At 38.3% G+C, this 72,089-nt stretch overlaps 1 protein-coding gene across 1 annotated transcript; it reads left to right on the forward strand.

Moving 5' to 3' along the window:
• Positions 1-9,544: 9,544 nt before the first annotated feature.
• On the forward strand, positions 9,545-38,485 carry LOC114031310 (beta-microseminoprotein J1-like). The gene is made up of 4 exons (XM_027846367.1): positions 9,545-9,818; positions 36,043-36,148; positions 37,016-37,121; positions 38,083-38,485. The coding sequence occupies exons 2-4, from the start codon at positions 36,049-36,051 to the stop codon at positions 38,213-38,215; spliced, it is 339 nt and encodes a 112-aa protein (XP_027702168.1). The 5' UTR covers positions 9,545-9,818; positions 36,043-36,048; the 3' UTR covers positions 38,216-38,485.
• Positions 38,486-72,089: the final 33,604 nt, after the last annotated feature.

A 72,089-nucleotide genomic window follows, 5' to 3' on the forward strand; every position in this document is an offset into this window, starting at 1 on the left:
TTGTATCATTAAAGAGAATTTGGTAAGACTCCTTCTTCATCTATTTACCCAAATAGTCTATATAGTCCTGGAATAAATTATTCTTTAAATGTTTGATAGAATTTGCCTGTAAATTCATTTGGCTCTGGAGATTTTTTCTTATGGAATTCAACAATGGCTTGTTCAATTTCTTTTTCTGAGATGGGGTTATTTAAGTATTTTACTTCTTCTGTTAATTGGGCGATTTATAGTTTTGTAAATATTTAATCCATTTCACTAAGAATGTCAAATTTATTGGCACACAGTTGGGCAAAATAGTTCCTAATTATTGCCTTAATTTCCTCTTCCTTGGTGGTGGATTCACCCTTTTCATTTTTGATACTGGTAATTTGGTTTTCTTCTTTCTTTCTTTTTTTTATTAAATTAAACAAAGGTTTATCTATTTTATTGGGTTTTTTTCATAAAACCAGCTCTTAGTTTTATTTATTAGTTCAATAGTTTTCTTAATTTCAATTTTCTTAATTTCTCCTTTGGTTTTCAATATTTCTAATTTGGTGTTTAATTGAAGATTTTTAATTTGTTCCTTTTCCAGTTTTTTTAGTTTAATGCCCAATTCATCGATCTCCTCTTTTTCTATTTTATTCATGTAAGCATTTAAAGATATAAAACTTCCCCTAAGAACTGCTTTCACTGCATCCCATAAGTTTTGGTATGTTGTCTCATTATTGTCATTCTCTTGATGAAATTATTGATTGTTTCCATGAGTTGTTGTTTGACCCAATCATTTTTTAGGATTAGATTATTTAGTTTTCAATTATTTTTTAGTCTATCTTTCCATGGCCCTTTATTACATAGAATTTTTATTGCATCATGATCTGAAAAGGATACATTTAATATTTCTGCCTTTCTGCATTGTATTGTGAGGTTTTTAAGCTCTAGTACATGGTCAATTTTTGTGTATGTGCCAAGTACCACTGAGAAAAAAAAGTATATTCCTTTCTTTTTAAAAAAAATTATTTATTTTTAGTTTTCAACATTCACTTCCACAAGATTTTGAGTTCCAAATTTTCTCCCCATCTCATCCCTCCCCCAACCCAAGATGGCATGCATTCTGTATACCCCTTCCTCTAATTTGCCCTCCCTTCTATCTCACCCCCTCTTCTCTTATCCCCTTCCCCTTCTATTTTCCTGTGTGGCAGGATAGATTTCTATACCCCATTTCCTGTACTTCTTAATTCCCAGTTATATGTGAAAACAATTTTTTTAATGTGGTTTTAAAACTTTGGGTTCCAAATTTTATCTCTTCCTCCATCTCCACCCATACTCATTGAAAAGGCAAGCAACTCGATACAGGTTATGCATGTATAGTCAAGTAAAGCACTTCCATAGTAGTAGTCAGGTTGTGAAAAACTAAGTATATTTCCATTCATGCTATCCCACCCCCCAATTTATTCTCTTCTCTTTTTTGACCCTGTCCTTCCTCAGAAGCATTTGCTTCTGATTAGCCCCTCCCCCAATCTGCCCTCCCCTCTATCATCCCCCCACTCTCTTGTCTCCTTCCCCCACCCCCTATTGTCTTGTAGGGTAAGATAGATTTCCATACCCAATTGAGTGTGTATGTTATTCCCTCCTTAAGCCAAATCTGATGAGAATAAGATTCACTCATTCCCTCTCACCTTCCACAGTTTTCCCTCTACTGTAGAAGCCTTTTCTTGTCTGTTTCAAGTGGGATAATTTACCACATTCTACCTCTCCCTTTCTCCTTCTCCCAGTCTAATCCTTTCTCACCCCTTAATTTTATTCTCCAGATATCATCCATTCATCTTCAATTCACAGTATGCCCTCTATGTATCAATCTATCTATACATATAATTTTTTCCCCTCCAACTACCCTAATACTGACAAAGGTCTCATGAGTTACAAACATCATCTTTCCATGCAGGAATGTAAACAGTTCAACCTTAATAAGTCCCTTATGATTTCTCTTTCCTGTTTACCTCTTCATGTTTCATTTGAGTCTTGTATTTGAAAGTCAGATTTTCTATTCAGCTCTGGTCTTTTCATCAAGAATGTTTGAAAGTCCCCTATTTCACTGAATGGCCATTTTTTCCCTTGAAGGATTATACTCAGTTTTGCTGGGTAGGTGATTTTTGGTTGTAATTCCACCTCCTTTGCCCTCTGGAATATTATATTCCATGCCCTGCAGTCCCTTAATGTAGAAGCTGCTAAATCTTGTGTTATCCTGATTGCGTTTCCACAATACTTGAATTGTTTCTTTCTGGCTGCTTGTAATATTTTCTCCTTGATCTGGGAACTCTGGAATTTGGCTACAGTATTCTTAGGAGTTTTCCTTTGGGGATCTCTTTCTGAAGGTGATCAGGGGATTCTTCCCATTTCTATTTTGCCCTCTGGTTCTAAAATATCAGGGCAGTTTTCCCTGATAATTTTTTGAAAGATGATGTCTAGGCTCTTTTTTTGATCATGGCTTTCAGACAGTACAATAATTTTTAAATTCTCTCTTCCAGATCTGTTTTCCAGGTCAGTTGTTTTTCCAATGAGATATTTCACATTCTCTTCTATTTTTTCATTTTTTGGGTTTTGTTCTACAATGTCTTGATTTCTCATACAGTCACTAGCTTCCAATTGCTCTATTCTAATTTTTAAGGAAGTATTTTCTTCAGTAATCTTTTGAGCTTCCTTTTCCATTTGGCCAATTTTGCTTTTTAGGGCATTCTTCTCCTCATTGGCTCTTTGGACCTCTTTTGCCATTTGAGTTAGGCTATTTTTTAGGGTGTATTTTCTTCAGCATTTTTTTTTTGGTTCTCCTTTAGGAAGCTGTTGACTTGTTTTTCATGATTTTCTTGCATCACTCTCAGTTTTTCCTCTACTTCTCTTACTTGCTTCTCAAAATCCTTTTTGGAGCTCTTCCATGGTCAGGGACCAATTCATATTTTTCTTGGAAGCTTTGGATGTAGGAGCTTTGATTTTGTTGCCTTCTTCTGGTTGTATGTTTTGATCTTCTTTGTCACCAAAGTAAGATTCTACAGTACAACTCTTTCTGCACTGCTTGCTCATGATCCCAGCCAATTTCTTGAGTTATGGATTCTTTGTTTAGGTAGGGGTCTGCTTCCAGTGTGGAGAATGCACTCTCCCAAGTTTTGGGGGTTTTGTGCAGCTGTTTTCAGAGATACTTCTAGCGACCTGCTAATTTTCAGTTTACATCCTCTGATCAGCCACTCAATTCCCCCTCAGTCTGTGGGTTAGAAGCTCTGGAAGCAGCCATTGCCCTGGAGTCTGAGCTCGAGGACTGGGGTTGGGACCACATTTCTCTCTCTCCCTGCAGACACAGACTTTTCTCACTGACCTTCTAAGTTGTCTTTGGTGTTCATGGTTTAAGAAGTCTGGAAACTGCCACAGATGCCTGCAATTCAGTCCTCTGAGGCCTGCTGCAGATTTGCTGAGGCCTGCCTTGCCTGAGCGCCCATGCTAAACTGTGCTCCTCTCCCTGCTCAGCATGATATAACTTCCCAATCAATCATCCAGGCTGTCTTGGGCTGTAAATTTGTTTCGCTCTGTCTTTTTGTGGGTTCCACTGCTTTAGAATTTGTTTAGAGCCATTTTTATAGGTATTTGGAGGGGTTTGTGGGAGAGCTCAAGCAAGTCACTGGTTTTACTCTGCTATTTTGGCTCCACCCCCTAAGTATATTCTTTTCTAACCCCATTCAATTTTCTCCAGAGGTCTATCATACTTAACTTTTGTAATATTCTATTCACCTCCTTAACTTATTTCTTGTTTATTTTGTGGTTAGATTTATCTAGTTCAGATAGGGGGAGGTTGAGGTCCCCCACTATTATAGTTTTGCTCTCTACTTCTTCCTGTAACTTCCTGGACTTCTCCTCTAAGAATATGGATGCTATACCATTTAGTGCATGTATGTTTAGCAATGATATTACTTCATTGTCTATGGTGCTTTTTAGCAGGATGTAGTTTCCTTCCTTATCTCTTTTGATAAGATCTATTTTTGCTTTTGCTTTGTCTGAGATCTGGATTGCTACCACTGCTTTTTTTTTTTTACTTCAACTGAAGCATAATATATTTTGCTCCAGCCTTTTACCTTTACCTTGTGTGTGTCACTCTTTTTCAAAAGTGTTTCTTGTAAACAATATATTATGGTTTTTGATCCATTCTACTATTGCTTTCCATTTTATGAGAAAGTTTATCCCATTCACATTCACAGTTATGATTACTATCTGTGTCTTTCTCTCCATCCTTTCTCCCCACTGTTTATGCTTTTCTTTCTCCTTTCTTCTTTTCCCTCCTCACTAGTGTTTTGCTTTTGACCACTACTTCCCTCAGTCCTGCCTCCCTTCTATTAGCCCCTTCCCTTTTCTTCCCCTTTACCCTTACTATTTCTTCCCTCCCTTCTATTCCCCTTCCTTTTCTTTCCCCTTTTCCCTCCTACTGCCTTTAGGGCAAGTTAGATTTCTATACCTAACTGATTATGTTATTCCCTTCTTGAGTCAAATCTGATGAGAGTAAGGTTCATACAATGTTCATCTCTCTCCCTTCTTTCCCTCTTCTGTAACAGGTTTTTGTGCCTTTTCCTGTAATGTAATTTACCCTTGTCTGCCTTCTCTTTTCCTTTTCTCTCAGGACATTTTTTAGATCAGATTAATCCACTTACTTGGATCCATTTAACCCACTTGATTAGATATTTTTTTATCATTACAACAAAGTCAACTTATATCCACTTTCTTTATGTATACCCCTTTAACATGGTGTAATAACAATACAGTTCTCAAGAGCTACAAGTGTCATCTTCCCTTGCAGGGATGTAAACAGTTTGCCATTATTAACAACATGTTATATCTTTCTGTCCCATTTACCATTTTATGTCTCTCTTGAGTCTTGTATTTGAAGATCAAATTTTCTGTTGAGCTCTGGTATTTTTATCAGGAAAGTATGGAAGTCCCCTATTTCATTGAATATCCATCTCCTCCCCTGAAAGATCATGCTCATTTTCACTGGGTAGTTGATCCTTGGTTGTAATCCAAGCTCATTTGTCTTACAGAATACCATATTCCACACCCTGTGGTCTTTTAATGTAGAAGCTGCAAGGTCCTGTGTAATTCTGACTGTGGTTCCATGATATTTTAATTATTTCTTTCTGGTTGCTTGCAATATTTTCCCTTTGACCTGGTAATTTTGGAATTTGGCTACTATATTCCTTGGCGTTTTCAATTTGGGATCTCCTTCAGGAGGTGATCAGTGGATTCTTTCTATGGCTATTTACCCTTTGGTTCTAGGACCTCAGGGCAGTTTTCCTTTATGATTTCCTGAAAGATACTGTCCAGGTCCTTTTTTCATCATGATTTTCAGGTAGACCAATAATTTTTAAATCGTCTCTCTTGGATTGATTTTCCAGGTCAGTTGTTTTACCAATGAGGTATTTTATGTTTTCATCTATTTTTTCATTCTTTTGTTTTTGGTTGACTGATTCTTGCTCTATCATAGAGTCATTAGCTTCCATTTGGCCAATCCTAATTTTTAACAAATTGTTTCCTTCTATTAGATTTTGTACCTTCTTCCCCATTTGGTCAATTGTATTTTTTAGGGACTTGTTTTCTTCAGTGTACTTTTTTTTTCCAGTTGGCCAATTGTATTTTTTAAGGACTCGTTTTCTACAGTTAATTTCTGTCCTTCTTTTTCCAAGCTATTGATTCTCTCTTGCATACCTCTCATTTCTTTTCCCATCTTCCCTCCTACCTCTCTCATTTGACTTTTAAAATCCTTCTTGAGCTCTTTTAAGAAGGCTTTTTGGGCTTCAGACCAGTTTATATTCCCTTTTGAGGTTCCAGATATGGGTTTGTTGACAATGTTGTCCTCTTCAGAATTTCTGCCTTGGTCTTCACTGCTATAATATGAATCTATCATGCATTTCTTTTTGCTCATGTTGTTTCCTTATTTCCTAGCTTTTAAAGAGATTGAACAATCCTGCTGGGGAGGAGAGGGCACTGACCCAAGCTTCTTGTGTTGGGAGCCTAGGGCCTGGTCACTGGCTTTTTGGGCTGGGATCTCTGATTTTGGCAGTTGGAGGCTGTAGGGTTACTTGGTGTTGGGCTGGAATTAGCAACACTGGAACTCTAGGGGTAAGATTGGGTAGTCTGGCCCCTGGAGTTTGCCTGCTTTCTCTTTCCTTTCATTTTCTTAGCTCCTTTCAAATGGATGTCATAGAATGTTTATCCACCTGCGGCCCCTTGGAGTGCTTCACAAAGTTTTACTGAGGTACTGAGAGACTGCTATAGAGTGCTAAGGAACCTGGTGGTTTTCTCAGCTGATTTCCACAGGTCCCCCTTCCCTCACTGAGGCACTCAGAGGTCCAGGTGTTGGTGTTTGCCAGCTTCACCACCAGGGTTTCAGGATCTCCTCCTGGTATGCTGAGGTGGGGCTTTGTGCTAGTTTGCTGGGATGCCTCTCATGTGTACTGCTCCTCTTCTCTCAGGGCAAGAGGAGCCTTTCTTATTAATCCTTCAAGGTATCTGAGGTACTGGACTGCTGTACCCCATCTTTATTCTGGTTCAGCTATTCCAGGGTTTTTCCTGGGGTGATATTTTCTAGGCTTTCAGAGGTTGGTAAGGGAGAGTGAGAGTGACTTACTTCTTACTCTGCCATCTTGGTTCCTGGAAGCAGAAGTCCCATATACCACAACTTCAGTTGTTCCCAAATTGATGGGTATTTTACATTCACTGAAATTTTTTGGGGGGGTTTTGAATTCTCTCCTCCCATCCTGCTCCTTCACTACCCATTAAGAAGTCAAGAAATGTGATTTCCATTATACATACAAAATCATACAAAAAATATTCTCCATATATCTCCAGTGCTTAGCACAGTGCCTGGCACAAAGTAGGTATTTCATAAATATTTATTGACAATTCACTATTTATTGAAGTAATAGTGTTAAACTCAGATAGAAATAGAAGCCATTAAATTGTATGTAAGGATTTCCATTGATCCTATTGACTTACAAAATCACATAATAAAATTATCTGTTTTATTTTACTTTAGTTTATTTTAAAAATATTTCCCAATAACATTTTTATCTTATTCTGATCTCATTTGGGAGTATTGCTTGCACAATATGGGACTGTGTGTTTCACATCTTTGATTTCAGATCTCATTTTACCTATTTATTATAGCTTGCCTTCTTAAGAACCACCTGTTAATATTATTTGATCAATAATCTATCAGGGAATGGCTTATGTTTGTATGTATCTACACAGTTTCATATACATTTTGCATATGAGACCTTTATCATAGAGAGTTTCTATACAGTTTTTGCCCCTTTTATCTCATAATAAACTTAGAAATGAATGTAGTGTTCCATGGAACATAAATACATTTTAAGAAAGATTTAATGAAAATGCACTGTGGGAGGCTCCATTTTAATTAGCTAACTGGATTTTTTTCTCAGCTCAGTCACATGTAACACATACACACCATCAGAAGCTGACAATCATGAGAGAGAAAGATGTTAACTTTAACACATAGCTTACCCACACAATGGATTCTCATCTTAGCAGATGTATTTATTGAATGTTGATCATGACACTTTAAGGTTTTCTCCTCACAACAACTCTGTGAAGAGGATGGTGCAGGTATTTTTATTCCCATTTTTTAGATGAGGAAACTGAGTTTCAAAGAGTTGAGGTGACTTGCCCAATCAAAGTCACACAATAAGTGGCAAAGCCCTGAATGGTATACAGATCTTCTGACCCCAAGTTCAGGGAACTTTCACCTGCAACATTCTTTCTGATGATATCAGTAATCTCATGATATCTCTGTGTTGTCATTGTTTTTCCAGAAGTGTTTCTTGTGCTTCTTCCTTTCCTGTATCCTTTTTATATCATGGTGTCAGTCACAATGCTATATTATAGCCATGGAAGAAACATCAGAGGCAGTGAGAAAAACTAGGAGGAAGAATCCAAACTTTGAAACCTGGAGTGAATGGCATAGAGGCATGTCATCTGCCTTAGCCTGCTTCAGACCATTTTTATGGAAACTAAAGGATGGAAGAAAACTAGCACTTATTGGGTGCCTACCGTATTAACCTGTTTTCACATATTAATTTATCTGATCCTCACAACAAGCCTCTTTAGTAGGTGCTATTATTATCCCCATTTTACAGATGAGGAAACTGAAGCAAACAGGAGTAAAGTGACTTGACCAGGGTTACACAGCTAGTAAGTGTCTGAAGCCAAATATGAATTTAGGTTTCTGTTTCTGTCCTTTCAGATCTTCATCTTAAAGCTCTCATTAGGTTTCTACCACCACCAATTTCTGGGTTTGTCATTTGTTCTCGAAGAGGACCATGACTTCAGGGAGATGATGCCATGACTTGTATTGAATTGGATTTGAGTGAGGGAGGACTGTGCAAAGTCACCAACCTCACTTTCTCCACCAGAGTCATCTAGGTCCAGATCAGGAAGACTGGAGATGGCCAGGATGCACTGGAAGACCTTGACCTTTTTAAGCTAAGGTCTTTCTGAGTTCTCACTTTGAGTAAGGCAATGCCCATTCAGGGAATAGGCCTGTTGATGAAGTGAGTGGAAGGATGCCCCCTTTTCCTCCTTGAAGTACTCCTTCCTTGAGATCTTCTTACTTCTACTCCTTGAGCATATCTTCTTAATATGCTATGCTGTTTTGAACCTCTCCTGACTTTTCTGTTCCCTTTGAATAAGGTATACCCTTTATGGAGTTGTTTTCCCAGTTTTGTTCTCATTTCACTAAGTTTTAATCAAGTCAAAAAGAATTTATTAAGCATCTACTATATGCCAAGTACTGTGCCAAGTACTAGGAATATAAAGAAAGGCAAAAAAGGTAAAACATTCCCTGTTCTCAAGGAGCTCACAATCTAATGAGGAAGATTGTTGGCATGTCTTTCAAATAATTATGTACAAACAAGATATGTACAAGATAAATTGGAGATAATCAAGGGAGGAAAGCATTTTGGAGGATCAAATAAGTCAAATGTGAATTACTGAATTAGGATCTCTTTGTCACCTTGCTTATTACTCATGTTTTGTGCATTTGTGTCCACGTGGGGCCATGTATTTTATAACTGGTTCTTTTCTTGTTTTTATCTCTTGTAAATATCTAGGTGCCCCTGATTTTCCTCTTCTTATATTATGGTTACTCTTTCTGGTATCTAGCTTGGTGGATATGTACTTTGAGAACTGTGGGAATTATCTGAACCAAACTGACTCCATCTTATAAAATTGACTGCATTTTGAGACTTAAGTTTCAATTTTCCATAAATTCCACCTGCTTGCTAATCAGGAATTGATTGACATACTGCTTCACTTTCTGGAACATCCACCCACTCATTCTCCCCCTTCTCACTTCCTCAAACTCCCCTAGTCCCCTTCCCAGCTCATAAAGTCCCTAATTTTTCTTCCAGTTAGAAATCAGATTGCCCAATCTTGTATCCTGGTTGACATCCTGTTAATTGTTCACTTTTAAAGCACAAAAATTTATCTTACCCTGTATTTGGGGTCTAGTGCCAAGCTGAGGAGGCCTGATCCCAAATTGTTATACAATTGGCATCCATTGCTTAATACATTTATATGCTTGGAAGCTTGAACCTTTGTTTCCTTGGTTATTTCAGATTTCACCCATCACAATTTTTGGCAGAGTCAACCAGGGTGAGTAAGGACTCCAAAGGGAAGCCTTTATAAAGAACTGCTTTGAGCTCTCTGGACATTTCTTTGAAGGATTTCTTCAAGGAAGACTGCCCCAGGAGTTTGGACTCCTCTAACTCTCTTTTTGTTTCTGAGTAAAGGTAAGCCCTCATGTTGTTGGGGCCAGGAAGCCCTTCTAAATGAAGTCCTTTAAGACAGTAGGTTAAGGTAAACTTCCTCAATGTATGAGATGTTGCCTTAGTGAAATAAGCTAGGGCAAACCTCTACATTGTTGGGGAAATTCCATTGGGGAAATTATAAGATCTGGGAGTAGCATCTGAATGGGAACATCACTGAAAAATTTTCCTCTATTCTGGGACCAAGGAGAGAGCACACTTAAAACTGATTTTAAAGAAATTCATATTGTTCTAAAAATTCCATTTAAATGGACCCCAAATTGGCCCTGAAGAAGAGACTTTTAATTACAACAAATTAAAGACCTTGAGATTAGACTTTTTGTAGAAGATAAGGACGCTAGAAAGTATGTATTTCTCTTATTGTTTTGTCTGCATTTTTGTTTCTTTGTAAAATGCTCAAAAAAAAAATCTTTGTCTTGGGTTGTGTTTAATGTTGTTTGTAGATTCTGCTACCTTGAAGAAATTCTAAGGAGAACAGGCAACTAGCCATAAAGACTGCTGTAAAAAGTGCCAGCCAAAGAGTTTAGAAAGATTGGTAGAATGAATAATGAAGCTTCATAGTTTTATACCTGAAGCAGTTTTCCTAGCTTTCTGCGACTTGGTGCTAACCACTCTGTCCAACTAAGCAGGGTTACTTCTCACTTTAGGCTTTTAGCAGGAAACTAAGTGAAAAAGAAAAAAACAATCCTGCAAGATAGTTTCTCTCTGCCAGTTCAGCTCTATTTATGTTGGAGTTACAGAAATTAAAGTTAGATAATCAAAGGAAGAAAAGCTCTTTCCTGGTTTTAAGAAATTTGTTGTGTTATACATTAATTAGAGATGGAACTTATAACCATAAGCAATATCTGTACTGTAAATTTCCAAATTATGGAAGCTGCTAAATACACCTTAGTACATTTTGAAGATTTGCAATTTGAGCTTAAGTACCTCTCTCCCTTTTATAGAGGGAAGGGTTTGGAGTTGGGAAAGATATCTGAAATGGGATGATTCCATTGGGATAAGTAGATTTGAGGCAAGTACTGAATAAGGAACTCAACCTTTTTTCTTTGCCTATCTCATAAGGCAATTAACAGAAGTGTAACAAATGCTGAAAGGTCTTAGTGAGTTTTGGGTTGCTACTCCATAAAATTTCTTTTAAGGAAAGATAAGAATAATACTTTGAAAGTGAAAGTTATAGAGACATCACCCTTCCCCTGGAGATTGAGAACTTTTTTTTTTTTGTGGAACAAAGGAAAGTAGTTTCACTGATTAGAGAAAATGAAAAAAATGATTCTGCTATAAGCAGTTTTTTTTGTTTTTTTTGTGTTTTTTTTAGGCAATTGGGGTTAAGTGACTTGCCCAGGGTCACAAAACCAGTAAGTGACAAGTGTTTGGTCTGAGGCTAGACTTGAACTCAGGTCCTCCTGATTTCAGGGCTGTTGCTCTATCCACTGTGCCACCTAGCTGCCCCAAGCAGTTTAAATTTAATCTGGTACTTACCCCTTTCTTGATTATGAAAAGAAGAAAACTTGTTCAGATCAGGCAGGGACTTAAAAATAAATGAAATTTAATGAACACTTGGAAAGGGATATTTATATTGAAAAGTTGTCTATGAGGAAAGACCACCAAACCCCATCCCCAGCCATATAAAACCATCTACCCAAACCCCAATGTTGTCTGGGCATACCCCTTATTATGAATAATAGGGATAGTCATTCACAATGAGGGGAAGTGGCAGGGAGAGGCAACCAGAAACTAGGGATGACTTTGGAGAGGTCTGAAGTAAACTTTTCAAAAACTTTTATAACACAATTAATTGTTTAAGGAAATTAGAAGCAAGATCACAAAAGAATATTAGAAAGAAACCATGAAATTTTGAGCTCTTAGAAACCCAGAAATGTAATAGTATTACAATTAATTGGGATTGTTTAAATATTTCATACTAAATTACAAAAGAAAAATACAAATGAAGATTAGTTATTTGAATAATTTAGGATATGATTAAAAATGTGATGCTCTGCCCCTGAAAGACCATTCTAAGAATGTTTCTCAATCTTTTGAAACCTCTCAAGCTACAATACTAGAGGATGGGAATGCAAGGCTGCTACTTGGAGCCTCTCCCCATCTTTCTCTGGAATTCACAGTGAAATGCATCAGGAAAAGTGGAGAGGATGAGGGTATGTTGTGAACACAAAATGAATAGATTTTGCTTTTGGAGTGATTTAAAAGAAATTTTTAAAAACTTCATGAAAAGGTGAAAGTGCTGCCATGAACCTTTGAAAATGAGCTACTTGTTAACTCTGGGCTCTAAGTTTTAAAGCACAGGTACCTCATAACCAAAAATGGAAATTTTGATTTGATGGTAGGAAATTAAGAATTGATTTGGTTGAAATTTGTTTGGTACCTAAATTACAATATAGTGAAATATGTACTATTAATTGTGGCATCAAATGCAAAAAAAAAGTTGGAAAAAGGAATGGATCAGGGAAACCTGAGTTACACCCTGGTCTCAGAAATTTATTAACATTTGACCTTAAACAAGTAATATTACCTCTGTTTGCTTCTGTTTCTAATTTGTAAAGGAGATAGGATTAGCATCGACCTCCCAGGATTATTGTGAGGATTAAATGACATAATGATTGTAAAGTGCTTAATGTAGAACCTGGCGTATGGTAAACGCTATAGAAATTTTGACTATTGTTATTATTATTTCTTTAATTGAATGTAATTGCTTGGTACTGAATAACTCTATAGTGGGTTTTAGAAGGGATTGATTAAAAATGGGAAAGGAGATAAATAGAATGATTATCTATGTACAACAATTGGAAATCCATTTGACTGAATTGATGTCATCTAAGAATGTTTCATGTTTGAAGTATATAATTATTGTGTTTCTAAATTTTTTCTCATATTATGAAATCTGAAAGACTGTTTGATATGATGTTAGACAAATCAATTCTTTATTAATCTGATTCTGATAGATTGCAAATTGAACTGTTAAAAGAATGTGATTTAAAAATAGATATTTGAAAACTGTTAAATACTTAATGGGATATATTTTATTTAAAATAGATAATAATAATAATGACAAAATAATAATAAATAATATTGTTGAGGCAAAGTTGCATAGATCTTTCAAGACACTCTTATCTGTGAGGTCACTTGAGACTTTTTATTCACTCTGGTTCATTGCAACTTATCAGCCCTACTGAATGCACATTATAAAATTCTAAAGAACTAAAATTGGAAAATGCACAACTCAGAAAATAGGATACCCTTTCCCACTATTTGTCAAAAGTGGGCAATTTTCAAGTCTGTTATAATAAAAATTGAGTGTTCATCTGAAATTATTTGGCTATCACATGTATAATTATGAATTTTATCTGAATAGTCTGTAATGGTTACATTTTGATCCAACTTGACAAAGGTGGACTTTGGATTAAAGAATTTTAAGATAGGGTCTTTAAATCTGAAGTCTATTGTTGCCAAATGAGTTTTGAGTCAGCTGTCATGTATTCACCATATGCAGAATTTAAAGAACTTGAGAATGTTATTTGCAATTTATAAGTGAAGGATGACTGAAATGTAACTGCTAGGGAAACAAAAGAAAACTAACAATATTTATGCCCTAAACTGTGATTAGTGATGTATTTCTCTTCGAGGTAAAAACTTTTAGGATTATAATTTGATATTGTTGTGAGTTTTATTATTTTGATGGTTGTCTGAATTGTCATGAAGCCAATAGTACACCATATAAGGAGAAGATGGCAGGTGCCACAGTCTGATAAGTGCTACAGGTAAATGTCTATCCCTGGGAAAAGTTTAGGAGATGACCTTGGCATGGCCTAATATAGGATCCTCTTGACTCATTTTGCCTATAGTATTATTTCCTTCTGAACAGAAAAATTTCCCACCTAGTTAATTCTGAACCTGGCTTTGATACCCTTGGAGTAATGTGGAGTTCTGTTATGTGATTGGCTGTTAAATATTGCTTGTCTCTGGAATGAAACAAAGCTAAGGGAGTTTCTCACCTGTTATGATATATGTTAGGTGAGAAGATTAAGATTAATCCTGTATCCTGTTCTTGTTGCTGCTATTTACAATCAATTGATTTTGTCCTGTAAGTGCTTAAGTCATGATTCTTTGTCTCTGAACTTTGTTCAGAGTTCAGCTGGATTGTGATGGTTAAATTTAAAAATCCAGATCTCCTGCCTCAAGGAATTTAACTTATCTTAAGGAAAGTGTGAGAAAGCAAGGGATTTAGTTTTTTTTTTAACTCTACCAAGCTCTTCTTCAAGGATGTCTGGTTTACTGTCCAAATATCTGGGCTGCTATCTTGCACATGGACTCAAACAATGAGCCCTTCTTAGTCTCAGGAGAGATGAAGAGGGGTCTTTGCTAGCCCCCTTCACCAAATTTCCAACCAATCATGTTGTTCCTTATGCCTCAACTTTGCAAGCAGTCATGGCCTCCTTATTCCTATGATGTCATCTACCCTGTTCTGTTTTTTCTTCTGTACTCTCAAAAACATGTTTAAAAAAAAAGGAAGTATTCATCTGCTCAAGGTCTTTGGCATTAATGGTGGCAATCCATTGATCCATTAATTGACAGGTAGCATTTCCTTATTAATAAATGTTACCAAGTTCAGAGACCTGCCTCAATTTACCCTTTTGTTAAAATTCAATGGCAACACAGGTCAGTCTATACCTTTAAGGAAATAGTCATGCTGATGTTATAACTATGTTCCTTTTTATTCCTTACATAGCAAATTTCAATAAACATCCATGAACTGCAGAAATTTTGTTGTTGAAATTAGATTAATACTGAAACATTTGAGTTCAAATTATAATATAGGTATAATGTCCTCCTAAGGGGAGAATTAGAATTAGATAAAGTAATAAGACAAAGATGCAATATAAAAGTTTTCTAATTAAATGGAATAGTAAAATTTGAGAAAACAGTAGGACTATCCTAAGAATTAAGATATATACATATGTATATGATTGGTTTCCATAAGTTTCTAATGGGAAATTCAGGCTTTGAGTATGTTTGAGTAACAAGTTCTTAAAATTGGATTAAGGATTTTACATATAAAATTTTATTGATAATGGTAAAGAGTGAAATTATTTCCCCATTTTTCAAGTATCTGTCTGATAATTTTAAAATACAGAGGGGCTTATTTTACAAGTCAGACCTTCATGAATTTTTTAAAAAAATTCCATAGCAGGTACAGAATTGAGGTAAAGAAAGAAATAGCAAGCAATCTGTAAAAACTGAAATTCTCTAAAGTTTCAGGTGAATTATGGGTTCTTATTTTGATGTTCTTCTTATAGCCCTGTTATTAATAGGATCAGAGGCATAAGGCTTGAGCTGGTTTTTTCATATGAGCTATTTATTTGAAAATCAAATTTAAGAGATCGTACTAAATTATATTGTTTTGTTACTGGCAGATTTTAACAAAATTGTCTAAGGATTTCTGTGAGTAGGAACCAGAGCCCCATTCAGAGCTGTTCTGAGAACGAGGCCTATTCTAGAATGTCTAAGAGAAGATATTTCTCTTAGAAAGGGACCAGACAAGTACATGGGACATCTGGGACTTAAGATAAAATGATTAAATGGACATTGGGAGTGGGTTACTAGGATACAAGGAGACTTGAACTTATTTAATATTGGTTATCAGCATTGTATTGCTTTGACTCTTTGTTTCAGGGTGTTTATGTTTCCTGAGTTTTCTTACTTACCTTGGTGACATGTAAATCTTCTCTCTCCAAATTAGTCCATTGTGGGGCAGCTAGGTGGTGCATTGGATAGAGCATTGGTCCTGGATTCAGAAAGACCTGAGTTCAAATCCGGCCTCAGACATATAATAGTTACTAGCTGTGTGACCCTGGGCAAGTCACTTAACCCCATTGCATAGCCAAAAACAAATTAGTTCATTGTAAGACCTCTAAATAATCTTGTCTATAGCCTGACTTAGTTCACCTATGAAGTTTATTAAACAAGATTTGTTTCCTTAGAAGATATCATCATTCTTGTTCTCAGGCTCTGTATTATCTTTTGTACTATGCTATGCAAAGGTATGCTTCCCACTGGTCTTTTCTTAGTACATAATGTGGATAGTGAGCATGAACACATTAAAAACCTTATAAATTTTGCTTCTAAATAAATGATCCATGGGAGAAGTGGGCTGGTCTCCTCCCCCATGAATCAAAAGGGGAATTAAGAGAGTTATGGGAATCATGTGAACCAAACTGACACTATCTTGTAAAATTGACTCATTTTGAGACTTAAGTTTCATTTTCCTATAGATTCCACCTGCTTACTAATTGTAAGAATGGAGTGACATACTGTTTTACAGCCTGAAAAGTCTAATTGCTCACTCTCTGTACTCCTAATTCTCCAAACTCCTAAAATGCCCCTCCCGAGTGGGAAGTCTCTAATCTTTCTTCCAATTAGAAATCAGACTACATAATTGACCTGATTGACAATCTGCTAATTGTTTGCTTTCAATGCATAAAAATCTGTTTCCCTTATATTTGGGGTCCATTGCCAAGTTAAGGAGGCTGGTTCCTCGTATACAATTGGCATGCATTGTTCATGAAATTGATGTGTTTGGAAGCTCGAGCCTTTTTTCCCACAGTTATATCAGATTTCCTGTGTCACTGCAATCAGTTTTCTCCATCCTCCTACTTTTTCAGTTTTGAAATTTTTTAAAACAAGACTTTCAAAGCTCCTGGCCTTTTTATTCTTACCAGCCCTGAGGAAGTACACTACATCCATGTGATAGCTCTTCTGATACTTGAAGATAATAATCATGTCTCCCCTAAATCTTCTCTTCTCCAGGCTTCACTTTTCCAGTTTCTTCAACCAATTCTCATATGATGTGAACTCAAGGTCCTTCCCCAGCGTAGTCATTATCTGGATACTCTTTAGCTTCTAATTTTTTTTTAAAACTAGATTGAGATTCTATTAATGTAGGGACCTTTCAGTAAGCAATTTGGAAGTACTTCTTTGACTAATTCAAATTAGAAGCTGCTTTGAAACTTAGAGTCCTCTAGAGATAACTGAAATGCTGAAGAATTGAGTGACTTGCCTAGGGTCACAGAGCCACAAGATGTCAGAAGCAGAGCAACAACCTAGTTCTTCCTGAATCTGAGAACAGCTTTTTAATCATTTCACCATGCTGCTTCTCAAGCTAATGTGGCATCTAGTACTGAGCATAATATTCTAGATTAAGGATTCTTAACCTGGGGTGGAATCATGAATTTGTTTTAACAAGTGTGTTTATAACTCTATCTTAATATCATTGGTTTCTTTTATAATCATATTTTATCTTGCTCATTTAAGAATGTTAGAGAAGAGTTGTGAAGGCTTCACCAGACTGCCAAAGAAATCCATGAGACAAAAGGTATTAAGAAGTTCTATTTTAGATGTAGTTGGACCAAGACATGTCAAGAAACAATGTTATAATAATCTAGTCATTTTAAGCCCTATGGCAATATAATGCTCCCTCAGGTCCATGGGATTTCTTCCTCTACTTTTTTATGGGGGTTATATTTAGGAAGACCTAAATTAATATTTCACCTCAGACACTTACTAGCTGTGTGACCCTGGGCAAGTAATTTCACCCCATTTGCCTCAGTTTCCTCATCTATAAAATGAACTCGAGAAGGAAATGGCAAACTACTACAGTATCTTTGGGGAGAAAACACCAAATGGGGTCATGGAGAGTTGGACATGACTAAAATGACTGAACAACAACATCCTTTATAATGGCCTGCCTATAAAATACAATCTTTATCAATAACCCAGTGTTCCCTACCTTTTTCTTTAGCTTTTCTTCCACAGAGATCCTGAGAGTATTTCAGGTTGGTAGAAGAGTGAAGGGGAGGTGGCTAGGCTTTACTTTCCAAAAAAATATTTCACATGCTTTATATCTCCAAGAGACATTCACAGAAGTGAATATTATCTCCATTTTTACAACTTGTGAAGCTAAGATCATAGTGGCTAAATGACTTCTCATAAGCCACCAAGTGTAACAGAGAGAAGTCGAGAACTTGCTGCTTGTGAAAGCCAGTCCAACTTTTATGTGAGCAGAAATCTGAAGACCTCCAGTGATGAGAAATTCCCTCCTTAATAAGAAAGCCCACCCTACTTCTGAAGAGCTTTCCCTGTTATTACATCTTTCTCACTTAAGGCATAAATCTATCTTGCTTCTGGGTTCCAATCTAATCCTTCTTCCATATGACAGCCGTTCAAATATTTGAAGATAACCACCATGTTCCTCTACCATATCTTCTCTTTGCTTGGTTGAAAATCCTCAAGTATTTTCAATTTCCCCCACCCCATCTTGCCCAATATACCCTTGATATCTTTAAACATTTCAACTCTTTCCTAAACTGTGACATCCAGTACTAAACTCCAAGATGTGGTCCAACTAAGGCGGAGAATACTGGGACTGTCACCTCCTCATTCCTGGAAGTTTTTCCTCAAGTAAAGTGGATAAGTAAGATAATCTTCTCCAAAGTCACACAGCTTGTCTTGTTTGGAATCTTGTGATTCTATTAAAATATCCTTACATTAAATCCCTCTTCATTAATAACAGCATCAACAACAATCATAAGGAATCATGTTTATGTTTTTCTTTGATGTCTGTGAAGTCCTTTCTTTGCAACAGCATGGCTAAGTAGGTGATGCAAGTGTTATAATTCCCATTTTACAGATGAGTCTGGGTAACTTGCTATGGGACAATACCTAGAATTTGAACTCAGGTCTCCTGCATCCAAGTCCAGCTGTCATGTTGCCATGCTGTCTCCCATTGACCTTACTATCTAAATTCCTCTCCTGAGACAGAAGAGAACATGCACAAAGGCCACAAAGGACAGACTGATTTGCTACATGAACAAATAAACACAAATGACAGCTTATGACTAAGCAGATTGCACAAAATGACTTACCAATGTGCTTAATGAAGACTGACTTCAACAGAACAGATGTTCCCCAGTGAATCCAGTAGAGCTTAGAGTTGAGTCCAAAATTGACTGTATAATGGGAGAGACACAGTAGTAATGAGACCAGAGGCAATCTAAAACTTATTAGGAAACATAAACCATGCTTGGGCACCCCAGGAGGCCTGTGGCCAACCCAATAGGAGACTGGAGAATGGAGGATGAAAGTCCTTGATTATTGCAGAAATCTTACAAGCTATTATCTTTACGAGAAAAATGCAATGTTCTTCTCTTCTTCCCAGGGTGCCCTGACTCACAGAATATGTCTCATTTCTTCATTCTCAAAAGTGTTATATATACAATCATTTCAGTCCACTGAAAGCAAATAAAGTCAAATAAAAAAGACAGACCCTTAATATTAGTGTCTTCCTTCTGTTGCTCATCTCCAAATTACCCTAGATAGATAGAGATGGAGATATATGTTTGTATACATATGTACGATATATATATATTTTATAAAAACACACAGACATATGTTTATATAAAATGTGTGTATGTATGTGTAGATAGTGTGTATGTGTAGAAATACAACTAACAGATATATACACATGTTTACCCTATATGTTAACCATTTGCATATGCATATGTATATACACATTTCCCCTTCCTACACAGTCACTGCTCTCAAGGAGTTCACAGCCCAATGGGAGAAACAACATGCAAACAATTATGTACAAACAAGACAGATGGAAAGATATGTTACATATAAAATACAAAAATATATACAATTATATTCTACATGTTATGGTATACATAATTATGTTGTATTGCATATAATTATGTATAATTACATGTCAAAGTATATAAGTATATATCAATAAAATACCTAACTTCCTTTAAGGCTCAGTTCATACATCACTTTTCCTGCATCCCTTAGTTAATTCATTCCTCATCTCCTATTACTTTCAGTTTTTACATGTCTCCCTTTTTGTTTCTTTAACCTCAGAGACTTGCAGGGTGCCTGGTATATAGAAGGTGCTTAATAAAGGATTATTGATTGATAGTCTATGTTCATCCATTGGTTTTTACCCAATTTCTAAATTGATCATCATTGAACAAGACCTTCAGGTTTTTCTTTTTACATTTTTATTTAAAGTTTTTAGTTCTAAATTCCAACCCTCCCTGGCTCCCTCCCCACCCTCCTCTCTGAGATGTTATGCAGTCAGATATACATTATATGTGTTAGTCATTTTGTACAAGAAGACACAAAAGAAAAAAAAGGAAAGAGAAAAATAGCATGCTTCAATCTGTACTCAGACAATATCAGTTCTTTCTCTGGAAGTGGGATTGTCTTCATTAGTCCTTTGGAATTGTCTTGGATCATTGTATTGCTGCGAGTAGCTACATCATTCACAATTCTTCATCAAAAAATTGCTATTCCTGTGTACAATATTCTTCTAGTTCTATTCACTTAACTATGCATCAGTTCATATAAGTCTTTACAGGTTTTTTATTGTGTCAATGTTCAGTAGTGAAATAGGTCTATAATTTTCTTTCTCTGTTTTGACTTCTCCTGGTTTAGGTATCAGCACAATATTTGTGTTACAAAAGGAATTTGGTAGGAATCCTTCACCTATTTTTGGAAATAGTTTATATAGTATTGGGATTAATTGATCTTTAAATATTTGACAGAATTCATTTGTGAATCCATCTGGTTCTGAGGATTTTTTCTTAGGAAGTTCATTAATGGCTTGTTCAATTTCTTTTTCTATGATTGGGTTATTTAAGTATTTTATTTCTTCTGTTCATCTGGGTAATTTATATTTTTTGTAGATATTAATCCATTTTCTCTAGATTGTCAAATTTATTGGCATGTAATTGGGCAAAATAGTTCCTAACAATTGCCTTAATTTCCTCTTCATTGGTGGTGAATCCACCCTTTTCATTTTTGATACTAGTAATTTGTTTTTCTTCTCTCCTTTTTTGAATCAAATTAACCAATGGTTTTTTCATCAAACCAGCTTCTAGTTTTGTGTATTAGTTCAATGGTTTCCTTACTTTCAGGTTTATTAATCTCCCTTTTGATTTTCAATATTTCAATTTGATGTATAATTGAGGATTCTTAATTTGTTATTTTCCTAGACTTTTTTTCAGTTGCATGCCCAATTAATTGATTTAGTCTTACTCTATTTTATTGATATAAGCACTTAAAAATATTAAAGATATAAATTTTCCCCTATGTACCACTTTGGCTGCATCCCACAAATTTTGGTACGTTGTCTCATTGTTCTCATTTCTTTGAAATTTTTGATTGCTTCTATGACTTCTTCTTTCACCCACTTATTTTAAGGATTAAATTATTTGATTTCCAATTAAATTTTAATCTCTCTTTCTATTGCCCATTATTGAATGTAATTTCTATTGAATTATGATCTGAAAAGGATGCATTTACTGTTTCTGCTTTTTTTGTATTTTGTTGTGATATTTTTATGTCCTAATACATGGTCAATTTTTGTGTAGGCACCATGTACTGCTAAGAAAAAAAGGTATATTCTTTTCTATTCCCATTAAATTTTCTCCAGAGATCTAACATAACTAACTTTTCCAGAATTTTATTCACCTCTTTAACTTATTTCTTGTTTGTTTCATGGTTAGATTTATCTAGTTCTGAGAGTAGAAATTTGAGGTCCCACACTAATATAGTTTTATTGTCTATTTCCTCCTATAATTCATTCAACTTTTTCAAAAATTTAGATGCTATACCATATAGTGTGCATATGTTTAGTATTTATATGACTTCATTGTCTATGGTATCTTTCAGCAAGATATAGTTTCCCTCCTTATCTGTTTAATTAGATCTATTTTTTGCTTTTGCTTTGTCTGAGTTCATGATTGCTACCCCTGCTTTCTTTGCTTCAACTGAAGAATAATAAATTTTACTCCAACCTCTTACCTTTACCCTGTGTGTATCTCTCTGCTTCAAATGTGTTTCTTGTAAACAATATATTGTAAGATTCTGGTTTTTAATCCATTCTGCTCTCATCTTCCATTTTATGAGTGAGTTCATTCCATTCACATTTATATTTATGACAACTAACTATGCATTTCCTCCATGCTATTTTTAGCTTGTTTATCCCCCTCTCTGTTTTATCTCCTACCATTTCCCTCCTCACAAGCATTTTACTTCTAATCACTGCCTTCCCTAATCTACCCTCCCCTTTTCCATCTCCTCTTCCCCTTCTATTATCCCTGTCTCTTATTACTTCTTATAAGGTAAGATAGATTTCTGTATCCAACTGAGTGTGCACATTATTCCCTCTTTGAACCAGTCTTGATGAGAGTAAGGTTTAAGCTTTGCCCACTCCCCCTCCATTTCCCCCTCCATTATAATATTTCTTTCATGCCTCTTTTATGTGGGTTAGTTTACCTCATTCAATCCCCCCCTTACTTCTTTTTTTCTGGGTAATTAATCATTTTATTAATTATGCTAGAAGATAATTAATAAAAGGGATCAATGGAACTCTTGAATGCCAAAGACCCAGCATGGAACCCACTCAATGCTTATATGCCCTTGGAAGAATGGGTGTTTCTGAGGATGGCAATCAACTCTGATTTGTTTATAATGAGAGAACGACTATTATAATGAGAAGCCGACCTATTTAATGAGGAGCTGGGGGGTGGGACTCTGATTACTCTAGCTCCCAGAGAACCTCTAACCTTGAGCAATCTATTAATTAGTTAATTTATTTTTCATTTTCAACATTCACATCCAGAAGATTTTGAGTTCCAAATTTCTCCCCATCTCATCCCTCCCCCAACCCCAAGACAGCATGCATTCAGAATACCCTTTCACCTAATCTGTCCTCCCTTCTATCTCCCCCCTTTCTCCCACCTCCTTCCTCTTCTATTTTCCTGTAGAGCAGGAAAGATTTCTATACTTCATTGCTTGTATATCTTATTTCCCAGTTGCATGTGAAAACAATTTTTTAACATTTGTTTTTGAAACTTGGGGTTCCAAATTTTCTTCCTTCCTCCCTCCCAACCTACCCTCATTGAGAAGGCAAGCAGGTTATACTTGTGTAGTCATGCAAAGCACTTCCACAGTAGTCATGCTGTGGAAAACTAACTGTATTTCCCTTCAACCAAAACCACCCCATTTATTCCATTCTCTCTTTTGACCCTGTCCCTCCTCAGAAGTGTTTGCTTCTGATTACCCTCTCCCCCAATCTGCTCTTCCCTCTATCATTCCCCTGCTCTCTTATCCCCTACCTCCCTATTTTCCTGTAGATTAAGATAGCTTTCCATATCCAATTGAGTGTGTATGTTATTCCTTCCTTGAGTCAAATCTAATGAGAATAAGATTCACTCATTCCCTCTCATCTTCCCCCACTTCCCCTCCACTATAAAAACCTTTTCTTTATGTGAGATAATTTACCCCATTCTACCTCTCCCTTTCTCCATCTCCCAGTATAACCCTCTCTCACCCCTTAATTTTATTCTCCAGATATCATCCATTCATCTTCTACTCACTTTGTGGTCTCTATCAAACTATCTATACATACAATTTTTTCTCTCCAAATCCCCTAATACTGACAAAGATCTCATGAGTTACAAATATCATCTTTCCTTGTAGTAATGTAAACAATTCAACCTTAATAAGCTCCTTATGATTTCTCTTTCCTGTTTACCTCTTCATGCTTCTCTTGAGTCTTGTATTTGAAAGTCAAATTTTCTATTCAGCTCTGGTCTTTTCATCAAGAATGCTTGAAAGCCCTCTATTTCACTGAGTGTCCACTTTTCCCCCTCAAGGGTTATACTCAGTTTTGCTGGGTAGGTGATTCTTTGGTGTAATCCTATTCCCCTTTCCCTCTGGAATATCATATTATAAGCCCTGCAGTCCCTTAGTGTAGAAGCTGCTAAATCCTGTGTTATCCTATTGTGTTTCCACAATTCTTGGATTGTTTCTTTCTGGCTGCTTGCAATATTTTCTCCTTGACTTGGGAACTCTGGAATTTGGCTACAATATTCCTAGGAGTTTTCTTTTGGGGATCTATTTCAGGAGGTGATTGGTGGATTCTTTCCATTTCTATTTTGCCTTCTGAATATAGAATATCAGGGCAGTTTTCCTTGATAATTTCTTGAAAGATGATGTCTAGGCTCTTTTTTTGATAATGGCTTTCAGATAGCCCAATAATTTTTAAGTTCTCTCTCCTGGATCTATTTTCTAAGTCAGTTGTTTTTCTAATGAGATATTTCATATTGTCTTCTATTTTTTCATTCTTTTGGTTTTGTTTTACAATGTCTTGATTTCTCATAAAGTCACTAGCTTCCAATTGCTCCATTCTAATTTTTAAGGAAGTATTTTCTTCAGTGAGCTTTTGGACTTCCTTTTCCATTTGGCAAATTTTGCTTTTTAAGGCATTCTTCTCCTCATTGGCTTTTTGGACCTCTTTTGCCATTTGGGTTAGGCTATTTTTTAAGGTGTTATTTTTTTTTCAGTATTTTTTGGATGTCCTTTAGCAAGCTGTTGACTAGTTTTTCCTAATTTTCTTGCATCACTCTCATTTCTCTTCCCAGTTTTTCCTCCACTTGTCTTACTTGCTTCTCCAAATCCTTTTTGAGCTCTTCCATGGCCTGGGACTGATTCATATTTTTCTTGGAGGCTTTGGATGTAGGAGCTTTGACTTTGTTGTCTTCTTCTGGTTGTATGTTTTGATCTTCTTTGTCTCTAAGGAAAGATTCTATGGTCTGACATTTTTTGCACAGTTTGCTTCTGATCTCAGCCAATTACTTGAGTTTTAAACTCTTTGTTAAGGTAAGGTTCTGCTTCCAGTGTGGAGAATGTACCGTGCCAAGCCTCAGGGGTTTTGTGCAGTTGTTTTCAGAGATACTTCCAGGGACCTACAAGTTTTCAGTTCTTCCAAGGTGGTATGATCAAAGGCAAGGTGTTTAGTCCTTTCCTGGCCTGTGCTGTGGTCTATGAGTGACCACAAGCACTCTTTTCTGCCTTGGAACTCTGAGGAGGATTCCCTCTCCACCAAGGCATAATCTCCACCACGCCAGCACTCCTCCTCTCCCCAGGATCTCCATCCAGAACTATGACCCAGATCCAAGCACAGGCAAGGCAAGAGAATCCTGCCTCAGCACTAGCAAAGAGATTCATGCAATCCCACTCTGATCAGCCACTCCATTACCCCTCTGTGAGCCAAAAGCTCTGGAAGCAGTCCCTGCCTGTGGGCCGCACCAGAACTGGGGCTGGGACCAAGTTTCTTTCTCACAGACGTCACAGACTTTTTCTACTAACCTTCTAAGTTGTCTTTGGTGTTTGTGGGTTGAGAAGTCTGGAAACTGCCACAGCTGCTTGTGATTCAGTCCTCTGAGGCCTGTTCCAGGTTTTCTGAGGCCTGTTTTGCCTGTGCTCCCATGCTGAACTGCATTTGTTTCTCAGCCTGGTACAATAGACCTTTCTAATCAACCATCCAGGTTGTCTAGGGCTGGAAATTTTTGCTCTGTCTTTTTGTGGATTTGGCTGCTCTAGAATTTATTTAGAGTCATTTTTTGCCGGAATTTGGAGGGATTTGGGTGAGAACTCATGCAAGTCACTGCTTTTCCATCACTCTCTTGGTTCTGCCACCCCTTTCTTCTTCCAGGGCAATTTTCCTTCTCAATTCTTTATTGTCTCATTTTTGGGGGCATCATTCCATCAAAGTTACCTTACATCCACACCCTCTGTCTATATATACTCCTTCTAATTGCTCTTATAGTAATAAAATTTTTAAGAGTTACAAATATTATCTTGACATATAGAAACATAGACAGTTTAACCTTATCGAATTTCTTATATTTTCTCTTTCTTGTTTCTTTTTCCCCTTTTTATGTTTACCTTTTGGAGTTCAAATTTTTTATTTAGCTCTGGCCTTTTAACTAGGAATGCATGAAAACATAGATGACTGGGGAATGCTAGAGTGAGGGACTAACTTCTTCCCTGGATAGAGTTCTGAGAGGTTTAACCAAATTCTTAGGGACAAGCATTTGGGGCTTAGTCAGGGGGCCAGTTCTCTTCAATGGCACCTACTTCTCATAATCTGATTACACATGTATACAGATAAAGTGTATCAAAGTCCTGGGAAGACACATATAGATACTAAGGGCAAAAACTTCAAACAAAAAATTCAGGTGGAGAACAGTGTCTTGAAGCAGCTCCATTTGGGTTTTTTTTTTCCTTTGCTTTTCCTCCTCCCTTTTATTTGCATGGAAGACCAAAAAGCATCTCAGGCTTAAAAACAAAAAACAAAAAACTAGGGAGTGGGTATCTCAGACCCAGGTAACCCTTTGTGATTTGTTGAAAGAGTTGTCCCTGAAATGATTATGAAGGAGTACAGGTTGGCAATAAAAAATGATGAGCACTAGAAGACTTTTTTGACCTTAAGTCAAATAGCTGTCTGAGATAAAGGAATAGGACTCAGCACTAGTGGTTTAGAGTTCCAAAAATAGACAGTCTTAATCTGGGGCATTCTCCCTTTCTTTGAACCTTAATTAAATGTAGTAGCTCATAGCCTTGCTTATGACTAAAGAGTTCTTAGCCTACCCTTATCAGGAAGGGTTTTTCCAAGCACTGAACCCTAGCAGATAGGAGCCAAAGAGACCAGTGAGTGTCCTAGTGATGAAACCCAAAAGCTGAAAGCAGAAACAAGAAAAAACATAATACCAGAGACCAAAAGACTGACCATATGGGACTTCAGAGATCCATACCCTACAAAACCCATACACCACATTCACATACCAAAGGGTACATGCATAACAAAGCACGTAACCCAAACAGGATTGGGCTTAATGGAAGCTGTACAGTGACATTACCAGAAAATAATGACTACCTTTCAGTATGAGAGGAAAAAGTTGCCCTGCATACACATGAAAGAGACCCAGGTTCCCCAACTTTAATAAAAAGCAAATCAAAAAATGAAAAAACAATAAAATTAGGAGGGAGCAAGATGAAAGGAGACTTCTCATTCCATCTGCTACCCAAGCCATCCTGGAATGTATTCCCTCCCCTTTTGTGTAACTCAGAATCTTTGTGTTCTCTTTTAGAACTAGATGCAGAAGAAAATAAGCAGAGCTCAGAAAATAATCCCTAACATGCATAACTGTAACAATGTAAATGGAAAGGATAAAAACAGAAATTGTTATATAATAATGACTTGTGTTTCTAAGATGACCCAGCTTGTCCTAGAAGAAGAATTGAGATTATGTACTGCTCTCCTTTCCTATATTCCTCAACATGAAGAATGTTGAGGTATGGCGGATAATATCAGTCTCAGTTAATAGGTTGGCTAGTTTTATTAAACTGCTTTCTATTTTTCTTCCCTTTTTATGCTTATTTTTATTATGAGTATTATTATTATTTACAAAGTATAGCTTCAGTGGAGGTGGGTTTCATGAAGAAATGAAGTCAATGTAAGAACAAAACATATGTCAAAAAATTTAAAAATCTACTTAAAGGCATCAAAAAAATTCTTATCTTCCTTTAAGGCAGGAATTCCTAGCTTGAGGTCTATGTTGTAAATATATATATATATATATATGTATATATATGTGTGTGTGTGTGTGTGTATAATATTTCTATATAACTACAAATGAGGAACCTGAGGCAAACAGGGACAAATGACTTGCCCAAGGTCACATAGCCAGCAAGTGTCTGAGGCTGGACTTGAACTCAGGAATAATTGGTTTCAGTATAATTGGCATATAAATATATATTTCTATATGATATATTTTATTTATATATAATATTTTTATTTATTTATATTTATATATGATATCTTTTACATGGCATATATAAATATACATGTCATATACTTTTCTATAGATTTATTCCAATTATATGTAATTATATACATACCAATTATACATAAATATAATTGATTTATACTTGGTTTCTTCTGTAATCAAACATCTGGATTTCATGCACTAGAAAACATGATTCTAAGTAGGGGTCCATAGGCAGCCCAAGGGGTCTGTGACACAAAAAGGAGAAGAACCCCTCCTTTAAGCAACCCCTTAAGTATTTGTCATGCTCCTGACTTCATTTCTTTACTCTTCCCTCTACTGTCTCTAGTCCCTCCCTCTGGTTCTATGACTCAGTGACCTCTAAGTGTCTTTCTGGTTTTAGAACTATTTTCCTAAGATACCATGAACTCTCAGAGCCCCCTGAAAAGACACTACGGGAAGGTTGTCTACTTCTGCATTTGTCAGCCTTGCTGGGGCTGAGACCCTGGACCACAATGGCATCTCATATGCTTCATTATATGTCAAAGGGGTAAATGTTAATCTGGAAGTGAAGGAGAATTGTGAAACATTACAATATTAAGTGGAGCAAACTGGGAAGATATCAAATCTAATGTTGGAGACCTTGAAAAAAGCTTCATGTACAGCCAGAACAAATTGTAGCAACAAGAATGCAGAAAGAGATAAATAGAAACTAAAACTGTGGATGTGGCTCTTCCTGGTCAGAGGTAGTTCTGCTGTCCATTGGAGGAACCCAATAAGAATTATAGCATCAGGTACAATGATTGTAAGGATTGTGACGAATTTTTGCCTCTGGTGAATAATCTATTCCTCCCTGAAATAATGGGTGTGGATGAAATCAACTCAAGACAGAGAAGTCATTATGCTAATGGGATTTGTGTAACTTGACAGTTTTAATAAGTTGGCATGAATCAAAATACAGATGTGAATTTCTGGAAATTAGTGGGCAATCAAAAGCAGCTTGGCTGCACAGTGGATAGAGAGCTGAATCTGGAGTCAGGAAAACTTGTGTTCTAATTACACTTTTTCCTCATTTGAAATAAGAGGACAGTAATAGCCCCATCTTCCAGAATTGTGTGAGGATCACAGGAAATAATTTATGTAAATCACTTTGGAAACCTTAAATTTCTATATAAATACTAGCGATTACATAAACATATATAGTGCATGTGTGTCATAATATTATTATATATAGTGCTGGCCATATTACTATTGCCTTCCAAAACTATTAAGATAAGCTGGGAAACTCATTTCGGCCTTTCCTCACATCCACCAACCCCTGCCACCAACCTGTAAATGTGAACCATCTTTCTCAGCCCCTTCAAAAGTTAAAAGCACCTGACAAATCTCCTTGCTCCAATACACAAAAGAATCTCACTAAATTGTCCTATCATGTAAAGACACAAAATTTACTCAACTTGTCTCCTACTAAGCAAGCCATACATTAAAATGACATGCAGGAGATTATATGTGTGTCTCCAAAACTGTTAAATTTAATTTTTATGTTATTGAAACTTAATTGGTGAAAAGAAACAAATATTGAAATGGTGGCAGAGTCAGGATCAAAAGTCTAAGTTTCTCTAGACAGATAAGTGAGATCTTAAGGGTGAACTGGCCATCTTACTCACACTGTTAAATTGGGCTTTTCTTGAGAAAAAAAAATGAAAAAGGACCCAGTCATATGCCCAGATTATATTATAGCAAGTCAGAATGAAGGGAGAAGACTAAGAAGTTGAATAAAATAAATCTTACTCAATTTATCTTTCCCCTGTGCTGGCAGTACATAACTTTGTGTGCTGAGAGGCAGGGACATTAGCTTAGCTCCCATGCTGAAGATTGCTGTAGGCAGTAGAGAAAAGTGTGGAGTATAGATTTGTGCCTTCTGTTCACCAGGGTGCATGGAGACACCAGGCCCACACTGTGTCCACACCTGTGCATATATTCCATAAACGGCTTCTTATATTGTGACTATAGAATGTGGTAGGTTGGTAGAAGACACTTCTTTAGAGCAGATCATTGCAGTTCTGAGGAGGCAGTCTATCTGGGGACTTTCCCTCCGATTGTATTGCCCTGTATTGCTTGTCTCTACAGAGAGGGTGATGCTTTGGACTACGCTATAAAGTGTCTGAGGACTTAGTCACAGAAAGCACCAAAGGCTTGAGCAGTGATAACTTCATGTCACAAGGTCTGTGCCAACTGTGCCATTGATCACACCTTCAGATGCCAACTTTATTCTAGTCTAGGACATGCCTGGAAGGTCAGAGAACCCTGGAGTCAGGCTTAAAACAGGAATCAGGTGACTTCAGAATATTAAGGCAAAGGGTAAGGAGCACAGCAAGGGGGTTTTATTGTTGTACTGCTAAAAGAGCTGGCTTCAAGATCCTGCCTCTGTGTGACCCAGGGCAAGTGACTTTAACTCTCTAGGTCTCAGTTTCCTTAGCTGTAAAATGAGAGAGTTGGACAAAACAGCCCTTGAAGTCTCTTCCAGTGCCAGCTCTATGATCTTATGACCTTCTCAGGAAGAGGAGAGGATGCATTTTTCATGGCATACAAATGTGTCGCAAGGATTTTACAAAAGTAACAGCTGTCTATGCAGATACATGCCAAACTTGCATCCCTACCTTTGACCTCTCCCAAGAGTACCAGACCTGGACACCCACCATGTCTAAAACACAGGTGATTATTTTCTTCTTCATCTGAAACTAGCTAAACCTTTCAACTTTTCTATTTCTGTTAGTAGGATGACTATGACAGTTGCTCTTCTAACTCATGGCCCAGTACCCCAGCTTTCTCCATTCTTTCTCTGAGCATATAAAAAGGAAGTCCAATTTTAAAGGCTGACTGAAAAAATCATTTGTCATCAAGAACAGTGCTATGCTTAATAAACTTCTATAATTTCCTTTCAAGGCTGAGGATGAAATCCAAATGCCTCTGCCTGCCTTTCTACACTCTGCAGAATCTAGCTCTATGTGATTCTTTCCAATTTATTCCCCTTAATCCTTCACATTCACCCTCTGACTTAGTCAGACTGATTTCCTCTCTGTGCCTCAGTTAGAACATAGTCAGGCCCACTTTTGTAAGCTACTACTTTTTTCCTCTTGAATGGAATGATGTCCTTTCTCCCTTCTATTGAATTAAGTTCTTTCTACCCAATCTTCAAAGCCCCATTTAAATCATTCCTCCTCCACCAATCTGTCTCTGCCTGTGCCATCTTTCTCTGAGCTCCATTTCTCTTCAACATCTCTAGAACTTGCAATCTGTCCCATAAAACTGAGGCTATAATTATTTACTCAATCGTGAATATGATAGACTTTGTCAAATATCTTCCTGAAATGCAGATGCACTAGGTCTGCCATCTTTTTCTGCCATGCCAGGCTAGGACTGTTATTAAAAAGAAAATGATGTGACTGGGATAGGATGACTTATTAAGTCTTGACCCAGAGCTTTTCTTGTGGCTCTTCACTGAGGAAGGTCTCATGTGTCTTCCAACTATGCACAGATGGATGAAATTATTATTCTTGTTTCTCTCCCTAGAAAGTCAGAAGGATCCATGTGTCCTAATGCTATATCCTTTATTTGGTGGGACAGCTTGGCATAGTGGGTAGAGCCAGGAAGATGTGGGTTCAAGTTTTGTGTCTAAGACATACTGGCTGTGTGACTTCTCAGTGCTCCAGGCTCTTACTAAGATTATATATAGGGGTGTAGCTGCATTGGTAGAGGGAATTTCCTTACCTGAGAGCTCCCTATCCCAATAAAATCAGCACATGTCCTCGAGCCCAGATTCTATCTAACACAGTGCTAGCTAGACCCATGGATGAGACTCACTGAATTCTTATTGATTGAGGGAGGGCCTCTACAGAAATCCAACTTTGATGCCTCATTGGTGCATGGAGGCAGTGGTGTGCTGGAGTCAGCTTGAACAAACTCCTAAAAACTGATTTTTAACTTTTCAGTGTGAACATTTACATGTTAGGAACTGCAAAAGGTACAAAGCAGGATAGGATTTATTGTTTTATTCATAGTGTAGACTTAAGAAAGGGATGAAGAAAGTATAAATAATACAGAGTAAATGTAAAAGTTGGTCATGAGAATAGCAGTGGCAGGATAGCTTGTCCCATGGAAAAACACCCATATAGGCACTCAATAAATGTTTGCCGGGTGAATGAATGAGTCAGAAATTTTGAGTGAGTGCCTGTGCTCAGCACACCAGGGGAACTGACCATTCTCATGAAACCATCAGCAGGCTTACCCTAAGATTAAAGCTGCCAGGGAGGGAGTCATTAGACAGAAAGGTGTCTGATTTGTAGGTTTAAAGTTACATATTTAACAAACTGGAGCAGTATAAAATGGTTATGTCTGAAATGATTGATTTACTTGCGGGTTCAAAAGAGAAAAAAACCAACTTTCAAGATGAATTAATGGAAAAGATCCGTCCCCTCTCACTTTTCAGACAGTCTGACTTTAAACTGAAGACACAAAATTTGGAAAGTGCTCAAAGTCCCCAAGGTGGAAGGGACCTCAGAAGCTATCTTGTTCCATGTGTCCCTGAGCAGAAATGTGCTCTAAACATCCTTTCGATCTAGTCTCCGGAGAGGGAGAGCTCACATCCCATGCAGCCCAATCCATGTTGGGACAGCTCTAAGTATTAGTAAATTTTTCCTTCATTGAGTCTAACTCTGCCTCTCTGTACCTTCTGCTCCCTGCTCCTAGTTCTAACATCTGGGGCTAATCAGAAAATGTGTAATGATAACTAATTAGATTACTAATCCCTCTTTCTTATGGCATCACATACAAATACATGAAGAGCTAACATGTCCACCCTTCTCCTTCAGATTAAACACCACCAATTCCTTCAGTGGGTCTTCATGTGACAAGAAGTTATGTCCCTTTACCATGCATATCTTAAGAAATACTGTGAGGAATAGCCTATTTCTGGGCCCTAGCTGGACAATGGGACTCCATGTTTGACCACTTATTGGCCTGCCTCTCTGACCACTGATTGACCTCAGAAGTTTCCACATTCCCAACAATTGCCTTGGTTGGCTATACTTAGTGTTTGAGATGTGAGGTTGGCAAACTTCATTTAATCCAGGTGTGTAAGGTTAGCTAACTTTCCTAGTCTCAATGTTCATGTGATTGAGCAGGTGGGTGTCAGTCCAGACCACCTGCTGCATGACTAGCTTCTCAGGTCCCCTCCCACTCAGGCCTGTGAATTAGCCCAGCAACAACAATCAGCTATAAAGACAGTGACCTGGGAGTTGCAGGATCTTGATAGGGATGCACTGCCCAAGCCCCTGAGGCATATCTATGGGACTGAAGAGTGAGGAGCCACACACACACTGACATACCTGTGAGTAAGAAGCTGCCTGAATTGTGATCTTTCCTTCCAGGTACCTCCTCACCATACCATGATTTACTTTGAACTTAGCTGACAACAAGGGAAAGAAGCTTGAGGTCATTGTTGACCCTGATGCTGTGGATATTGGCCCAACTGTCAACAGATGCTGGGCCTAAAATGCTCATTGGAGAGGTGGCAAGCGGATGGACTATTTCAAATCAGAGAAGGCAGAGACAGAGTCAGGCCCATGCTAACCTGTGACCTAAATGCTCTTGTCTCTGCCTCCATCCTTCATCATAACCTCTCTCTGCCTCCTCCCCCTCCTGAAGTCACACATGTTGCCCAGGGAACCCAACTGTGGTGACCCAAACAAAGCCAGCTCTGGCCTCTTCCTGACATAAAAACTTGCTCTCCTGGCCCCGTTCCCATTGAGTCCTGCTCCTAATGAATTGTCCTATGGGAAGCAGGGGGTAGGGAAGGGGATAAACATTTGCATAGGAACTAGTACCTGACAGGTACTGTGCGAAACTCCTTTTATTAACATTATCTCATTTGATTCTCATAAAAATTTCATGAGGTAGGCACATTTACTAATCCCATTTTAGAGTTTGGGAAACTGAGCAAACAAAGGTTAAGTAACTTGCCCAGAGTCACGCATCATTTGTCTGAGGCCGAATTTGAACTCAGCTCTTTCAGATTTAGCACTTTATCCAAGTCTCACTAACTGCCTCATAAGCAGTTGTAACCTAAAATGAGACAAAAGTGAGATAATGCCTCCCCTCAAGGAGCTCATAGTCTACTAAGGGGAGTAGTGGAAACATAAAAATGCATACATTCACACTAATACAGGAGGAAATCATGAAATGCTTCTGGAAGAAAGGGACACCTCTGACCTTTGAAAGAAGGGAAGGATTTCCAGAGATTGAGGTGAGAAGGGAGAGCATTTAATGCATAAGTGGGTGAGAACCCTAACCCTCACCCTAACTCTGGTGTGTGTGTGTGTGTGTGTGTGTGGATATATATATACATATACACACACATATGTATATATACTTGTATATGTGTTTGTTTATATGTATGTATATATGTACATGTAAACATATACATATAAAATAATATACTTACATATGCATGTGCACATATACATATATACACATACATACATTTATATAGTATATGCACAAATGATATACATATATACACATGCATATGTATATACACACATACACCCATGCATGCATGCATGCATATCTATCTATCTGTCTATCTATCTTAGTCCTGACCTGGTTTCCTTCAGGAGTAATGGCCAGTTGGAAGTGAGAGGATACCAAGACACATTGGTAAGTAATGGTTCATCTTTGAAGGGAAGTGAAGGCATATTACTCAGTTTTTGTGAGGTAGGGATTTGGGTTTCTCCTGAAAGTTGTCAAGTTCTCAAAGGGGCTCCTTGGTGAATTTCCTCTTGGGCTCCCTGGAGACAGTCAGTATGATATAGTGCACCGGGAGCAGGCTCAAGAGTCAGGAAGTTCAGGGTTCAAGTCCTACTTCTCATGTATCCTAATTGTCTGTCTTCTGCTTACCTCTCTAGATCTAAAAGTGGTAGAGAAGTCATCTCTCTGCTTTGGTAGGGACAGTTCCTCCTCTGGAGCCCCCACTGTCTATTAAATCACAGATTTTTTTTTTTATCTCAGTTGTAAACTGCTAATTACCTCCATATTGCCATACCCAAAATCCGTTGTCATAATGCACCTCTCCAGGCTACTGCCTTCTACTTAACCATATTGGCAGCAAGCTACTCCCTCTCCCAAAATGACTGCACCTGTAGTCAGGCAGTACTCTGTACTCAACATCATCATCCCCGTTAATTTCCTCACTTCTCCCCCAAATCTCTTTCCCTTCCAAATGAATTTGTCCCAGACACTAGAATTCAAGGTCTTGGATCTGGCTTAACAAATCATGGCATATGAATAGAATGGAACATTTTTGTGCTTTAAGAAATGACAAATATGAAGAAATCACAGAAAAATGGAAAGACTTGAATGAACTCATGCAGAGTGAAGAAAGCAGGCTCAAGAAAACATTGTCCAAAATTAGTATAATGATGGAAATGGAAAGAAAAATCCCCTAAAAGTCCTCTGAGCTCAGATGAAATGCAATAAACAGTTTAGTTTCCAAAGGATAGGAGACAAAATGTATTTATTCATACTAAGAATAGTATTAACATGCTATTATGCAATATGGTCTATGCAGTAAGAATAGCTAGCATTTATGTTGCACCTACTATGTGCCAGGCACTGTGCTAAGTGCTTTACAAGCATTATCTCATTTGATACTCACAACAAACCTGGGAAGTAGGTGCTATTATCTCCATTTTACAATGCAGGAAATGGAAGCAAGCAGAGGCAAGTGACTTCCCCAGGACCACACAGTATTTGTCTCTTCTTGTCAGAAGAGTGGGTGACTATGGACATAGAAGGTAAAATATGTAGAGGTGTAGTGGATATTAAGAGTCAGCATGACAAAGGCTGGAACTCATGCCTCATCCACTAGCTTGTGGTCTCTGAACAAGCCAAAGTCTTGTTAGAGAACTGTCAAGGCCTGAGTTTCCTCATCTGTAAAATGAGTGTGCTAGACTCAATGATCTCTAAGTTTCTTTACAATTCTAAATCTATGATCCTGGGATCCTATGAGGCATAATTGTTTAGCTGTGTTGGTTGGTTTTGCTTGACTATTTTAGGTAATAATAGTACTTTTCCCCAATATTTTCTCATTTGATCCTCCTAACAATACTGAGAGGCAAGCATTGCCCCTGTTTCACAAATGAGGAAACGGAGGCAGACAGGCTCAGTGATTTGCCCAGGGTCCCTCAGTAAGTATCTGTGGCCAAACTGACCTCAAGCCCTCCTGACTCCGTGCCCAGTGCCTTATCCACTGTGCCCCCTTGTAGACTTTGTTATTACAAAGGAAGGGTCCATTGCCGGGAAGATATTGTCTATTGGGTAGTGACTGTGGAATAAAATGTGAAGGCGGCTATAAAAGTTTAAAAAATAAAAATTTTAGCCACTTCCCCTCCTGAACCACCTTCAATCTTTTTTTTCTTTTCTTTTTTTTCTGATAGAAAACCATGCTAAGTGTTCTCCTTTCCTTGGCTATCTTTGTGACATTTTGTGATGCTCAGTGCAAATATATTGGCTTGGAGATCAATCCAGGGGCTCCAATACAAGGTAAATCTTTGTTTACAACTGTTTCTTGTCTTAGGGACAGGAGGATTTAGTTAGCAGGAAAAGTGGTTGGGGTAAACTTAAATGGCCTATCTGTGTCCATTGGAGCCAAGACCCATGGGATGGGAGTAGTGGGCAAAAGGTGGGAAAAGTGGATTTAATCTAAAGATATGCCAGAGATGGAAAAAAGAGGCAGCTGTCTAAAAACACATGTAAGGTCCTTTCCCCATAATCTCCCTTCTATCACATAATTAAGATTCAGTCCTTGTGTTTTCCATATGATATGGGGTAGTGTGCATTAGTGGTTAGAGAGCTAGGATTGAAATTTGAAAGATCTGGGTTTAAATCCTGCATTTGACACTTGACAAGCTTTGTGATGCTGGGCAAATTATAGCCCTCTCTGTGCCTCAAGGACTCACCTACTTAGTCATTCAATTCATGAAGCGTCTATTAAACATCTACTGTGGGCAAAAGGTTGTGACTACAAAGAAGAAATTAATTATGGAAAGAAAGATGGAAAATAAAGAAATCCTAAAAAAAAGTCCCTGCCTTCAGGGAGCTTATATCTGACCATTGCTCTTCTAACACTTATATTCCCAATTAGTGTATTAGATGTTTCCAGTTGTCACTGTGAATGCTAGGGGAATGATTTAAGGGCTGTTCTTAACTGAATGGTTTGTGAAGCATTGGATGAGATTGCCAAGGGAAACGGTAGGAGCTTCTTTGGAGATCTTTAAAAGTGACCCAGGTTTTCCATTGTTGGAATTGTTTAGTGTGGTACAATTCAAGGTGGCTTTAAGGACTTAGTAAATCTTTTTCTAGAGTCATAAATTGCAATTTAACAGAAGATTTGCACGTGTTCTGTCTTAGGTTGCAGGGATGTTGATGGTACAATGCGTAAGTTTGGCAGTCAATGGCTGTCTGATTGTAACCTCTGTACATGTGATGAAACATCTGGAATAGAGTGCTGCAGCACGTGAGTTCATGGCAGACCCTAAATAGACAAATGTAAAATGACAGAATCTCTGAGCTGGAAAGGATCTCATGTGCTATGGAGTAGAACCCATCTGAGAACTGGAAACCCTTACTCAACAAATGCCCAATAGACCTTTGTTTGAAGGCCTTCAGAGAGGGCAGCTCTTTTTCCTTCTGCAGAGTTCTCATGGTTAGAAAGGTTTCCTCCCATTGAACTTCTTTAAAAAACAGACTCTTCTCAGCCTCTATCCCCAGCTTTCAGCTCTGCCCCCTGAGGCCAAGCAAGTTGAGAAAGTCTATTCCCTCTTCCCTGTGACAGAAGGTTCAGGCTATGATTCCTGTATTTATCTTTTTATGACACTGATTTTCATTCTCTCCATTTTTGTTATCCTGTGAATGTGCCCCAGGTGATAATTTTTCTTCCTAAAGTGTTACTCCCGGAAATGGACATCATATTCCAGATGTGATCCAATCAGGAAAGAGTAGAACAAGACTTTAACCTCTCTAGGGGAAATACTGCATAGAACACTGGGCTTGATGTTGGGAAGACCTGAGTCAAAATCCTTCCTCAGACACATACATGTTATCTGTGTGATCCTGGGCAAGTCACTTGACCAATGTCAGCTTCAGGTTCATTATCAGTTACAAAAGGGGGTTTTGAACTTGGTAACTTCTAAGGTCTATTCTAGTTTAAAATCTAAGAGCTGTTATTCTTTTCTATTTAAATCCAAGATCAGACACTTGTTAGCTGTGTGATCCTGGGCTTTAGTGCACACTAACTAGCACCAAAGACCTAATATGTTCTCATCTGTACTTGTGGGTAGATTGAGATGGCTCATTAGGTGGTTGGGGAGGACAGGTGGTATATGATAAGAGGCTTTCTGGAATAAGAGTAAGAGTCAATAAATTATTCATCATTTCCAAGACCACTCTAATCTTTGCCCAATTTTTTCTACCAACAGGTTGATGAGGCCCATAGGGTATGACACTGACAAGTGCAAGGAAATCTTCAACAAGTTTACCTGTATGTTCACTGTTGTACAGAAAAACAATCCTTCTATAATCTGTAAGGTCACACGGTATATAGGTTTATAACTCCACCTCCTCCTCGAGATCTTCCTTCCAAAGTCATTGCATCCCAATGGAACTTGTCAAGGTTTGAAACAATCGCCCGTTCCTTGGAATTCAGAGCAGCAGGGCCTGGGAACCATGTGGCCATTATGTTGGATCTTCATTACATTGAAAACATTGTCAAATCTTAGGCACACTGATTCAAACCACAAAGTGCCATTTCTGTGGCTTCTGAGATCCTCTGGGCATTTAGATTGTGCCCGTACCTCTTGTAACCTGCTGTCTGATGGATGCCCAAAGAAAATATATTGTCTTAAAGCATGAAATGGATCTGTCCTTTTCTTTTTAAAGAATCAATGTCCAAGTTCATTCTAGAGGTGGGGTCTTTCTCTCTGGTCTTTCTCTGGGACAATTCCTAGGACATACACTCTGGGACTCAAACTGTAAATTTTTTTTGCTTCTACTCACCTTCCAAATATATATTTGAGAATCCTGGGACCTCAATCTTAGAAGAATCAAGATTACAAATAATCCAAGTAACATTGCAGAGATACCTGACAGGGGCAAGGTGGCACATTTACCAGTGATGATGACTTTCAATCGACTAGTATCATAAAATACAACAAACATATATATGGTAGAGAGAATGAGGAGGTTGCTCAGTCAGATAGTAAGAATGAGAGATAGCAGACGGGCAGCATTTCATTGGTATTGTTAAAATAATAACTGAGGGTAGCCTTGCAGCTGGGAAAGTTTCCATAAGACTCCTACTAAGATAGTGTGATATTATATAAAAAGTGATGTATTTGGATTCAGAGAACTTAAGTACAAATCTTCTTTCAGCAATCAATCAAAGCCATCTCTTATACACTTACTATCAATAAATCAACAAGCATGGATTAAACTCTTGCTGTAGGCCAGTTACTGTACTAAATTCTAGGGATAGAATGAAAAGTAAAAATACCTGTGGCATTCCCTCTGGAGCTCACTGTCCAAACACACTTGGCACTGACAGGTTTGCTTCCCAGAGGTAAGAACATTACTTTCTCTATCAGGTTTCTAGGATTAGGGTTGTAGTTTCTATTACTGTTCATGAGCCCCTATCTAGTGTGTCTTCCCATATCAATCAACTATCAGCTTTTAGAAAGGGCATTTACTGAGGAGCTATCGTAACATAAATAGTAAAACATTCTACCAATGATAAATAGTATTTATGTAAAACCAACAGCAAGTATTATTTGAAATGGGGATAAGCTAAAAGCCCTTCCAAGAAGATCAGGAGTGAAGCAAGGATGCCCATTATAACAACTGCTATTCAAGATTGTACTAGAAATTCTAGCTATAGCAATAAGACTGGAACAAGAAATTGAAGGAATTAGAATAGGTAATGAAGAAACAGAACTATCAGTCTTTGAAGATGATAGGATAGTATACTTGGGAAATCCCAGAAAATCAACTCCAAAACTAATTGAAATAATTAATAACTTCAGCAAAGTTGCAGGGTACAGAGTAAACCCACAGAAATCATCAGCATTTCTATATATTACCAACAAGTCCAGCAGTAAAGAATAGAAAGGGAAATTCCATTTAAAGGAACTGTAGACAATATCAAATACTTGGGAGTCTACCTGCCAAGACAAACTCGTGAATTATAAGAAAACAATTACAGTACACTTTTCGCATAAAATCAGATCTAAACAATTGGAAAAATATCAATTGTTCATGAGTAGGTGAAGCCGATATAATAGAAAAGACAATTCTAGCCAAATGAATATACTTATTCAGTGCTTTACCATTCAAACCAACAAAAATACAGTATAGTGCTAGAAAAAGTAATAACAATTCATCAGGAAAAACAAAAGGTCAAGAATATTGAAGGAATTAATGAAAAAAATTGTGAAGGAAGGTAATCCAACTGCACCAGATCTCAAAATGTACTATAAAGCAGTAATTATCCAAACTGTCTGTTATTGACTAAGAAACAGAGTGGCGGATCAATGGAATAGATTAGATACACAATAAATTGTGGCGAATAAGAGTAGTAATATAATGTTTGATAAACTGAAAGATCCAAGCATTTTGGACAAAAACTCATTATCTAACAAAAACTGTTGGAAAAACTGGAAAACAGTATGGCAGAAACTAGGTATAGATCAACCTCTCACAACATATACCAAGATGAGGTCAAAATGGGTATGTGAGTTGCACATAAAGGTGATACCATAAGCAAATTAGGGGAACATGTAATAGTTTACCTGTCAGATCTTGTGATAAGAGAAGAATTAATTAGTAAATTACATATAGAGAGCATTATGAAATGTCAACTGGATAACTTTGATTATTTCAAGTTTGCAACAAAATTAAAATGAAAGCTGGAAACTGAGGGAAAAATTTTTTTACAGCAAGTTTTTCTGATAAAGGCCTCATTTCTCAAATATATAATGGAGTCAAATTTATAAAAATATAATTCATTCCCCAATTGATAAATGGACTAAGGATATGAACTGGCAGTTTTCAGACCAAAAAAATCAAAGTTACCTATAGTTATGTGAAAAAATGCTTTAAATCACTGTTGATTAGAGAAATGCAAATTGAAACAACTATCAGATACCACTTCACATCTATCAGATTGGCTGATATGTCAAAAAAAGGAAAATGATAAATGTTGCAGGAATATGGGGACACTGGGCTACTAATGTACTATTGGTGGCATTGGGAACTGATCCAACCATTCTGGAGAGCAATTGCGAACTATGCCTGAGGGGCTATAAAACTGTGTGTACCCAGCAATACAACTAGTAGATCTGTATCCTAAAGAAATTTTAAGAGAGAGAGACAGCACCTATTTATACAAAAATATTTATAGCAAGTATTTTTGTGGTGGCTAAAATCATACATATCCCTTGACCAAACAAAATTATTGTGATGGAATACCATTGTGCTTTAGGTAATGTTGAGAAGGTTGCTCTCAGGTAACCATGGAAAGACTTACATGAACTGATGCTAAGTGGAATGAGCAGAGCCAGGAGAATATTGCACACAGTAACAGTAATATTGTATAATTATCCATTATGAATAACTTAGCTATTCTCAGCAACACAAAGACCCAAGACAATTCTATAGGAGTTATGATGAAAGGTGCTGTCCGTCTCCAGAGAAAGAAGTGATAGAGCCTGAATGCAGATCAAAGATATTTTTTCTTTATTTTTCTTGGCTTTTTTTTTTGGTCTGTGCTCATTTTTATAAAATGACTTGCTTAGAAATGTGTTTTGCATGACTACACACATATAACCTATTTCAAATTGCTTGTCTTCTCAATGGAAGGGGAGAGAAGGCAGAAAATTTGGAGCTCAGAATTTAAAAAAAATGTTAAGGGGCAGCTAGGTGGTGCAGTGGATAGAGCTTTGGCTTTGGAGTAAGCAGGACCTGAGTGAAAATGTGGCCTCAGACACTTGACACTTATTAGCTGTGAGACCCTGGGCAAGTCACTTAACCCTGACTGCCTCACCAAAAAAAATGTTAAAATTGTTTTACACATATTTGGTTTTTTGTTTTTGGTTGGGCAATGGGGGTTAAGTGACTTGCCCAGGGTCACACAGCTAGTAAGTGTTATGTGTCTGAGGCTGGATTTGAACTCAGATCCTCCTGAATCCAGGACCAGTGCTCTATCCACTGCACCACCTAGATGCCCCCGTTTCACACAGATTTGGGGAAAAACAAAATATTAAATAAGATTTCTTAAAAAAGAAACAGAAAGACTTCAGTTTCCAGGGCAAAATTTGAAGTTTCATAAAGCATCAACTCCATGGCATTCCTTGAATTTTGTCTTACATGTCGGCAGAAACCCTAACTTTAGGATTCTGATCGGCTCCAAGTTTCCTGTTGTTCTCAATTCTTGGATATCAGCACTTGTAATTGACCAATCCAGCCTTTACATCACCTGTCTCACCTCACCTAATTCAAACCACATTTTCACCTACTCCAGGGAATGATTACCCTTCTGCTCAGCTTGTAATATCCCAGTCAGAAGATCTTCCCTTATTATGGACTCGTACTAGTCTTGCCATTAAATAATAGATTTTAAAGTTCAAAGAAATCACAGCAGCTACTAGTCCAATTGGTTCATTTTACATATGAGGAAACTGAGGCCCAGGAAGCCTTAAATGACTTGTTTATGGTCACACAGCATTTATTAAGCACTTATTATTTGCCAGGTACAAGGACTGGGAATACAAATACAAGCAAAAAGAAAGACAGTCTTGGCTCTCAGGGAGCTTACATTCTACAGGGTGTGGGGTGGGTAGGGAGACAACATATAAGAGGGAGCTGGAAGGGTTAATGGGATGGGGAAGGGAAGGCACCTGCTCTGGGCCGTGGTAGAGCACAATATCTAGAGAGTCAGAAGGGGAGCTCAGAGAGGAATGAAAGAATGAGCATGGCTGGCCAGCACATTTTCCTTAAAATGGAGGCTAGAGGAAGGAGACACGGGGAAAAAAGGTATCTTTCAGAGTGCCAAGGCTGCTGGAGTGGAGTGAATTCCAGGGTGAGAATACCACTGGTTATGGTGGAGAAAGAATTCTGGAGAGCCTGGAATGGAGGGACAAAGAAGTAAAAGTCTACCCCCTCTCACTTTACAAATAAGGAAACTGGGGTTCACCGAAGTTAAGTGACTTGCTTAGGGTGACACCATGAAATATATTGTGCTCCTGAGTGATGGAGGCAAGATTGGAACCCAGGCCTTCCTGGCTCCATCTCCATCATTCTAAATACTATTCCATGCTACAAGTGTTCAAACTCAAGAAATCCATATTTCTGTCAGGTATGAGCCTGACAGTCCTCATATAATATTCCTATAAACAGTTTTTGTAAGGCCACATCTGTTCCCTACATATGTACTTTGTATTCATTGTATTTTCAGTGTGACTCCATTCTACCCAGGGACCTTTTGTGGGTGAAAAGGGAGAGTATGCTCCTGCATTGATGGTGGAGTGTTTCACTTGAGCCTTCCCTTCTAAGGTTACTTTCCTTCTACTCTGTATCTATCCTGTATCTACTTATGTATTTTACATACATATATACATACATACATACATAATTATATATATATATATATATTCATATATATTATTGTAAGTAAGGTGAATTATAGTGTGTGTAAAGTGGATTTTTTGTTATTCTTTCTTAGAGTTTTCTTCCCAGGATCCATAACCATAATAATCTCTACTTCCCAGGTGTTAGATATGAGTTTTCACAATCATGGTTCAAAACACCTCTACGTTGCTTGCACAGCATATATAGAGATGAAGTGATGTAAAATTGTGAGGCTATTGCTGTCAATGTGCCTTCTTTGTCCATTGCCCTATAAAGCAAGTGGACACTGGTCAGTGAGTAGGAGCCCCTACAGGGGTGAATGTGTAGGCTGGAATTCTGTGTGTGCCTTGATTGTCCCCCATTGAGGCTTGAGGGGATTTAGGGCAGAGCACAATTTGTTCTGGTCTTGATTGATCCCATTGAGACAGAGGGGTAGTTGTCCCACTTCACACTGGCTGCTGTGAAAAGGGTTGTTAGGGAATGCTGTAGGAGTTGGTGCTCCCATTATCAGTAAACTCTCTTTGAGAAGACTCAACTAGAATAAAGCTTATTTAACCCCTTATTATGACTCCATTCCTGTCTTCCTCTCTGACAAGATCAAAAGTGAACCTGTTAGTGAGAGAGGTGCTAGAAGCCCTCCTGTGTCTCTTTCCTAAGAAATGGCATAGTTGATTGGGGCAGCTAGGTGGCTCAGTGGATAGAGCTCTGGCCTTGAAGTCAGGAGGACATGAGTTCAAATCCAGTCTTAAACACATGGCACTTACTAGCTGTGTGACCCTGGGCAAGTCACTTAACCCTGATTGCCTCACCAAAAACACAAAACCCCGCCCCAAAACAAAAAAAAACCACAAAAAAAAGAAATGGCATAGTTGGTGTCTTTACTTGTCCAACAATTTTATATATATATAATATATATATATATATTATATATATTATGTATATATGTGTATATATATATGTATATATATGTATGTATATATAAAGTATATGCATCTCTCCCATTAGTATGTAAGCTCTTTGAGAACCTTTTGTGTGTAATAGAAGGTTTGCCAATAATGGTCTAGTCTCCAGAATATGCTTAAGTTTCCCTTTCTGGTATATTATACATAATGTGGACAGATATTGCTTGTTTCTGTCTGTTTTGTGGTTATTCTTTCCTGATTTTAGTTGAATTAATTGTTGCCTAAGATGGCAATGCTGAGGCAACCAGTGAGAATAGAAGATTTATCAGAGACCTCATAAAGGTCTCCCCTGTAGCTGGAGTCAGTAGTAGAGTCAGCTGACTTGTCAATGGTCTACAACAGAAGCAACTGAAGAAGAAGGTGGAAAGATAGTCCCAGGAAGTGCACGCAGCTTCAGGGATCATTATCCCTCATAACATAGAAAACTATTGTGTATGAATTCTACATAGACACTGAATGGCAGAATCCAGCAGAAACCTGAACCTAAGAGGAAACTTGTGAAGACTCCATAAACAGGGCCAAGAATTTATTGGTGCCCCTTGGCTGCATCTTCCCTATGTATGTGCTTCACAGTTGTTTTTAAGTTTAAGTCTATTCTTCCAAGGGAATTTATGTGGGTGCAAGAGGAGAATATGTCTCTGGATTGGTGGTAGAATATTTTATTTTTATTTTTTAAATTTTAATATTTTATTTTTCCAATTTACATAAAAACAATTATTAACCTTCATTTTTTGGAATTTGTAATTCCAAATTCTCTCCTATCCACCCTACCCTCCTCTATCATTGAGAACACAACAATTTGATAAAGGTTATGCATGTGATTTCATGCAAAATAAATTTCCATATTAGTCATGCTATGAAAAGACCCACATAAACCCCCAAGAAAAAGAAAGTTAAAAAAACAAAAACAAAAACATAGTATGGTTCAATCTTTTTTTCCCTGTCAATTAATTTGTTTATTTTTAGTTTTCAACATTCACGTCCAGAAGATTTTGAGTTCCAAATTTTCTACCCATCTCATCCCTCCCCCAACCCCAAGACAGCATGTATTCTGAATATCCTTTCCCCTAATCTGCCCTCCCTTCTCTCCCCTCCCCTTCTCTTGTCCCCTTCCTCTTCTATTTTTCTGTAGGGCGGGATAGATTTCTATACCCCATAGCCTGTATATCTTATTTCCCAGTTGTATGTGAAAACAATTTTTTAACATTTGTTTTTAAAATGTTGGGTTCCAAATTTTCTCCTTTCCTCCGTCTCCACCGACCCTCATTGAGAAGGCAAACAACTCAATACAGGTTATATTTGTATAGTCATGCAAAACACTTCCACAGTAGTCATGTTCTGGAAAACTATATTTCCCTTCATCCTATCCCACCCCCTGTTTATTCTATTCTCTCCTTTGACCCTGTCCCTCCTCACAAATGTTTCCTTCTGATTACCCCCTTCCCCAATCTGCCTTCCCCTCTATCATCCCCCTGCTCTCTCATCCCTTTCTTTCCTATTTTCCTGCAGGGTAAGATAGCATTTCATCCCCAATTGAGTGTGTATTGTTATTCCTTCCTTAATCCAAATCCAATGAGAATAAGGTTCACTCATTCCTTCACACCTTCTCCCACTTCCCCTCCATTGTAAAAGCCTTTTCTTGTCTATTTTATGTGAGATAATTTACCCCATTCTACCTCTCTCTTTCTCCTTCTCCCAGCATAATCCTCTCTCACCTCTTTATGTTATTTTCTGGATATCATCCATTCATCTTCAATTCACCCTGTGCCCTCTTTCTATCAATCTATCTGTACATATATTTTTTTCCCTCCAACTCCCCTAATACTGACAAAAGTTTCATGAGTTACAAATATCATCTTTCCAGGTAGGAATGTAAACAGTTCAACCTTAGTAAGTCCCTTATGTTTTCTCTTTCCTGTTTACCTCTTCATGCTTCTCTTGAGTCTTGTATTTGAAAGTCAAATATTCTATTCAGCTCTGGTCTTTTCATCAAGAATACTTGAAATTCCTCTATTTTGCTGAATGTCCATTTTTTCCCCTGAAGGAATATACTCAGTTTTGCTGGGTAGGTGATTTTTGCTTGTAATCCTATCTCCTTTGACCTCTGAAATATCATATTCCAAGCCCTGCGGTCCCTTAGTATAGAAGCTGCTAAATCCTGTGTTATCCTAATTGTGTTTTCACAATAATTGAATTGTTTCTTTCTGGCTGTTTGCAAGTTTTTCTCCTTGATCTGGGAACTCTGGAATTTGGCTACAATATTCCTAAGAATTTTCCTTTGGGGATCTCTTTCAGGAGGTGATTGGTGTATTCTTTCCATTTTTACTTTACCCTCTTTTCTAGAATATCAGGGCAGTTTTCCTTGATAATTTCTTGAAAGATGATGTCTAGGCTCTTTTTTTTTTATCATGGCTTTCAGATAGTCCAATAATTTTTAAATTATTTCTCCTGGATCTATTTTCCAGGTCAATTGTTTTTCCAATGAAATATTTCACATTGTCTTCCATTTTTTCCATTCTTTTGGTTTTGTTTTACAATGCCTTGATTTCTCATAAAGTCACTAGCTTCCAATTGCTCCATTCTAATTTTTAAGGAAGCATTTTCTTCAGTGAGCTTTTGGACTTCCTTTTCCATTTGGCCACCTCTGCTTTTTAAGGCATTCTTCTCCTCACTGTCTTTTTGGACCTCTTTTGCCATTTGAGTTAGGCTATTTTTTAAGGTGTTATTTTCTTCAGTATTTTTTTGGGTCTCCTTTAGCAAGGTGTTGAGTTGTTTTTCATGATTTTCTTGCATCACTCTCAATTGTTCCTCCACTTCTCTTACTTGCTTCTCCAAATCCTTTTTGAGCTCTTCCATGGCCTGGGACTGATTCATATTTTTCCTGGAGGATTTTGATGTAGGAGTTTTGACTTTGTTGTCTTCTTCTAGTTGTATTTTTGATCTTTGTCACCAAAGAAAAATTCTATGGTCTGAATTTTTTGCACAGTTTGCTCATGATCTCGGCCAATTACTTGAGTTTTAAACTCTTTGTTAAGATAGAGGTCTGCTTCTAGCGTGGAGAATGTACTGTCCCAAGCTTTGGGGGTTTATGCAGCTGTTTTCAGAGATAGTTCCAGTGACCTGTAAGTTTTCAATTCTTCCAAGGTGGTATGATCAAGGGAGAGGTGTATACTCCTTTTCTGGCCTGTACTCTGGTCTATGAGTGACTACAAGTACTCTTTTCTGCCTTGGAACTGTGAGGAGGATTCCCTCTTCACCAAGGCATAAACTCCACCATGCCAGCACTCCTCCTTGCCCCAGGATCACCACCCAGAACTGTGACCCAGATCTAAGCACAGGCAAGGCAAGAGAATCCTGCCTCAGCACCAGCAAAGACATTGCTGCAATTCCCCCCCCCCCGCCCCAATCAGCCTTTCCATTACTTCTCAGTCTGTGGACCAGAAGCTCAGGAAGTAGCCCCCAGGGCTGGGCCTGTACTGGGGCTGGGGCCAACCTTCTCTCTCACCAAGGTCACAAACTTTTCCTATTGGCCTTCTAAATTATCTTTGGCATCTGTAGATTGAGAAGTCTGGAAATTGCCATAGCTGCCTGTGATTCAATCCCCCGAGGCCTGCTCCAGGTTTGCTGAGGCCTGTTTTGCCTGTGTGCCCATGCTGAACTTCATTTCTCTCCCAGCCCAGTGCAATAGACCTTTGTAATCAACCATTCAGGTTGTCTTGGGCTGGACATTTGTTTCACTCTGTCTTTTTGTGAGTTCTGTTGCTCTAGAATTGTTTAGAGACATTTTCACAGGTTATTTGGAGGGGTTTGGGAGACAGCTCAAGCAAGTCACTGTTTTCACTCTGCCATCATGGCGCCACCCGAGTATGGTTCAATCTTCATTCAGATTCCATTACTTCTCTGCAGCTGGATAGCATTTTTAATCATATCTCCTTCAGAATTGTCTTGAATCACCATTCTGGAGAGTAATTTGGAACTATGCCAGAAGGCTTATAAAACCATGCATAGCCTTTGACCTAGCAGTATCACTACTACGTCTTTATCACAAAGAGACTAAATGGAAAAAAGGAATTTTTGCATGTACCTATTTGTACAAAATTATTTATAGCAGCTCTTTTTGTGGTGGCAAAGAATTGGAAATTGAAGGGATATCCATCAATTGGAGAGTGGCTGAACAAATCATGGTATATTATTGTAATGGGCTGTTATTGCAGTATGAGAAATGATGAGCAGGATGCTTTCAGAAAAGCCTGAAAAGACACATATGAACTGATGCAAAGTGAAGTGAGCAGAACCAGGAGAACATTGTACACACTAACAGCAATATTGTACAATGAATACCTGTAAATAACAGCTATTCTCAGTAATACAATGATCCAAGACAATCCCAAAGGACTCATGATGAAAAATGCTAACTGCCTCCACACAAAATTGATAGTCTGAATACAGATTGAAGTATACTATTTCTCTCTCTATCTTCCTTCCTTCCTTCCTTTTTTCCTTCCTCTGTCTCTCTCTCTTTCTTTTCTTTTCTTCCACAACATGACTAATATGGAAATATGCTTTACATAATTACACATGTATAGCCTATATCAATTGTTTACCACCTCAGGGAGGGAGATAGATAGAATTTGGAATTTAAAACTGAAAAATAATGAATATTAAAATTGTTTTAAATGTAATTGGGGAAAATAAAATATTAATGTAAAAAAAGAATTGTCTTGGATCTTTGTATTGCTGGGCACAGCTAAGTCATTCACAGTTGATCATTATACAATATTGCTGTTATTGTGTACAGTGTTCTTTTATAGCACAATAGTATTCCATTGCCATCATATACCACGACTTCTTTGGTCATTCTCTAAGTGATGGACATCCCCTCAATTTCCAAGTCTTTGCCCCCTCAAAAAGAGTTGCTATAAACATTTTTGTACATATAAGTCTTTTTCCTTTTCCTTTTTTTTTGTATCTCTTTGGGACAAAGACCTAGTAGTAGTATTGCTGAATCAAAGGATATGCCTAGTCTTATAACCCTTTGGGCATAGTTCCAAATTGTTTTCCAGAATGGTTGGATCAGTTTAGAACTCTACCAATAGTGATTGGTGTCCCAATTTTCCCACATCCCCTCAAATATTTGTCATTTTCCTTTTCTGTCATATTAGCTTAATTGATGTGTGAAGTGGTACCTCAGAGTTGTTTTAATTTGCATTTCTCTAATCAATATTGATTTAGAGCATTTTTTCATATGACTGTAGATAACTTTGATTTCTTCATTTAAAAACTGCCTATTCATGTTTTTTGACCTTTTATCAATTGGGGAATGATTTGTGTTAATAAAAATTTGACTCAGTTCTCTATGTATTTGAGAGATGAAGCCTTTATCAGAGACACTTGCTATAAAAATTTCCCCCTAGTTTTTTGTTTTCCTTGGAATCTTGGTTGCATTGGTTTTGTTTGAGCAAAACTTCCCCTTTAATTTAACATAATAAAAAATCCAATTTACATTCTGTAACACTGTCTTTTGTTAGGCAATAAGTTCTTCTTTTATTAATAGAGCTGACAGGTAAAATGTTCCACCCTCTTCTAATTTTCTCATGATATCACCCTTTATATCCAAACCTATTATGACATTATCTTGGAATATGGTGTAAGGTGGTCACTTATACCTGGTTTCTGCCATACTATTTTCCTGTTTTCCAACAGTTTTTGTTGAATATTTAGTTCCTGTCCCAAAAGTATGGATATTTGCAATTATGAAACACAAGATTACTATGGTCATTTCCTACTGTGCATTGTGTACCTAGTCTATTCCACTGATCCACCACCCTATTTCTTAGCCAGTACCAGATTGTCGTGATTACTGCCTTGCAATAGAGGTTGAGATATGGTACAGCTAGGCCACTTTCCTTCACATTATTTTCATCATTTCCCTTGATATTCTTGAACTTTTGTTTTTACAGATGAAATCTGTTTTTAATTTTTCTAGCCCTAAACAATATTGTTGATAGTTTGGTTCATAAAGCACTGAATAAGTATATTAATTTGTCTAGAATTGTCTTTTTATTATATTGGCTTCATCTACTCATGAATAATTGATATTTTTCCAGTTGCTTAGGTCTGATTTTATATGAAAAGTGTTTTGGAAATGTGTTCATATAGTTACTGGGATTGTCTTGGCAGGTAGATTCCCAAGCATTTGATATCATCTACAGTTATTTTAAATTGAATTTCTCTATTTCTTACTGCTGGATTTTGTTGGTAATAAGTGGAAAGGCTGATGATTTCTGTAGGTTTAGTTTGTATCCTGCAACTTTGCTAAAATTACTAATTATTTCAACTAGTTTTGGAGTTGATTCTCCAAGTATATCATTCTATTTGCAAAGAATGATAATTTTGTTTTCTCATTGCCTAGTCTAATTCCTTTAGCTTCTTATTCTTGTCTTATTGCTATGGCTAGCATTTCTAGAACAATATTGCATAATCGTCATGATAATGGACATCCTTGCTTCACCCCTGATCCTTACTAGGTTCTTACTAGCCTTACACAGGCTTCTATGTCATCCCCACTTTAGATAATATTTACAGTTGGTGTTACATAAATACTACTTATCCTTGGGAGAATGTTTTCTTAACTATTTTTGTTACTATAGCTTCTCAGTAAATGCCCTTTCTATAAGCTAATAGTCCTAGTGTTTTATTGATATGGGAGGACACCCTAGATAGGGCCTGATGAACAACAATAGAAACTAGACAAACCTAGAAACCTGAGAGAAGAAGTAATGTTCTTTCCTCTGGGAAGCAAACATATCAATTCTAATGAGTTTGGAGAGTGAGCTCCAGAGGGAATGTCACAAGTATTTTTTACCTTTCTTTCTATTCCCAGAACTTAGGATAGTACTTGATCCATAGTAACAGTTTAATCCATGCTTGTTGATCCATTGATCAACAAGTGTGTAAGAAATGGTGTTGATTGATTGATTACTGAAAGAAGATTTGAACTCAAATACTCTGAATCTAAACACATCACTGTATATATTATATCACACTATCTTTGCAGGAATCTTATACAAACTTTCCCAGCTTCAGGGCTTCCCTAGGCTTAGAATGAGAGGTGCAGTATACTTTCATTCAGTTTATTTCAAGGCTTGCAGTGAAATGCTTAGGCTTCCCATCTGTTATCTCTCATTCTCACTATTTCACAACCTCCTTTTTCCTCTCCTACATTTATATGCTTGATGTATTTCATAATGCCACTCAACTGAAAGTCATCATCAGTGGTAAATACATTACCTTGCATCTGTCAAGTATCTTTTCATTATTCTTTGGGTTATTTGTAATCTTAATTCTTCCAAGATTGAGGTCCCAGGATTCTCAAACAGATTTGAGAGGCGAGTAGAAGCAAAAATCATAGAGTGTTGGAGCCCCAAAGTGTATGTCCTAGGTATTGCCCCAGAGAAACACCACAGAGAAAGACCACCCCCTTCTATACTGAATTTGGATATTGATTGTTTAAAAGGAAAAGAAAAGATCCATTTCATGCTATAGGACAATATATTTTCTTTGGGTATTCATCAGACAGCAGGTTACAGGAGGTATGGCACAACCCAAGTGCCTAGAGGATATCAGAAGCCACAGAGATGGCACTTTGTGGTTTGAATCAGTGTGCCTAAGATGTGACAATGCTTTGAATAGAGTGAAGACCCAAGGTAATATCCACATGATTCCCAGACCCTGATGCTCTGAATTCCAAGGAAAGGGCAATTGCTTCAAGAGTTGACAAGTTCCAGTAGGATGCAATGACTTTAGCAGCAACATCAGGAGGAGGTGGTGGAGTTGTTAACCTATATATGTTGTGACTTTACAGGCTACAGCGGGATTGGCTTTCTGTACAGCAAAGATTCTACAGGTAAGCTTGTTGAACTGTTCCTTGCACTTGACTGTGTCATAGGACTTAGGCCTTATCACCCTGTTGGTGAAAGAAAATTGGTTAAAGATTAGGGTGGTCCTTGGGAAATGATGAATAATTTATTAAGACTGTTACCTTTATTCCAGAGAGCCTCCAACCATGAACCATCTGTCCTCCCCAAACACCTAATGAGCCATCTCCATCTACCCACGAATATAGTTGGAGAGTACATTAGGTCTTTGGTGCCAGTTAGTGTGCACTAAAGCCAAGGACACAGTTAATAAGTTTGTGATCTTGGATTTAAATAGAAAAGAATAACAGATCCTAGATTTCAAATGAGAAGGGACATTAGAAGTCACCAAACCCACCCTTCCTTTTTTTAACAGATGAAGAAACTGAAGCTGAGATTGGTCAAGTGGCTTGTCCAGGGTCATATAAACAATCAGGTGAGGAGCTGAGATTTCAATAGAAAAGAATCATAGAGCCTAGATTCTAAACTGGAAGGGCCTTTAGAAATCCTCAAGGTCAAAACCCCCCTTTTTTAATGGAAGAGAAAATAGAGGCTTACAAAAGTCAAATGACTTGCCCAGGGTCACACAGATAACATGTATGTATCTGAGGAAGGTTCTGAACTCAGGTCATCCAAACACCAAGCCCAATGCTCCATGCAGAGGTTAAAAGTCTTTTTCTACTCTTTCCTGATTGGATCACATCCAGAATATCTCATCCAGTTCAGGGAGTAACCATTTAGGAAAGAAATTGATCATCTGGGCACATTCACAGGATAAAAAAATGGGGAGAATGAAAAAGTGTCATCGAAAGATCAATACAAGAATCATAGGCTAAAGAAGGGAAAATTCTGTCCCAGGGAAGGGGGAATAGATTTTCTCAGCTTGCTTGGTCTCAGGGGGCAGAGCTGAGAGCTGCGGATAGAGGCTGAGAAGAGTCTATTTTTAATTAAGTGCAATGTGAGGAAAGCTTCTTAACCATGAGAACTCTCCAGAAGAAGGGGCTGTCCTCACTGAAGACCTTCAACAAACGCCTATTGGGCACATGTTGAGTAGTTGTTTCTGGTTCCCAAATAGGTCCTAGCTCATAGCTCCTGAGGTCTCTTTCAGCTCAGAGATTCTGTCATTTTACATCTGTATATTTAGGGCCAGTTTTGAACTCACGTGCTGCAGCAACTTAGTCCAGCTCCTTGACGACAAGAACAGCGCATACAATTAGATTCCGATTCAGTGCCGAATCTGTACTTTCGACCGTTAGCATCCCTGCAACCTAAGACAGAACATGTGGCAAATCTTCCGTTAAATTGCAACTGATGCCTCTAGAACAGATTTAACAAGTCCTTAAGGCCACCTTGATTGGTACCACACTTAACCATCCTAACAATGGAGAATCTGGGCCACTTTTAAAGACCTCCAGTGGAGGTTCTATTATTTCCCTTGGCAACCTCCTCCAATGCTTCACAATGCATTCAATTAAGAACAGCCCTTAAGTCATTCCCCACAGTTTTACACTGACAGTTGGAAATATCTAATACACTAATTTGGAAGATGTGTCAGCAGAGCAAGAGTAGCACATAAGTTCCATGAAGGCAGGGACTTTTTTTAGGGTTTCTTTTCTTTCCATCTTAATTTTCTTTTCATGATCAATTTTGCCATTGTAGCTAAAACCTTTTGCACACAGTAGGTGTTTAATAGATGCTAGATGAATTGAGTGACTGAGTATTTAAGTGCTTGAGGCACAGAGAGGGCTATAGTTTGCCCAGATCACAAAGCTATTCAAGTGTCAGAAGCAGGATGTGAACCTGGATCTTCCAAACTTCAATCCTAGCTTGCACCAATAATGCGTGCTGCCCCATAGAAACATATCACACATTGACAATACATACTGACTCTTAACTATGTGATAGAAGAAAGATGATGGGGAAGGGCCTTACATGTATGTCTAGATAGCTGCCTGTTTTCTCCATCTCAGTCACATCTTTAGATTAAATCTACCTTTCCTACCTTTTGTCCCCTACTCCCATCCCATGGGTCTTGGCTCCAGTGGACACAGATAAGCCATTCACGCTGGCTCCAGTCACTTTTCCTGCTAAACGAATCCTCCTATTCCTAGGGACTGGAAACAGTTGTGAACAAAGATTTACCTTCTGGTCCACCCCCTGGAGCAATCTCCAATGGATAAAATGTGCATTGAGCATCACAAAATGTCAAAAAGATGGCCAAGGCAAGGAGAACACCTAACATAGTATTCTATTAAAAAAGAAAAGATAAAGATTAAAGATGGTTGGGAAGGGAAAATGGCTAGAGTTTTTGTTTTCTTTTTAACTTTAATAGCTGCTCTCCTATTTTATTCTACAGTCACTTCCCAATATATGGTCCTTCTTCCTGGCAATGGACCCTTCCTTTGTAGTAACAAAGCCTACCGTGTGGCACAGTGTATAATGCTCTGGACATGGAGTCAGGAAGACTTGAATTCAATCTAGCCTCAGATACTAACTGTGGGATCCGGGGCAAGTCATGTTGCCTGTCTGCTTCAGTTTCTTCATTTGTAAAATGGGGACCATGTTTGCCTCTCTGGATTCTAATGAGGATCAAATGAGAAAATGTTGGAAAAGTGTTATTATTACCTAAAATAGTCAAGCAAAACCAACCAGCACAGTTAAACAATTATGTCTCATAGGATCCCAAGATCATAGATTTAGTGTTATAAAGTAACTTAGAGGTCATTAAGTCTAGCACCCTCCTTTTACAGATGAGGGAACTGACGCCTTGACAAGACCCTAACAAGACTCTCACTTATTCAGATACCACAACCTAGTGGCTGAGGCATGGTTCAAGCCTTTTTCATACTCCTTGCAAATATCCAATGCATCACGGTATATTTTGCTTTCTGTACCCATAGTCACCCACTTTTCTGATAATAGCAGACAAATACTGTGTGGCCCTCAGCAAGTCACATTTTGCTTCTGCTTGCCTCAGTTTCCTGCATTGAAAATGGAGATAATAGCACCTACTTCCCAGGGTGGTTGTGAGGATCAAATGAGATAATGATTGTAAAGCACTTAGCACAGTGACTAGCACATAGTAGATGTAGTATAGATGCTAGCTATTCTTACTGCATAGACCACATTACGTAGTAGCATGTTAATGCTACTTAGTATTAATACTTCTTGTCTCTCATACTTTGGAAATAAAGTTGCTTATTGCATTTCATCTGAATTCAGGATATTTTTTCCTTTCCTTTTCCATCACTATACTAATTTTGTACATTGTTTTCCTGAGCCTGCTTTCTTCATTCTGCATCAGTTCATTCAGACCTTTCCATGTTTCTGTAATATCTTCATATTTATCCATTTCTTAAATGATAATAATGTTCCGTTCTATTCATGCCATGATTTGTTAAACCAGATCCAAGACTTTGAATTCTTGAACTTGGGACAAATTCATTTAAAAGAAAAAGAGGTCTTGGAGAGAAGTGGGGAAATTGACAGGGATGATGATGTTGGCACAGAGTACTATGCTTGACTATGGGTGCAGTCATTTAGGGAGACGTTGTAGCTTATTGCCAATATGGTTAAGTAGAAGGGAGTAGCTTAGAAAGAGACATAATGACAATGGACTTTGGGTTTCACAGTATAGAGGTAATTAGCAGTTTACAATTGAGATAAAAAAAAACATTTCTGTGATTTAATAGATAGTGGGGGCTCCAGAGGAAGCCTCTCTGTCTCTACTGAGGCAGAGAGATGACTCCTCTGTCTTTTTTCGACCTAGAGAGGTAAGTAGAAGACAGACAATTTGGATATATGATAGGTAGGATTTGAACTCTGAGTGTCCTGAATCTTAGCACTGCTCCCTGTCCACTACATCAAACCCCATTTCTATGGGAAGCCCATGAGGAAATTTGACAAGCAGCCCCATTAAGAACTTGACAACTTTCAGGAGAAACCCAAATCCCTGACTCATGATAATCTAGTAACATGTCTTCATTTCCCGTCAGAGATGGACCCTGTTACTTACCAATGTACTTGGCTCTCTTGCAAGGTGCCCTTGTTCCTGAAGGAAACCAGGTCAAGACATTCATTCTCTCTCTCTCTCTCTCTCTCTCTCTCTCTGTGTATATATACATACACACAAGCATATATATATATATATATATATATACACATATATATTAGAGGGAGATTGATTGAATGATTTTACAATAACAGCCAAGAGGAAATAAAACCCATAAAAAATGACAATTAATTTTGTATTAACAGAGGGCACATTGCCAACTGGAAAGAATGATGTAGTATGAATTATTAGATATATGCTAGATTAGATCTCCACCCCACTTAAATAGCATTGCACTATCCCTGCAAGAATACTAACATATGAGAATCAGCCCAGTGGATCTGAGAGATTGTTCCATGGAGTCCAGGACTCTGGCTCTGGCAATGCCATGAAGGGATGTTTTCTGAGAACTTAGTCATCCTCCATGATACATACCTAATAAGTTAGGGGCATCTCCTCAAATATTCTGAGCTTCTCCATAATAATCCACCATTGGTTCCAAAGAACAAGTTCCCTAGATGAAGTCTCCCTTCTCCTGCCTTCAAGTCTTTGTGTGAGGCTCTTGTACCCCTACCCCACCCCAATGCATGAAATGCTCTCCTTTCTCACCTCACTCTCTGGAAATCCTTCCCTCCTTTCAAAGGTCAGAAGCGTCCCTTTCTTCTAGAAGCATTTCACGATTCCCTCCTGTATTAGTGTGAATGTATGCATTTTTATGTTTCCACTACTCCCCTTCGTAGGCTATCAGCTCCTTGAGGGGAGGCACTGTCTCACTTTTGTCTCATTTTAGGTTACAACTGCTTATGAGGCAGTTAGTGAGACTTGGATAAAGTGCTAAATCTGAAAGAGCTGAGTTCAAATTCGGCCTCAGACAAATGATGCGTAACTCTGGGCAAGTTACTTAACCTTTGTTTGCTCAGTTTTCCAAACTCTAAAATGGGGTTAATAATTGTACCTACCTTATGAGATTTTTATGAGAATCAAATGAGATAATGTTAATAAAACGGCTTTTGCACAGTACCTGTCAGGTACTAGTTGCTATATAAATGCTTATTCCCTTCCCTACCCCCTGCTTCCCAGTAAGACAATTCATTAAGATCAGTGCTCCATGGGAATGGGGCCAGGACAGTAAGTTTTCATATCAGGAAGAGGCCCAGAGCTGACTTTGGTTGGGTCCCCACAGTTGGGTTCCCTGGGCAGCAGTTGTGAAGTAGGATTTCAGGGGAAGGAGGAGGCAGAGAGAGGCTATGATGATCAATTGAGGCAGAGACAAGTGTCATTTAGGTCACAAGTTAGCTTAGGGCTGACCCTGTCTGTGACCTCTTTGAGTTGAAATATTCCATCTGCTTGCCACCTCTACAAGGAACATTTTAGGCCCAGCATCTGTTGACAGTTTTGGCTGCAGTACAAAACTGGGCCAATATCCACAGCATCAGGGTTGACAATGACTTCAAGCTTCCTTTCCTGGCTGTCAGCTAAATTCAGAGTAAATCATGGTATGATGAGGAGGTACCAGGAAGGAAAGGTCACAATTCAGGCAGCTTCTTACTCACAGGTATGTAAGTGTGTGTGTGGCTCCTCACTCTTCAGTCCCATAGATATGCCTCAGTGGCTTGGGCAGTGCATCCCCATCAAGATCTTACATCTCCTGGGTCACTGTCTTTATAGCTGATTGTTATTGCTGGGCTAATTCACAGGTCTGAGTGGCAGGGGCCTCTGAGGAGTTAGTCATCTAGCAGGTAGTCTGGACTGAGACCCACCTGCTCTATCACAAGAACATTGTGACTAGAAAAGTTTGCTAACCTTACACACCTGGATTAGATGAAATTTGCTAACCTCACATCCCAAATTGTTGGGAACATAGGAACTTCCCAAGTGAATCAGTGTTCAGATCTGCAGGTCAATCAGTGGTCAGACAAGCAGACCAATAAGCAGTCAAACATGGAGTCCTATTTGCCAGCTAGGGCTCAGTAATAAGTCAAACCTCACAGTATGTCTTTAGATATGCATGGTGAGGGGATGTAAACACATATCACATGAGGACCCACTGAAGGGATTGTTGCTGTTTAATCTGAAGGAGAAGGGCGGACATGGTAGCTCTTCATGTATTTGGATGTGATGCCATAAGAAAGAGGGATTAGTAATCTAAGTAGTAATCATTAGACTTTTTTTCTGATTAGCCCCAAATGCCAGAAGTAGGAGCAGTGAGCAGAAGGTGCAGAAAAGCAGAGTTAGGCTTAATGAAGGAAAAATTTACTAATACTTGGAACTGTCCCAAATCATGGATTGGGCTTCCCTGATATGGGGTGAGCTCCCCTCACTGAAGGCTGGATAGAGAGGATGCTTAGAGCCATTCTTGCTCAGGGATACATGGGTCAAGATGGCTTCTGAGGTCCCTTCCACCTTCAGGACTTTGAGCTCTCTCCAAGTTTTGTGACTTCAGTTTAAAGTCAGATTGTCTGAAAAATGAGAGGGAGGAATCCTTTCCATTAATTCATTGTGAAAGTTGATTTTTTTCCTCTTTTTAACTTACAAGTAAATGAATCATTTCAGACACACCATTTTAGATTGCTCTAGTCTGTTAAATATATGACTTTTAACCTACAAGTCAGATACCTTTCTACCTAATGACACCAGGACTCCCTCCCTGGCAGCTTTAATCTTAGGGTAAGCCTGCTGATGGTTTCATGAGAACAGCTGGTCCCCTTGGTGTACTGAGCACAGGGACTCATACTCACCAGATTTCTGACTCACTCATTCACTCAACAAATATTTATTGAGTGCCTGTATAGATGTTTTCCCATTATACAAGCTTTCCTGGAACTATTGCACTCATGATAGACTTGTATGTTTACTCTGTATTATTTACAGTTTCTCCATCCCTTTCTTAAATCTAGACTATCAAGAAAACAATACATCCAGTCCTGTTTTGTCCTTTTTGTGATTTCCCAGGTGTAGATGCTCACGGTGAAAAGTTAACAGTCAACTCTTAGGAGTTTGTTCAAGCTGACTCCAGTACACCCTTGCCTCAATGCCCCAGTGATGCATCAGGATTGGATTTCTGTAGAGACCCTCCCTTAATAAGAATTCAGTCAGTCTTGTCCATAGGTCTAGCTAGCACTGTGTTAGACAGAATTTGGGATGTGGGATAGGGTCTGATTTCATTGGGATAGGGAGCTCTCAGGTAAGGAAAGTCTTCCTACCAATTCAGTTAAGCCCCTATATACAGTCTTAGTAATATGCCTAGAGCACTGAGAGGTCATAGAACCAGTATGTTTTAGATGTGGGACTTGAAGCCAGATATTCTTGCCTCTGCCCACTATGCAATACTTCCTCGCAGAATAAGGGATGTAGCACAAGGAGAGATAGTTCCTTCTGAACTTTTAGGAAGAGAAACAAGAATAATCATTACATCCATCTGTGCATAGTTGGAAGGCACTGGAGACCTGCCTCTGTGAAGGGTCATGGGAAAAGCTCTGGGCTAAGACTTAATAAGTCATCCTACCCCAGTCACATCATTTTCTTTTTAATTACAGTCCTAGTCTGTTATGGCAGGAAAATATGGCAGACCCAGTGCATCTAGATTTCAGGAAGACATGTGGCAAAGTCAATCATATTCACAATCAAGTAAATAATTATGGCCTCAGTTTTATGGGAGAGACTACAAGTTCTGGAGATGTTGAAGAGGAAGGGAGCTCAGTGAATGATGGCATAGTCAGAGGCAGATTGGTGAAGGAGCAAGGATTTAAATGAGGCTTTGAAGATTGGGGAGAATGAACTTAACTCAACAGAGGAGAGAAAGGACACCAAGGGTAACAAGTAAGTAGCTTACAAAAGTGGGCCTGGGCAGCGAACCTGGAGCAGGCCTCAGCGTATTGAGTCACAGGCAGCTGTGGCAGGGATGCCCATGAATGCCAAACACAACTTAGAAGGTCAGTGGGAAAAGTCTATTTCTGCAGTGGGTCATATGCTTGCTTCCAATAATATCAAGTTCTTAGATTTCTATGATTTTGTTATACATGTCATAAAGGGTATCAAGCACAGAAAAAAAATTCAGAAAAATCATCTTTAAAGTTCATGAAGTAGAAAAAAAGCAAATTTAATAGAATCCAGGTTTGTGACCTGAAGAGGCAAATTTCCCCAAACTCTGGAGCTATAGTTGGGATTGTCTCCTCAGAGTCAAACAGGATATCCCCTGCAAAAAAGGGCAAGCCATGAATATGGGGGCTGAACATAAGTAGAGTCCCCTTCTCCAGTCATCAAACTGTATGTCTATCTGAAAGTGAACCAGCTTTCAGTTCAACTGGTGGGAATAATGTTTGTGGCATTGTTTTGTCAATTGAGGTGTGATGTATTCATTACATAGTCACTCTAGGACTTGAGTGATAGGTAGTGTTTTGGAATGAGGTGTGAAACTGGGATGAACACCCCAAGGGCAGATGAGTATTTTTCCAGGTAGTAGTCAGAGGGATCCAAATTCAACAATAGAGTGTATAGATAAAAAAAGGCATCCAGGATAGTGGGCAATAGGTTGCTTCAGGATTCGATTGTGTTATTGCTGTTGGTGTCCCATGCCAGTTATCTAATCTCTACCTAGATTCCCATTCTGCTGGTACTTCCAGTCATTCACCTGTTTATCATTGGTTCTTGACACATTGAACTCTCTGGATCCCAGAGGCTCTCACTGTGCCTGTCCTTCAACTCCCTTATCAACTTCTAATTTATTTTTAGTTTGGAGACTCTGTCTTCCTATTGCACTTAGACTGGGAGTGTAGCAGCCAACGTGGGTCTGATCTTAGTGCTGATGGGAATAGAAGCTCTGACCTGGTTAATTTCCCACGTTGGTTGGCTTTCCTCTCCTTAGGTGTTCTGGTGGCCCCTCACTCCCAGGAGCTCACTAAACAGATGCTGGGCTTAGTGCAGGCACCTAATCAGCATTAGCCCAATTGCAGCTAAGAACTCTCAAACTCAAGCAATTCATTAGCCTCCTTGATCGCAGGGATTATAGGGGTGGCTCACTATACCTGGTTGCCCTATCAGCTCAATGAGCTTCTAAGCCATAAAAAGGACCACTAGTTGGGGAGGATATTCATGCCTAGTGACTCCTTGTTGAGAAGGCACAGATGTTTCTTCATTACCCTTCATTGGCTTTCAGCTGCAAGGGCTGTCCTCTAGCAAGGATTCAGAAGAATGACTTCTTGTCATGGGAGCTATCCATTTGTGAGGTTCTATGAAAGGAAGCCTCTGGACCCATTCACCTTGTTGAATTATTTTTTTCTTTCCCTGCTCAGAAGACAGGCTAATATTCACCAGAGTGGAGCTGTGCACTCTTGCAGTGGGGAGGACACACCTATTCCCCAGCACTAGGAATGGCTATCTCTGTTAGAAGCATGTAGAAAAGGCATGGGCTAGCCAAAAGCTTTCTTGCCTATTTAGCCCAAGAGGAAAGTTCCTGAAAACCATTATTCCCAGGCCTATGAACCACAAGGGTAATAATAGAATTCCTCCAGGAGCACCTGGCTGAAGTAGACATTTTCTTGCTTGGGACCCAGAGAAGAGTTCAAGGCCAACATTCCTATACCGCTTCCTGCTCTATGAGCTGAGGGGTAGGGTATGGATTTTGATTTACTTAGTACCATGCTTCTGAGAGAAAGAAGATAAACACAAATATGACTCCTCCACCTGGAGAACAAAGCTATCTCCACCCTCACCCTGATCCAAATGTGATATTCTGGTGAAATACCCAGGCAGCACAGTCCGCATGGGGAAAAGCTGTCATTATTTAGCTTTTCCTAAAAGTGTTTCCCTTCCTGGACAGCTCAAGCCCTTAAAGTATTACTATGAGGCTTAATGTCTGCATGGGTCTCTAAGGTGTAAGAAGAAGAACTAATAATCATATTAGGGTGTTGCTTATTCAGCTGCCCCAAAGTGTATTTGTCTTCTGAGGGAAATCCAAAGTGCACTATAGGCCTGGAAGGGACTCTGTAGCAGACCTGAAAATCACTGTCCAAGTATTGTGCCAATGACAGCCTCAAGTTTAGTCTGATTGCAAGGAAACCATTGTTAGTGTGTTTTATATTTTCTTTATCTACTCATTGCATCTTTTTCATTTTATGTGGAGTGAAATGTCCTCTAACCATGTGAATATTTTACCCTGAGTGCTGGTATGAGAGCTGTTATCAGGATCCTGTTACCCTCATTTAGGGAGACTAGACACTCACTATACATAATCCAATTTAAATATTTTATCAGAGTGAATCTCAGGAGGGGACAATAATCAAAAGTGAAAATGGTTCTTTCACTCAGCCTTTATAATTGGACTTCCTTTTTGTATGCCCAGAGCAAGAAGGGAGAAGGCTGGAGTTCTGGGCCATGAGTTACAAGAGCAACTGTGATAGTCATTCTACTGAAGGAAATAGAGAAGTTGAAAGGCTTAGCTAGTTTGACATGAAGAAGAAAATAATGACCTGGGTTTTAGACATGGTGGGTGTCCAGGTCTGGTTCTCTTGGGAGAGGTCAAAGGTAGGGATGCAAGTTTGGCATGTATCTGCATAGACAGCTGTTACTTTTGTAAAATCCTTGTGACACATTTGTATGCCATGAAAAATGCATCCTCTCCTCTTTCTGAGAAGGTCATAAGATCACAGAGCTGGAGCTGGGAGGGACCTCAAAGGCTGTCCTGTCCAGCTCCCTCATTTTACAGCTAAGGAAACTGAGGCCTAGAGAGGTACAGTCACTTGCCCTGGGTCACACAGAGGCAGGATCTTGAAGCCAGATCTTTTAGCAGTACAACAATAAAACCCCCTTGCTGTGCTCCTTACCCTTTGCCTTAATGTTCTGAAGCCACCTGGCTCCTGTTCTAAGCCTGACTCCAGGGATCTCTGACCTTCCAGGTATGTCCTAGACTAGAATAAAGTTGGCATCTGAAGGTGTGATCAATGGCACAGTTAGCACAGACCTTGTGACATAAAGTTATCACTGCTCCAGCCTTTGGTGCTTTCTGTGACTAAGTCCTCAGACGCTTTATAGAGTAGTCCAAAGCATCACCCTCTCTACAGGGACACACACAGGGCAATACAATCGGGGGGAGAGTCCCCAGATAGACCGCCTCCTCAGAACTGCAATGATCTGCTCTAAAGAAGTGTCTTCTACCAACCTACCACATTCTATAGTCACAATATAAGAAGCAGTTTATGTAATATATGCACAGGTGTGGACACAGTGTGGGCCTGGTGTCTCCATGCAGCCTGGTGAATAGAAGGCACAAATCTATACCCTCTATGCTTTACCTTGCTACCTACAGAAATCCTCAACATGGGAACCAGGCTAACGTCCCTGCCTCTCAGCACACACAGGTATGTGTTGGCCAGCACAGGGGCTCAAAGTAGGTAACTGTGTAGGGAAGAGAAGAAAACTCCTGAAGATCCCCATTTCACTTTGTAGAGAAGACAGCCTGCAGCTCAGTGTGTGGCCTTAGGAGAATGTTTCATCATCATCATCATATCAAAAATATCATCATCATCATCATCATCATCATCATCATCAGTCACGTGTGAGTCTTCGTGAGCCCATTTGGTGTTTCCTTGGCAGAGATTGTAAAGCGGTTTGCCATTTCCTTCTTTAGCTCATTTTGCAGATGAGGAAATTCAGGGAAATAGGATTAAGTGGCTTGCCTAGCGTCACACAGCTAGTAAGTGTTTGAGGCTGGATTTGAACTTAGGAAGGTGAGTCTTCCTGATTCCAAGCCAAGTGCTCTATCCATTTCCACACCTAGCTGACCACATCATCATCATAGCTAACATTTCTGTATTGCTTGCCATGTGCTAGGCACAGTGCTATGCACTTTAAAATCATAATCTTATTTGATCCTCACATCATTCCTAGGAGGTAAGTACTATTATTTTCCCCATTTTACAGATGAGAAATCAAGGCAAACAGAGGTTAAGTGACTTTCCCAGGGTCACACTTGTAAGTGTCATAGACTGGATTTGAACTCAGATCTTTTTGACTTCAAGCCCAGGACTCCATCTACTGGGTCACCTAGCTGTCTTCATCATATGTCCATGCATCTTTCTCTCCAGGGCTAATGACACTTCAGAGAGATGATATAAGAATGAAGGAAATGATATCAATAACGTTCTTTGAGCTCTTTAGAAATATTAAGGATCTAAGCTGTAAACTTCCCAGGCCTCCTCTGAGGGCAGTGCAATGACAGCGGGAGAGGACTAAAAGAAATCCTCCCGTGTCAAGAAATCAATTAAAAAATGTAAAATCAATCCACATTAATTTCCTAACTCATAGACTTTTAGGGTTGTGCAACCGGTAAAGGATCTTAGGAACCATTTAGGCCAACCTATACTAAAAAGAAGAACCGTGTTTCGGCATCATTGATGAGCGGCTATTCAACGTCCACTTGAGGCCGAATATCCCACCAATGACTTGGATGGTCATTGTCTCCTGAGGCAGCCCATTACTCTTGGACAGCTTTGAGTAAAAAGTTCTTTCTTTGAGTAAAAAGTTACAATCTGTCTCTTTTCAACTTCTATCCATTGTGCCTAGCTCTGCCCTCCAAAATAGGCCCAAATAGAGTCCAAAGGAAGTCAAGACACATAAAACATCTGAGATGGCCCAGCTGCCCAGCTTTGGACTGGCAAGTGGCAGTGTTGGTCAGTTGTAGAATCTGCATTTTGAATGGCTCATACCCAAAAGGATCTGTCCTGGAGTCCATGCAGGTAACTTGAGTGAAATTCATTTATATTTTTAAAAGATTTTTATACCTTTGTTTTAATAGAATAATTTTTGCGTATTTCTCTCCTTTTCCACTTTCTTCTCCAACATTGAAAAACAAACTGTTAAGCAAAAAACTACTGACACAGAGACTGAATTCAATAGAGTTCGCAGTATTCTATACTCATAGCTAGAAGGAAGGAAATAAGCATTTATTAAGCACCTACTATGTACCAGACACTTTGCTAAGAGCTTTACAAATATTATCTCATTTGATGCTTGCACCAGCCCTAGATGAGAAGATGGGTGCCATTATTATCCTTATTTTGTAGTTGAGGAAACTGAGGAAAATAGAGGTTAAGTGACTAGGCTTGGCTAACATTGTTAGAAAGTATCTGAGGCCTGATTTGAACCTAGGTCTTTCTCTATCTAGGCCCACACTCTATTTACTTTGTCACCTAGTCCCCCACTTCTCCAATAAAAAGAAAAAGATAAACTTGAGTGAACTTATTCACTCAATAAATTATTCAGATAAACTTATTCATCGTCTTAGTTTCCCTCCTTCATTCTATCTTGGTGTAATACAATCTGGGCATACGACTGGATCCTTTTTCATTTTTTTCTCAAGAAAAGCCCAACTTAGCAGTGTGAGTAAGATGGCTAGCTCACCCTTAACATTTCACTTGTCAGTCTAGAGAGACTTAGACTTTCAATCCTGACTCTGTCACCACTTCAATATTTATTTCTTTTCCCCCAATTAAGTTTTAGTACCATAAAAATTAAATTCAGCAGTTTTGGGGCACACATTTAGTCTCCTGGGTGTCATTTTGATGTATGGTTGGCTTGGTAGGAGGCAAGTTGAGTAAATATTGAATCTATACATGATAGGACAATTTAGTGAGATTCTTTTGTGTGTTGGAGCAAGTGGATTTTGTCAGGTGCTTTTAACCTTTGACAGGGATAAGAAGGATGGTTCACATTTGCAGGTTGATGGCAGGGGTTGAGGTATGTGAAGAGACACTGAAACGAGCTTCCTAGCTTATCTTAATGGTTTTGGAAGACAATAATAATATAGCCAGCATTATACATAACATGATACATATGCACTTCGTGTGTTTATGTAATAGCTAGCATTTATATAGAAATTTAAGGTTTCCAAAGTGATTTACATAAATTATTTCATGTGTCCTCACAACAACTCTAGGAGATAGGGGCTATTGCTATCCTCTTATTATAAATGAGGAAAATGGGCTAATGACCTGCCCAAAGTCACACAGCTGGGAAGTTCCTGAAGCATAATTTGAACACAAGTTTTCCTGACTCCAGATTCAGCTCTCTATCCACTGGGCAACCAAGCTGCCTTTGATTGCTTGCTAATTTTCAAAAATTCACATCTGTATTTTGATTTATGCCAACTTGTCAAAACTGTCAAGTTCCACAAATTCCATTAGTATAAGGAGTTCTCTAACTTGCGTCAATTTCATCCACACCTATTATTTCAGGGAGGAATTGATTATTCACCAGAGGCAAATATTTGTCACAATCCTTAAAATCACTATATCTGATGCTATAATCCTCATTGGGTTCTTCAATGGACAGTAGAACTGCCTCTCACTGGGAAGGGCTGTGTCCACAGTGTTAGTTTCCATTTATCTCTTTCTGCATTTCTGTTGCTACAATTTGTTCTGATTGTACGTGAAGCTTTTTCAAGGTCTCCAACATTAGATTTTATACCTTCCCAGTTTACTCCATTTAATATTGTAATGCTTCACAATTTTCCTTCACATCCAGATTAGCATTTGCCCTTCTGACAAGTAATGATGCATGTGGGATGCCTTTGAAGTCCAGAGGCTTGGCTCTAGCAAGGCTGACAAATGCAGAAGTAGCCAACTTTCCCTTGGTCTCTTTTCAGGAGACCTGAGAGAGTTCATGGGATCTTAGTATCATGGTTCTAAAACAAGAAGGGCCCTTAGAGGTCACTGAGTCATAGGACTAGGGGGAGGGACTGGAGAGAGTAGAGGGGAAAGTGAAGAACTTGAATCAGTTGAGGAGTTGCTTAAAGGAGGGGTTCTTCACCTTTTTGTGTCACAGACCCCTTGGACTATCTGGTAAAGCCAATGGACCCCTACTTAGAATCAAGTTTTTGAGTGCATAAATTCTAGAGGATTGACTACAGAGGGAACCAATTATAAATCAATTATATTTATGTATAATTGGTATGTATTTAATTATATGTAATTGGAATAAATGTATAGAAAAGTAGATTGAATGTATATTTACATATGCCATATAAAATGCCATATCTAAATATAAATAAATAGAAACATTATATATAAATAAAAATATATGTCATATATAAATATGTATTTCTATGAGATATATATTTATATACCAATTGTTTTATTGTTCTTTTACTTTTTGATTTGTCTTTTATTAAAATTGGAGAACCAGGGTTTCTTTCATGTGTATGCAGGGTAACTCTTTCCTCTCATACTGAAGGGTAGCCATTGTCTTCTCATAATGCCATTGTACAGATTTCATTAGGCCCAATCCTGTTTGGGTTACAGTCTCTGTAAAGCATGGACTCTTTGGTATGTGAATATGGCTAGGTAGGGTGTGGATCTCTGAAGTCTCGTATGGTCAGTCTTTTGGTCTATGGTATTATGTCTTGTTTCTACTTCCAGCTTCTGGGTTTCATCTCTTTAGGACACCCACTGGTCTCCTTGGCTCCTATCTGCTAGGGTTCAGTGCTTAGAAAACTTCTTTCCAATAAGTGTGGGGGATAAACAAGGGGAAAATAGCATGTAGAGCAATACACAATTGTCATAACTATAAATGTTAAGGGGATGAACTCACCCATAAAACAGAAGTGGATGGCAGAATGCATTAAATACCAGAATCTTACAGTATGTTGTCTACAAGAAATTTGAAGCAGAGAGATAAACGCATAGTAAAGGTAAGGAGCTGGAGCAGATTCTGCTATGCTTCAGCTGAGGCAAAGAAAGCAGGGGTAGCAATCACTCTATTTTATAGGTAGGCTGTTATGGAACATGTTGTTATTCAGTCATTTTAGTCATGTCCAACTCTTCATGACCCCATTTGGGGTTTTCTCAGCAATGACATTGGAATAGTTTGCCACTTCCTTCTCCAGTTCATTTTATAGATGAGGAAACTGAGGCAAATGGGGTGGAGTGACTTGCCCACAGTTACATAGTTACTAAGTGTCTCAGGCCAAATTTGAATTCATAAAGATGAGTCTTTCTCAATTTAGGCCTGGCACTCTGTGGCATCACTGCACCACCTAGTTGCCCCATTATGAAAGTTAGCTCCTCCCTAGAGAGGAGTCTGTCCTCCTGAGTCTAAGCAAATCAGTTCATCTCAGTGGCATCCCCCATCATTGACATCCTTCCTTCTGGAGAATGGAGGCTTCAAACCCATCACTTCTTATTGGGGATAACTCCAGTGACTAAGATTTTTTTCAGAAAATAGCTTTAATCCTCTCAACAAAGAGCCATTGCACATGCCTATACCCTCCACAGGGGAATGCTTTCAAAAGTCGCAAACAAAAGCTCACCATCCTATCTTGTAAGCTCATCAAATAGTTTGGGAGAGATCCCCTGTTAACCCATCACATATCAGTGATGTCAAACTCAAATAGAAATGGATCTCTGCCGACCACATACTGGCTTAGAAAATCACAAATTAACATTGTCTAGGTAGTATTGTAATTTCATTCATGTTGATAAACATATCACACTTACATTTTAGTGTGGTTCTGACCACACTGGAGAGTTTTGAGATTATTGAGTTTGACACTTCTGACACATATTTTCTCAATTGAACCTCACAGTAGTTCTTAGTGATTAGTATAATTATTATTATATTCTTATTTTATAGATGATAACAACAAGACTGATAGGATAAGTGGCTTGCTCATGGTTAGCCAACTAGCAAATATTAGAAGTAGAATTCAAATCAACTTATCTCTTGATATGGAGGCCAATCCTCATTCTATGACCCTATGGTATATCAATCCTCTCCTCCCAAACAGCTAATGAGATATAATTTCCCAACTGTACTGATAATAGCTTATGTTTCTATATTTTTTTACAAATTATTATGAACTTGAAAAATATCAACAAATTATGGATTGTATTATGTACAACTTGTTTTTTAAAAAGTAAATATTAAATTTAAGGCAAAAGGTCTCACACTGCCCTGCTTCTTGGTTTTCCTGTCTGAAGCTCCTTCTGTTTTCTTCTTTGGATTTTTAAAATGTTTCACTGTCATTCTTTTTCTTTTGGTATCATTATCATTTGCTGCTTCCCATCCTTCTGTCCCTTCCTCTTCTCCCATTAAAGTTCTCTCTGGTAACATATAAATATAATCAAACAGTCACAGACTGGTCATGTCTGAAAGTGTAAGTCTCATTCTGTAGTTGCAGTAGATCATCTCTCTGCCAAGAGGTGGAAAGTATACTTTGTGATTAGTTTTAGGCAGGCCTAAATGATCACTTCATTGATGCTCTTTCACAGTTGTATTCCTTTTCAATGTTGTGGTATCCATTTGTAAAAATTGTTCTCCTTGTTCTATTCACTTTCTTCTGCATGAGTTCATACAAACCTTCCTAGATTCATCATTTCTTGAGGCATAATAATATACATGGTATATACATCACAATTTGTTCAGTCACTCATCAATTGATGGGTATCCATTGTATTTGTAGTTTGTTAAGACAAAAAGTGATGTTATAAATATTTTGGGGCATTTGGATCCTTTCCCTGCTTTTGATGTTTTGGGGGGGAAATAGGCCTACTAGTGCTATCGTTGGGTGAAAACATTTGCACAGTGTAGTGACTCTTGGTTTTGTTCCAAAGCACTTTCCAGAATTGTTGGAATGGAATGGTTGGCTCTACTAAGAGCTCATTACTGCATCTCAAGTTCCACTGCTCCTCCATCAATTGACATTTTCCGTTTTGGTCATCTTTGTCAATCTAAGAGGTGTGAGCCAGAACCTTAGAGTTGTTTAAATGTTTACCCTCCTTAGTAATTCATTAGATTAGATTAATTCATTAGACCGAGGCAGGGGCTGTCTTTTGCCTTTTTTTTTTTTGGACAGACCTCTCCAGTGCTTAGCACAGTGCCTGGCACATAGTAGGTACTTCATAAATATTGACAATTGACAATTCACTATTAATTGGAGCAATGGTGTGAAACTCAAATAGAAACAGATGCCATTAAACTGTACGTGAGGATCGCCACTTATTGACTTAAAACTCACATAGTAAAATTATCTATGTTTTATTATATTTTAATTTACTTTTAAAAATATTTCCCAGTTACATTTTTATCTGATTCTGGTCCCATTTCATAGTGTTGTTTGCACAATATGAGACTGTGTGTTTCATACCTTTGATTTGGGGCATCATTTCACTTGTTTATTGATAGCCTGCCTTTCTTTTTTGAGAACCACCTATTCATAATCTTTGATCATTGATTTATCAGGGAATGGCTCATGTTCTTATATATTTATTTCAATTTCCTATATATTTTGCCTATCAGACCTTTATCATAGAAATTTGCTGCAAAGAGTTTCACCCCTTTTACCTCATAATAAACTTAGAAATAAATATAGTGTTGCATGGAACATCAATACATTTTAAGAAAAACAATGGGAATGCATTGTGGAAGGCTCCATCTTGATTAGATGACTGAATATCTTTCTCAGCTTAGTTCACTGAAACATGTACAAATCTCAGAAGCTGACAATCATCAAAGAAAAACATGGTAACATTAACACATAGCTTACACATCCATGTGATTCCTGTCTTAGAAGATGTATTTGTTAAATGTTGATCTTGGCACTTTAAGGTTTCCTTCTCACAACAGCTCTGTGAAGAAAGTGGTGCAGGCATTTTTACCCCTCCCTTTTTCTGATGAGGAAACTGAGTCTCAGAGAGTTGAGGTGACTTGCCCAATCAAGGTCACACAGTTAGTAAGTGGCAAAGCTCTGAATGGTATCCAGCTCTTCAGACGCCAAGTTCAGTGCACTTCCCACTATAGCATGCTGTCTGTTGATGCCAGTAACCTTGTGATCCCTGTGTGCTGTTATTTTTTTAGAAGTGTTGCCTGGGCTTCTTCCTTTCCTGTATCCTTTTTGTATCATGATGTCAGGAACAATGGTATATCGTAGCCACAGAAGAAACATCAGAGGCAGCGTTATATACTAAGAGGGAGAATCTACTCCTTCTAACGTGGAGTGAATGGCATAGACCTATGTCAGCTGCATTAACCTGTTTCAGACCATTTTTCTGGAAAGTACAGGATACAAGGAAACAAACATTTCTTTTGTGCCTCTTGTGCTAAATATGAATTAATTTGAACCTTACAACAAGCCTCAGAGGTAGGTGCTATTATTATCCCCATTGTACAGATAGGGAGACTGAGATCAACAGTTGAATGAACTGCAGATGTTAGTTGGAGATGAAGGGCCTGGGGTGGCAATGTGGTATGACAACACAATAACTTTCTTCAGGTGTCTGAAGGGCTGTCTCATGGAAAAGGAATTAGATTCATTCTGTTTTTCCCCAGAGGACAGAACCAGGTGCAGTGAGTAAAAGCTGAAAAGAAACTAAATTTGTCTTGACATTCCAAAAAACTCCCAAACAATGAGAGCTGTGCAAAGTTATAATGAGCTGCTGCAAGATGGGTGCCTACTTGCCAGGTAGGTTACAATGGAAATTCCTTTTTGGTATTATCTAGACTAGAGAAATTACCTTCCAATATACAAGACAGATGAGAGATGGCTAGCCAATAACTTATTTGTAAAAGATCTTAAGGTCTTTGTGGATTAGAAACCTGATAAAGATCAATTAATACAAAATGGCAGGCAAAAAGACAGCTTCCTATTGAGAAGTAGCTTGGTAAAACTATATTACTTCTGCCACATAGTACTTGGGTAACCTTGTGCAAATCACTTAAATGCACTGAGCCTCAGTTTATATGTAAAATCAAGGGGGACCAGTTGGATGAGATGGCTTCTTAGGTCCCTCCCAGCTTTAAATCTATGATATATTGTAAGGTTGGGGTTACATCATCCTATCCCATTTAATTCTGATACATAGATCAGATGAGAACATGTTTCAAGCATT

Source organism: Vombatus ursinus, unplaced genomic scaffold, assembly GCF_900497805.2.
Source record: "Vombatus ursinus unplaced genomic scaffold, bare-nosed wombat genome assembly UNPS02015129.1, whole genome shotgun sequence".
NCBI classification, from domain to species: Eukaryota; Metazoa; Chordata; class Mammalia; order Diprotodontia; family Vombatidae; genus Vombatus; species Vombatus ursinus.

Bases quoted from the DNA above. Each gene is read 5' to 3' on its own strand.
- LOC114031310 (XM_027846367.1), top strand. From the start codon at position 36,049: ATGCTAAGTGTTCTCCTTTCCTTGGCTATCTTTGTGACATTTTGTGAT. The intron at 36,149-37,015 runs GTAAATCTTTGT...GTTCTGTCTTAG, and splicing joins TCCAGGGGCTCCAATACAAG to GTTGCAGGGATGTTGATGGT. The intron at 37,122-38,082 runs GTGAGTTCATGG...TTCTACCAACAG, and splicing joins GGAATAGAGTGCTGCAGCAC to GTTGATGAGGCCCATAGGGT.